Source organism: Crinia signifera, chromosome 4 (genome assembly GCF_055691185.1).
Source record: "Crinia signifera chromosome 4, ASM5569118v1, whole genome shotgun sequence".
Taxonomy (NCBI): Eukaryota; Metazoa; Chordata; class Amphibia; order Anura; family Myobatrachidae; genus Crinia; species Crinia signifera.
The window spans coordinates 338,316,632-338,388,720 of record NC_139220.1 but is presented as its reverse complement, the minus strand read 5'-3'; the positions used below and the strand labels follow the sequence as shown (position 1 = coordinate 338,388,720).

Sequence of the window (72,089 nt, the reverse complement as noted above, 5' to 3'; positions counted from 1 at the left end):
TATAGTGTTACAGTATACAGAGCAGCCTATGGGTACACTGTAGCCGTATAACAGCGGATAGAAGTATACAGCATACTGTTACAGTATACAAAGCAGCCTATGGATACACTGTAGCCGTATAACAGCGGATAGAAGTATACAGTATAGTGTTACAGTATACGGAGCAGCCTATGGATACACTGTAGCCGTATAACAGCGGATAGAAGTATACAGCATAGTGTTACAGTATACGGAGCAGCCTATGGATACACTGTAGCCGTATAACAGCGGATAGAAGTATACAGCATAGTGTTACAGTATACAAAGCAGCCTATGGATACACTGTAGCCGTATAACAGCGGATAGAAGTATACAGCATAGTGTTACAGTATACAGAGCAGCCTATGGGTACGCTGTAGCCGTATAGCAGCGGATAGAAGTATACAGCATAGTGTTACAGTATACAGAGCAGCCTATGGGTACACTGTAGCCGTATAACAGCGGATAGAAGTATACAGTATAGTGTTACAGTATACAGAGCAGCCTATGGGTACACTGTAGCCGTATAACAGCGGATAGAAGTATACAGCATAGTGTTACAGTATACAGAGCAGCCTATGGGTACGCTGTAGCCGTATAACAGCGGATAGAAGTATACAGTATAGTGTTACAGTATACAGAGCAGCCTATGGATACACTGTAGCCGTATAAAAGCGGATAGAAGTATACAGTATAGTGTTACAGTATACAGAGCAGCCTATGGATACACTGTAGCCGTATAACAGCGGATAGAAGTATACAGCATAGTGTTACAGTATACAGAGCAGCCTATGGATACACTGTAGCCGTATAACAGCGGATAGAAGTATACAGCATAGTGTTACAGTATACAGAGCAGCCTATGGATACGCTGTAGTCGTATAACAGCGGATAGAAGTATACAGTATAGTGTTACAGTATACAGAGCGGCCTATGGGTACGCTGTAGCCGTATAACAGCGGATAGAAGTATACAGCATAGTGTTACAGTATACAGAGCAGCCTATGGATACGCTGTAGCCGTATAACAGCGGATAGAAGTATACAGCATAGTGTTACAGTATACAGAGCAGCCTATGGGTACACTGTATCCGTATAACAGAGGATAGAAGTATACAGCATAGTGTTACAGTATACAGAGCAGCCTATGGGTACACTGTAGCGGTATAACAGCGGATAGAAGTATACAGCATAGTGTTACAGTATACAGAGCAGCCTATGGGTACACTGTAGCCGTATAACAGCGGATAGAAGTATACAGCATAGTGTTACAGTATACAGAGCAGCCTATGGATACACTGTAGCCGTATAACAGCGGATAGAAGTATACAGTATAGTGTTACAGTATACAGAGCAGCCTATGGGTACACTGTACCCGTATAACAGCGGATAGAAGTATACAGTATAGTGTTACAGTATACAGAGCAGCCTATGGGTACACTGTAGCCGTATAACAGCGGATAGAAGTATACAGCATAGTGTTACAGTATACAGAGCAGCCTATGGGTACACTGTAGCCGTATAACAGCGGATAGAAGTATACAGTACAGTGTTACAGTATACAGAGCAGCCTATGGGTACGCTGTAGCCGTATAACAGCGGATAGAAGTATACAGTACAGTGTTACAGTATACAGAGCAGTCTATGGGTACACTGTAGCCGTATAACAGCGGATAGAAGTATACAGCATAGTGTTACAGTATACAGAGCAGCCTATGGGTACACTGTAGCCGTATAACAGCGGATAGAAGTATACAGTATAGTGTTACAGTATACAGAGCAGCCTATGGGTACACTGTAGCCGTATAACAGCGGATAGAAGTATACAGCATAGTGTTACAGTATACAGAGCAGCCTATGGGTACACTGTAGCCGTATAACAGCGGATAGAAGTATACAGCATAGTGTTACAGTATACAGAGCAGCCTATGGGTACGCTGTAGCCGTATAACAGCGGATAGAAGTATACGGCATAGTGTTACAGTATACAGAGCAGCCTATGGGTACGCTGTAGCCGTATAACAGCGGATAGAAGTATACAGCATAGTATTACAGTATACAGAGCAGCCTATGGGTACACTGTAGCCGTATAACAGCGGATAGAAGTATACAGCATAGTGTTACAGTATACAGAGCAGCCTATGTGTACGCTGTAGCCGTATAACAGCGGATAGAAGTATACAGCATAGTGTTACAGTATACAGAGCAGCCTATGGGTACGCTGTAGCCGTATAACAGCGGATAGAAGTATACAGCATAGTGTTACAGTATACAGAGCAGCCTATGGGTACACTGTAGCCGTATAACAGCGGATAGAAGTATACAGCATAGTATTACAGTATACAGAGCAGCCTATGGGTACACTGTAGCCGTATAACAGCGGATAGAAGTATACAGCATAGTGTTACAGTATACAGAGCAGCCTATGGGTACACTGTAGCCGTATAACAGCGGATAGCAGTATACAGCATAGTGTTACAGTATACAGAGCAGCCTATGGGTACGCTGTAGCCGTATAACAGCGGATAGAAGTATACAGCATAGTGTTACAGTATACAGAGCAGCCTATGGGTACGCTGTAGCCGTATAACAGCGGATAGAAGTATACAGCATAGTGTTACAGTATACGGAGCAGCCTATGGATACACTGTAGCCGTATAACAGCGGATAGAAGTATACAGCATAGTGTTACAGTATACAGAGCAGCCTATGGGTACACTGTAGCCATATAACAGCGGATAGAAGTATACAGCATAGTGTTACAGTATACAGAGCAGCCTATGGGTACGCTGTAGCCGTATAACAGCGGATAGAAGTATACAGCAAAGTGTTACAGTATACAGAGCAGCCTATGGGTACACTGTAGCCGTATAACACCGGATAGAAGTATACAGCATAGTGTTACAGTATACAGAGCAGCCTATGGGTACACTGTAGCCGTATAACAGCGGATAGAAGTATACAGCAAAGTGTTACAGTATACAGAGCAGCCTATGGGTACACTGTAGCCGTATAACAGCGGATAGAAGTATACAGCATAGTGTTACAGTATACAGAGCAGCCTATGGGTACGCTGTAGCCGTATAACAGGGGATAGAAGTATACAGTATAGTGTTAGAGTATACAGGTATTTGGCTTATATACCCGGATCATCCTCATGATATGCGGGCTGTCCTCAGGCTGTGCCAGGCGGATGTTATATTCCATGTCCAATCAGCGGCTCCTGCGACAGAATAATAACATTGACATTTATACAGAACCATTAGTGACCAGCGATAAAGAAAACAATATAACATCCTGCTGACTGTCATGGAGACGAGTTTATGGACTGGGACGGTAATCTTAGCCACCTTCCTGCCATCATCGCACTAACCCGGGCACCTCATGCCATTTGCCACAGTCATATGTACCTCTGAAGGGTTCAATAGACAAATGGGACAGTGAATGCTGTCAGGGGACAGTGTGCTGTGAGGGTGGACAGTGAATGCTGTTAGGGAGCAGTGAGATATGAGGGTGGACAGTGAATTCTGTGAGGGAGCAATGTGCTGTGAGGGTGGACAGTGAGAGCTGTGATGGGGCAGTAAGCTGTAATAGTAGTAGTTCGTTTATAAGGCGCCACAAAGTGTCCGCAGCGCCGTACATAGCAAACAAAAAAACAAATCACAAGGTAACGTACAGGGTGTGGTGATAAAATGCAGCATAAATAGGGGTATAGCTGGTAGAACTAAAATCAGCATCAGTTCTGAAGTACAGTAGGTGTGGAAATTGTCGAGGAGACTGAAGATGGTCCTCCAGCGAAGATCACGTCCTCTTCTGTCCGACGTAGTCCAGGTCTTCAGAAAATAAAAAAACACGTATGTTCCGGCCGGTACCTGCGCACTAACAGGAGAGACGCTAAAGTTTCATCTTCAGCGCCTCTCATCCGAATGATTCTATTGGCCGCCTAGCGGCCAATCGGGAGCTGAGAAATTCACCTGTGTGGTACCAGCACAAGCCCCGGCCTCTCTGTCCTCCTGCAGGTCTGCGGCCATCCTGTGTGGTACCAGCACAAGCCCCGGCCTCTCCATCCTCCTGCAGTACTGCGGCCATCCTGTGTGGTACCAGCACAAGCCCCGCCTCCCCATCCTCCTGCAGGTCTGCAGCCATCCTGTGTGGCACCAGCACAAGCCGCGGCCTCTCCGTCCTCCTGCAGGTCTGCGGCCATCCTGTGTGGTACCAGCACAAGCCCCGGCCTCTCCATCCTCCTGCAGGACTGCGGCCATCCTGTGTGGTACCAGCACAAGCCGCGGCCTCCCCATCCTCCTGCAGGACTGCGGCCATCCTGTGTGGTACCAGCACAAGCCCCGGCCTCTCCATCCTCCTGCAGGACTGCGGCCATCCTGTGTGGTACCAGCACAAGCCGCGGCCTCTCCGTCCTCCTGCAGGTCTGCGGCCATCCTGTGTGGTACCAGCACAAGCCCCGGCCTCTCCATCCTCCTGCAGGACTGCGGCCATCCTGTGTGGTACCAGCACAAGCCGCGGCCTCCCCATCCTCCTGCAGGACTGCGGCCATCCTGTGTGGTACCAGCACAAGCCCCGGCCTCTCCATCCTCCTGCAGGACTGCGGCCATCCTGTGTGGTACCAGCACAAGCCGCGGCCTCTCCGTCCTCCTGCAGGTCTGCGGCCATCATGTGTGATACCAGCACAAGCCGCGGCCTCTCTGTCCTCCTGCAGGTCTGCGGCCATCCTGTGTGGTACCAGCACAAGCCCCGGCCTCCCTGTCCTCCTGCAGGACTGCGGCCATCCTGTGTGGTACCAGCACAAGCCGCGGCCTCCCCATCCTCCTGCAGGTCTGCGGCCATCCTGTGTGATACCAGCACAAGCCCCGGCCTCTCCGTCCTCCTGCAGGTCTGCAGCCATCCTGTGTGGTACCAGCACAAGCCCCGGCCTCTCCGTCCTCCTGCAGGTCTGCAGCCATCCTGTGTGGTACCAGCACAAGCCCCGGCCTCTCCGTCCTCCTGCAGGTCTGCGGCCATCCTGTGTGGTACCAGCACAAGCCCCGGCCTCTCCGTCCTCCTGCAGGTCTGCGGCCATCCTGTGTGGTACCAGCACAAGCCCCGGCCTCTCCGTCCTCCTGCAGGACTGCGGCCATCCAGTGTGGTACCAGCACAAGCCCCGCCTCTCCGTCCTCCAGCAGGTCTGCGGCCATCCTGTGTGGTACCAGCACAAGCCCCGGAATCTCCGTCCTCCTGCAGGTCTGCGGCCATCCTGTGTGGTACCAGCACAAGCCCCGGCCTCTCCGTCCTCCTGCAGGTCTGCGGCCATCCTGTGTGGTACCAGCACAAGCCCCGGCCTCTCCGTCCTCCTGCAGGACTGCGGCCATCCAGTGTGGTACCAGCACAAGCCCCGCCTCTCCGTCCTCCAGCAGGTCTGCGGCCATCCTGTGTGGTACCAGCACAAGCCCCGGCCTCTCCGTCCTCCTGCAGAACTGCAGCCATCCTGTGTGGTACCAGCACAAGCCCCGCCTCTCCATCCTCCTGCAGGACTGCAGCCATCCTGTGTGGTACCAGCACAAGCCCCGGCCTCTCCGTCCTCCTGCAGGACTGCAGCCATCCTGTGTGGTACCAGCACAAGCCCCGCCTCTCTGTCCTCCTGCAGGACTGCGGCCATCCTGTGTGGTACCAGCACAAGCTCCGGCCTCTCCGTCCTCCTGCAGGTCTGCGGCCATCCTGTGTGGTACCAGCACAAGCCCCGGCCTCTCCGTCCTCCTGCAGGACTGTGGCCATCCTGTGTGGTACCAGCACTAGCCCCGGCCTCTCCGTCCTCCTGCAGGACTGCGGCCATCCTGTGTGGTACCAGCACAAGCCCCGGCCTCTCCATCCTCCTGCAGGTCTGCAGCCATCCTGTGTGGTACCAGCACAAGCCACGGCCTCTCCATCCTCCTGCAGGACTGCGGCCATCCTATGTGGTACCAGCACAAGCCGCGGCCTCTCCGTCCTCCTGCAGGTCTGCGGCCATCCTGTGTGGTACCAGCACAAGCCCCGGCCTCTCCATCCTCCTGCAGGACTGTGGCCATCCTGTGTGGTACCAGCACAAGCCCCGGCCTCTCCATCCTCCTGCAGGACTGCGGCCATCCTGTGTGGTACCAGCACAAGCCCCGGCCTCTCCATCCTCCTGCAGGTCTGCGGCCATCCTGTGTGGTACAAGCACAAGCCCCGCCTCTCTGTCCTCCTGCAGGACTGCGGCCATCCTGTGTGGTACCAGCACAAACCCCGGCCTCTCCATCCTCCTGCAGGTCTGCGGCCATCCTGTGTGGTACCAGCACAAGCCCCGGCCTCTCCGTCCTCCTGCAGGTCTGCGGCCATCCTGTGTGGTACCAGCACAAGCCCCGGCCTCTCCGTCCTCCTGCAGGACTGCGGCCATCCTGTGTGGTACCAGCACAAAACGCGGCCTCCCCGTCCTCCTGCAGGACTGCGGCCATCCTGTGTGGTACCAGCACAAGCCCCGGCCTCTCCCTCCTCCTGCAGCACTGCGGCCATCCTGTGTGGTACCAGCACAAGCCCCGGCCTCTCTGTCCTCCTGCAGGTCTGCGGCCATCCTGTGTGGTACCAGCACAAGCCCCGGCCTCTCCGTCCTCCTGCAGGTCTGCGGCCATCCTGTGTGGTACCAGCACAAGCCCCGGCCTCTCCGTCCTCCTGCAGGACTGTGGCCATCCTGTGTGGTACCAGCACTAGCCCCGGCCTCTCCGTCCTCCTGCAGGACTGCGGCCATCCTGTGTGGTACCAGCACAAGCCCCGGCCTCTCCATCCTCCTGCAGGTCTGCGGCCATCCTGTGTGGTACCAGCACAAGCCCCGGCCTCCCCATCCTCCTGCAGGTCTGCGGCCATCCTGTGTGGTACCAGCACAAGCCCCGGCCTCTCCGTCCTCCTGCAGGACTGCAGCCATCCTGTGTGGTACCAGCACAAGCCCCGGCCTCTCCGTCCTCCTGCAGGTCTGCGGCCATCCTGTGTGGTACCAGCAATCTGCTGCCATCGGCAGATGCTACAGGGCCTTTCCCACAGGGTCCACCAGAAGCCTCAAAAGTTTATTTCCCCAAGCGGCCCACCTGCGGACACTTGAACCCTTTGGGGGAATAAATAACTAGACATTTTAATCCACGGCATGTAAATGACTCTGTGTTGCTCACCTGTTACCTCTCTGGCTGCTGCAGCAATCCAAAACCAGTGCCTAGTATACGCAAGTATATCTGTCTGACAAAGCCGATTCTGCTCCTCCTGCGGCCCTGTCCAGCCTTACCTCGTGTCTGGTGACTGGGGTGAGGGCTCTGCAGCTGCTTGTGCTGGGGGTGGGGGAATAGTCTGCATCTGACCCCAGGCACTGAGTGAGGAGTCACCGTCCCATCTCATCTGCTACATGTACCATAGAGCATACACAGTTCTGTGTCACACCGTGGGGCCTATAGGAGAATCAGGACGTGTCTGTGGGTATTGTCTATATATATATATATATATATATATATATATATATATATATATATATATATATTTAGCCAGATCCGTCACTCAAAAGCAGTGTAGGTAATGGTGGGCGGGGTTCCACGGGTGATTGACAGGCCCAGCCACCGTTATCCACAATGCAGAACCTGCATTACAAGTTCTACACGTCCTATGTCCTACACAAAGCTCCTGCCACTTACTCTCCCACCACTCCCCATGTCTGGCCAAATACCACCCAAACCCCGCCCCACGGCTGAACACCACCCCTTCCACCCGAGCACACTGACTGCTGTGACCCAGGAGCTCCGTACACAGGAGGACAGCGTGCACTTTGGCAACCAGGCTGCAGTGGCTCATCTGTACTCTCTCCTCCTGCCAGCTCCTTCCTCCCTGGCCAGACATCCACAGTGAGTACTTCTGTACTCAGCGTACAACAGCCCCTGCTGAAGGTGTCATGGCACCCCCCACATGGGGGGTGCCCGCGATTTTCGGGAGGGGGGGGGGGGGGGTCGCGGGTGGGGGGAGGGGTGCCCGCGATTTTCGGGAGGGGGGGGGGGTCGCGGGTGGGGGGAGGGGTGCCCGCGATTTTCGGGAGGGGGGGGGGGTCGCGGGTGGGGGGAGGGGTGCCCGCGATTTTCGGGAGGAGTGCCCGCGAATTTCGGGAGGGGTTGTCGCGGGTGGGGGGAGGGGTGCCTGCGGATTTCAGGAGGGGGGGCGCGGGTGGGGGGAGGGGTGCCCGCCAATTTCGGGAGGGGGGGTCACGGGTGGGGGGAGGGGTGCCCGCGAATCGGGGGTTTGTGTTGGTCACGGGTCGGGGGAGGGGTGCCCGCAAATTTCAGGAGGGGTGTCCGCGAATTAGGGGGGGGTGTCGCGGTGGGGGGAGGGGTGCCCGCAAATTGGGGGGGGTGTGTGTGTCACGGGTGGGGGGAGGGGTGCCCACAAATTTCTGAGTGGGGGGAGGGTGCCCGTAAATTGGGGGATGTGTGTCGCGGGTGGGGGTAGGGGTGCCTGCGAATTTCGGGAGGGGGGGTCAGCAGTGTAGGTAATGGTGGGCGGGGTTCCACGGGTGATTGACAGGCCCAGCCACCGTTATCCACAATGCAGAACCTGCATTACAAGTTCTACACGTCCTATGTCCTACACAAAGCTCCTGCCACTTACTCTCCCACCACTCCCCATGTCTGGCCAAATACCACCCAAACCCCGCCCCACGGCTGAACACCACCCCTTCCACCCGAGCACACTGACTGCTGTGACCCAGGAGCTCCGTACACAGGAGGACAGCGTGCACTTTGGCAACCAGGCTGCAGTGGCTCATCTGTACTCTCTCCTCCTGCCAGCTCCTTCCTCCCTGGCCAGACATCCACAGTGAGTACTTCTGTACTCAGCGTACAACAGCCCCTGCTGAAGGTGTCATGGCACCCCCCACATGGGGGGTGCCCGCGATTTTCGGGAGGGGGGGGGGGGGGGTCGCGGGTGGGGGGAGGGGTGCCCGCGATTTTCGGGAGGGGGGGGGGGTCGCGGGTGGGGGGAGGGGTGCCCGCGATTTTCGGGAGGGGGGGGGGGGTCGCGGGTGGGGGGAGGGGTGCCCGCGATTTTCGGGAGGAGTGCCCGCGAATTTCGGGAGGGGTTGTCGCGGGTGGGGGGAGGGGTGCCTGCGGATTTCAGGAGGGGGGGCGCGGGTGGGGGGAGGGGTGCCCGCCAATTTCGGGAGGGGGGGTCACGGGTGGGGGGAGGGGTGCCCGCGAATCGGGGGTTTGTGTTGGTCACGGGTCGGGGGAGGGGTGCCCGCAAATTTCAGGAGGGGTGTCCGCGAATTAGGGGGGGGTGTCGCGGTGGGGGGAGGGGTGCCCGCAAATTGGGGGGGGTGTGTGTGTCACGGGTGGGGGGAGGGGTGCCCACAAATTTCTGAGTGGGGGGAGGGTGCCCGTAAATTGGGGGATGTGTGTCGCGGGTGGGGGTAGGGGTGCCTGCGAATTTCGGGAGGGGGGGTCACGGGTAGGGGGAGGGGTGCCCGCAAATTGGGGGGGGTGTGGGGGAGGGGTGCCCGCAAATTTCGGGAGGGGGGGTCACGGGTGGGGGAGGGGTGCCCGTGAATTGGGGTGTGTGACGCTGGTGGGGGGAGGGGTGCCCGCGAATTTCGGGAGGGGGGGTCTCGGGTGGGGGGAGGGGTGCCCACGAAAGGGATTCTCTCTCTCTGCGATCTATCCCTCTCTGCGATCCCTCTCTCTCTCTGCGATCCCTCCCTCTCTCTGCGATCCCTCCCTCTCTCTGCGATCCCTCCCTCTCTCTGCGATCCCTCCCTCTCTCTGCGATCCCTCCCTCTCTCTCTCTCTGCGATCCCTCTCTCTCTGTCTCTCTGCGATACCACTCTATCTCTCTCTGCGACCCCTCTCTCTCTCTCTGCGATCCCTCCCTCTCTCTGCGATCCCTCCCTCTCTCTGCGATCCCTCCCTCTCTCTGCGATCCCTCCCTCTCTCTCTCTCTGCGATCCCTCTCTCTCTGTCTCTCTGCGATACCACTCTATCTCTCTCTGCGACCCCTCTCTCTCTCTCTGCGATCCCTTTCTATCTCTCTCTGCGATCTCTATCTCAATTACACTAGATCTCACACTCACATATATTTCTACTTTTAATGGGGCGTAGCCCCTTACGACGGTGTGAAGAGCGCCCGGAGGGCGCGATGAATCACTTAGTATATATATATATATATATATATTTATTTATTATACACACACACATAATTGTGGCTTCTCTCTGCATGTATGTACATGGTGAATGTCCTGCGCTGTGCGCATCTGTAGGAGGCAAATGTCCTGCGCTGTGTGCACGTCTGTATGAGGTGAATGTCCTGCGCTGTGTGCACGTCTGTATGAGGTGAATGTCCTGCGCTGTGCATGTCTGTATGAGGTGATTGTCCTGTGCTGTGTGCACGTCTGTATGAGGTGAATGTCCTGCGCTGTGTGCACGTCTGTATGAGGTGAATGTCCTGCGCTGTGTGCACGTCTGTACGAGGTGAATGTCCTGCGCTGTGTGCACATCTGTATGAGGTGAATGTCCTGCGCTGTGTGCACGTCTGTATGAGGTGAATGTCCTGCGCTGTGCATGTCTGTATGAGGTGATTGTCCTGTGCTGTGTGCACGTCTGTATGAGGTGAATGTCCTGCGCTGTGTGCACGTCTGTATGAGGTGAATGTCCTGCGCTGTGTGCACGTCTGTACGAGGTGAATGTCCTGCGCTGTGTGCACATCTGTATGAGGTGAATGTCCTGTGTGTGCATGTCTGTACAAGGCGAATGTCCTGCGCTGTGCATGTCTGTACGAGGTGAATGTCCTGCGCTGTGTTCATGTCTGTACGAGGCGAATGTCCTGCGCTGTGCATGTCTGTATGAGGCGAATGTCCTGCGCTGTGCATGTCTGTACTAGGTGAATGTCCTGCGCTGTGCACATCTGTAGGAGGTGAATGTCCTGCGCTGTGCATGTCTGTACGAGGGGAATGTCCTGCGCTGTGCATGTCTGTACGAACTGAATGTCCTGCGCTGTGCATGTCTGTACGAGGGGAATGTCCTGCGCTGTGCATGTCTGTACAAAGTGAATGTCCTGCGCTGTGCACGTATGTACGAGGTGAATGTCCTGCGCTGTGCATGACTGTACGAGGGGACTATCCTGCGCTGTGCACGTCTGTATGAGCGAATGTCCTGCGCTGTGCATGTCTGTATGAGGTGAATGTCCTGCGCTGTGCATGTCTGTACGAGGGGACTGTCCTGTGCTGTGCGCGTATGTACAAGGCGAATGTCCTGCGCTGTGCATGTCTGTATGAGCGAATGTCCTGCACTCTGCATGTCTGTACGAGGGGAATGTCCTGCGCTGTGCATGTCTGTACGAAGTGAATGTCCTGCGCTGTGCATGTCTGTACGAGGCGAATGTCCTGCGCTGTGCATGTCTGTACGAGGCGAATGTCCTGCGCTGTGCATGTCTGTACGAGGGGAATGTCCTGCGCTGTGCATGTCTGTACGAGGGGAATGTCCTGCGCTGTGCATGTCTGTACAAAGTGAATGTCCTGTGCTGTGCACGTCTGTATGAGTGAATGTCCTGCGCTGTGCACGTCTGTACGAGGGGAATGTCCTGCGCTGTGCATGTCTGTACGAGGGGAATGTCCGCGCTGTGTATGTCTGTAAGAGGCGAATGTCCTGCGCTGTGCATGTCTGTACGAGGGGAATGTTGTGTGCTGTGCATGTCTGTACGAGGGGAATGTCCTGCGCTGTGCACGTCTGTACGAGGGGAATGTCGTGCACGTCTGTATGAGGCGAATGTCCTGCGCTGTGCACATCTGTAAGAGGCGAATGTCCTGCGCTGTGCACGTCTGTACGAGGGGAATGTCCTTCGCTGTGCACGTCTGTACGAGGGGAATGTCCTGCGCTGTGTGTTTGTACGAGGGGAATGTCCTGCGCTGTGTGTTTGTATGAGGGGAATGTCCTGCGCTGTGTGTTTGTTCGAGGGGAATGTCCTGCGCTGTGCATGTCTGTACAAGGGGAATGTCCTGCGCTGTGCGCGTATTTACAAGGGGAATGTCCTGCGCTGTGCATGTCTGTACGAGGGGAATGTCCTGCGCTGTGCATGTCTGTAGGAGGTGAATGTTCTCCGCCCCTGCACACACACACTGTCACGGACCCACCGGTCGCCTGCTCCGATACGTCAATCTGAGCAGCTCCGGCCGTGACTGGGGTTCACTTAGAACACTCGGGTCCTTTCCTTGAGGTACACTGCCACCAGCCAAAACCTGATTTTAGCTCTTGAAACTGCGCAAGGGGCGGCTTGGCTCGCACCTGACCGCACAATACAATATACAAATGGTAACACGCTGGAGCGTTCTCTTCTGAGGCTAATGAGTCTTAAGAACACAGAACCAGGACTGAGAATATGTATTATTTATTCCTAGAAATACTACAGAGCTTTAGAAAATAGTTACAAGATTTTACAATGATTTTAAAAGTACACACAGGGTTAAATGCAATTTCAGAAATAAAATAAAAGGGAAAAATGACAGAACCGTATCTTACACTTAAGTACCAATCCTGACGTGGGGGGTTCTCCACAAGAAATCTCTGGTCGCTTACAGCCTGTTTGCTAGACCCCCAGGTAGTGACACTGACTATAGGGAGAAGGGTCTTAGTTATACCTTGAAGACTCCCTCATCCCTCCCACCCTTGGGATTTTTAACCATTCCCTTGCTGAGCCTAGTGAAGGTCCCTAGATATAGGATCTTTCCCATAAAGAATTTGTCCCTGCTTTGAAGTAGATTTTATACATTCCTCAAGTGATAAAAGGTAATTTAGTGGAGTTCCAGAGCAACTTTGGCCTGTTGGCTGGACACTATTGCTCTCCCCCTCAATCTGGTTTATGAGGGGTCTCAGATCTTATCTTACATCCTAACTCCAGAGGATTCCACAGATGGCTACACTCCCTGGGTCACCAATAGTCCACACACATAATACATGACATGTTCTGATCTCCCACATAATAATCACAGGCGGCATGATTTTACCAAACATACCAGACATACATTGATTGAACAGATAATCATAACAGGAGGCATACGTTAATTTGATCGATCACCTGATCTGATCGTTACACACACACACACACAGTAGCCAGGACATAGGTGCGGTATATACTGTGCGAGAGGCAATGCGCCATTCTCTATATACAGAGTGATACATCCAATACTATAACTGTGACCACTCAGCATCATCTACACCAGCGAGTGACATTACCGGCTGCAAGGCCTGCTGGGACCGTTTCCATGACAACTGTAAACAACCAGCGTTGTCAGTAAGTGAATAAGTGCAGCCTGCAAGGACAGGAATTATTGGTCCGATTCAGACCTGGTCACTGCTGTGCAAATGTGCAGCGTAGAGTTAGGACACGCCCCACTACAGTGAAATCCCGCCCCCACGAAAAGATGTGAACGGCCAGCGAAGGTGTCACAGCCGGGCGAATCCTTCGGTTCATTTTGTACTGGGCACCTCTCATTGCGAGCGCTGTACAATACTTAATACAGGGTTATCCGGCCTGGAGCGGACGTCACAGACCCCACACCCCCCACACCCACCACACTACAACGCGTGGGCTCGTCTGCGATTTCCTAAACGTCCCGTTCCCACCCCCAGGCGTCGGCTTCCTGTCAATCGCTTTGTGAACAACTAGCAAAGGAACGTAGTAGCAGGATTGCATCACTAGTGGGCGTTGTATCGATCTGTGGGGCAGACGTACAAGAGATCAATGCCGGGGTGATAAGGAGAGATAAACGTCCACCCAATCAGCTCCTAGCTGACTTTCACACACAGGCTGTAACATGGCAGTTGGCAGGTGATTGGCCGGACGGTTATCTCTCCTTATCACCCTTGGATTTATCTCTTGTTAAAGCTTAAGGCCCCCATACACTAGCCGATTTTGGGCAGATTTCAGCCAGATCAGTCGGATCTGGCCGAAATCGGACCAAAATCGGCTAGTTTTGATGTCCCCTCAGATCCGATGCGCGGTCCTGTGCGCATCGGATCTGCGTCGGGTGGTCGGACCTGCTGCACGTCCGACCACCCGACTTGGGACCTAGTGGGGCGGCGAGGCGGTAGAGGGAGCAGGGGGGGCTGGGGACGCTGCGGGGGACACAGGCGGCATAGAGCCGGGCAGGGGGAGCCGGCGGGAGCTGTCAGTAATGAATAAAAAAAAAAGCCCATACAATGCATGGGCGGCCTGTGATTGGCTGAGCGCTCTCTCAGCCAGTCAGCAATTGGCTGAAAGGGCGCTCAGCCAATCACAGGCTGCCGATTCATTGTATGGGCTTTTTTTTTTTTATTCATTACTGACAGCTCCCGGCCGGCTCCCCCTGCCCGGCTCTATGCAGCCTGTGTCCCCCGCAGCCCCCCCAGCTCCCACCAGCAGCCCTGCTCGGTAGCCCCCCCCCCCCCCCTGCTCCCCGGGTTTTTTACATGTGATAAATCGAGACGATTTATCACATGTAAAAAATGGCACATCAAGTGCCAATCTAATCACGCTCCCCCGGGGAGCAGCCGGGGAAGCTCAGGGGGATGTCGGGGGCGACTTGTCCTAAGGACAAGTCGCCCTAGTGTATGGGGGCCTTAAGTACATCAGCCCCACTGTGCGAACACAGCACTGAATTGGGCCCTATGTTTGGATTCTAGCAGTCTCCAATTCTTCAGTCATCCAGTCCGTCCGGTAATCCTCCAGGTACCGGTATATTCTGCACACTCGGGGTTTACCTGCAGAGGACCCCCATTTATTCAGCAGCTTACCTGAGTGGCAATTACATGCCAGTAACCCCGCGCTGCGACCCTCTGCTAATGCTGCCACATTACCCGTCCCTGTGTGTACGAGGGTGCAAGGACTGAGACGCCGCTGTCTACTCCTGTGCGCTGCATGGACACAGCTGGCACAGCACTGAGCCTGCCTCTTCCCGCGCAGCACTGAGCCTGCCTCTTCCCGCACAGCACTGAGCCTGCCTCTTCCCGCACAGCACTGAGCCTGCCTCTTCCCGCACAGCACTGAGCCTGCCTCTTCCCGCACAGCACTGAGCCTGCCTCTTCCCGCACAGCACTGAGCCTGCCTCTTCCCGCACAGCACTGAGCCTGCCTCTTCCCGCACAGCACTGAGCCTGCCTCTTCCTGCACAGCACTGAGCCTGCCTCTTCCCGCACAGCAGCGAGCCTGCCTCTTCCCGCACAGCAGCGAGCCTGCCTCTTCCCGCGCAGCAGCGTGCCTGCCTCTTCCCGCGCAGCACTGAGCCTGCCTCTTCCCGCGCAGCACTGAGCCTGCCTCTTCCCGCGCAGCACTGAGCCTGCCTCTTCCCGCACAGCACTGAGCCTGCCTCTTCCTGCACAGCACTGAGCCGGCCTCTTCCCCCACAGCACTGAGCCTGCCTCTTCCCGCACAGCACTGAGCCTGCCTCTTCCCGCACAGCACTGAGCCTGCCTCTTCCCCCGCAGCACTGAGCCTGCCTCTTCCCGCACAGCACTGAGCCTGCCTCTTCCCCCGCAGCACTGAGCCTGCCTCTTCCCCCGCAGCACTGAGCCTGCCTCTTCCCCCGCAGCACTGAGCCTGCCTCTTCCCGCACAGCACTGAGCCTGCCTCTTCCCCCGCAGCACTGAGCCTGCCTCTTCCCGCACAGCACTGAGCCTGCCTCTTCCCGCACAGCACTGAGCCTGCCTCTTCCCGCACAGCACTGAGCCTGCCTCTTCCCGCACAGCACTGAGCCTGCCTCTTCCCCCACAGCACTGAGCCTGCCTCTTCCCGCACAGCACTGAGCCTGCCTCTTCCCGCACAGCACTGAGCCTGCCTCTTCCCGCACAGCACTGAGCCTGCCTCTTCCCGCACAGCACTGAGCCTGCCTCTTCCTGCACAGCACTGAGCCTGCCTCTTCCCGCACAGCAGCGAGCCTGCCTCTTCCTGCACAGCAGGGGGCCGGGGGCATAGAGGCTCACAGAGCCTCTGGGTCATGCCCCCATAGCATCAAAATGGGGCCATGGCCTCGTGGGAGAGTCACGAGTATAGGCCACACCCCCTTTAATTAGGCCACACCCCCAAAATTTCCTTCTGTTCCTCGCCCTGTCTACCCCTCCTGTGTCACCCCTGTCTGTCTGCCCCCCTCTTTAGAATGTAAGCTCTCACGAGCAGGGCCCTCTTACCTCGTATGCTTATCCTTTCTTACTTCTGTAGTCCCCGACTGCACCATAGCTCGCTGTCTGCTGCCACCTGGATACTTATGTTGCAGTAATCGGCTGATGTTCCTATAATCATTTACCCTGTATTTACCCTGTATTGTCTGCAACTGTAAGTCACTGTTTTCCTGTTTGATTATGTGTACTCTGTAACTGGGCGCTGCGGAACCCTTGTGGCGCCATATAAAGGATAATAATAATAATATAGGGACCAGGTCACCAGCCCTGTAGTATATTTTTGTATATGGCACCAACATATAATACAGCTCTGTACAGTCACTCTTGTCAGTCTCCATGACTATAGCGGTCACCATGTCATTGCTACTGTCGGTACGTACCTGTCACACACACAGTGTAAGGACACTGCCCTGGAAGGCACACACTGACCTCTGACCCCACGTTACAGGAACTGAAGCGCGATGGTTGGGTGCATTACCCAGTATGGCCAGGTGAGGGCAGCATTACACCAGGCACAGAGTAGTATCAGAGCCACAGTTACATACACGTATATATTTACACATGATGGTTTATGCAGGGCTGTCTTAACAGCAGTGTAGGCCCCTGGGAAAAGCAATGCACTGGGGCCCTTACCCATTCTCCCCTCCTAGGGGCAGCAGCTTTGATGTCCCACTGGTGGCAGGGGGTGCTCTATCTGCCATTCAACATGTAGGACCTGGAGCAGTAACTTCTAATTACTCATTTACTGCACAGGTGGTGGGAGGGAGAACACTAACGTGTGGAAGGGGGCACTGAGCTCCATAATATAACCCTCGGGAGAACGCCATCTTCTCACCCACACTGGTACATGCACGGTGACCGGTATATCACTGGTGACATCACAGAGCTCCATAATATAACACTCAGCAGAACGCCATCTTCTCATCCACACTGGTACATGCACGGTGACCGGTATATCACTGGTGACATCACAGAGCTCCATAATATAACACTCAGCAGAACGCCATCTTCTCATCCACACTGGTACATGCACGGTGACCGGTATATCACTGGTGACATCACAGAGCTCCATAATATAACCCTCGGGAGATCGCCATCTTCTCATCCACACTGGTACATGCACGGTGACCGGTATATCACTGGTGACATTACAGAGCTCTATAATATAACACTCAGCAGAATGCCATCTTCTCATCCACACTGGTACATGCACGGTGACCGGTATATCACTGGTGACATCACAGAGTTCCATAATATAACACTCAGCAGAACGCCATCTTCTCATCCACACTGGTACATGCACGGTGACTGGTATATATCACTGGTGACATCACAGAGCTCCATAATATAACACTCAGCAGAACGCCATCTTCTCATCCACACTGGTACATGCGCGGTGACCGGTATATCACTGGTGACATCACAGAGCTCCATAATATAACACTCAGCAGAACGCCATCTTCTCATCCACACTGGTACATGCACGGTGACTGGTATATATCACTGGTGACATCACAGAGCTCCATAATATAACACTCAGCAGAACGCCATCTTCTCATCCACACTGGTACATGCACGGTGACCGGTATATCACTGGTGACATCGCAGAGCTCCATAATATAACACTCAGCAGAACGCCATCTTCTCATCCACACTGGTACATGCACAGTGACCGGTATATCACTGGCGACATCACAGAGCTCCATAATATAACACTCAGCAGAACACCATCTTCTCATCCACACTGGTACATGCACAGTGACCGGTATATCACTGGTGACATGACAGAGCTCTATAATATAACCCTCGGGAGAACGCCATCTTCTCATCCACACTGGTACATGCACGGTGACCGGTATATCACTGGTGACATCACAGAGCACCATAATATAACACTCAGCAGAACACCATCTTCTCATCCACACTGGTACATGCACAGTGACCGGTATATCACTGGTGACATCACAGAGCTCCATAATATAACACTCAGCAGAACGCCATCTTCTCATCCACACTGGTACATGCACGGTGACCGGTATATCACTGGTGACATCACAGAGCTCCATAATATAACCCTCGGGAGAACGCCATCTTCTCCTCCACACTGGTACATGCACGGTGACCGGTATATTACTGGTGACATCACAGAGCTCTATAATATAACACTCAGCAGAATGCCATCTTCTCATCCACACTGGTACATGCACGGTGACCGGTATATCACTGGTGACATCACAGAGTTCCATAATATAACACTCAGCAGAACGCCATCTTCTCATCCACACTGGTACATGCACGGTGACTGGTATATCACTGGTGACATCACAGAGCTCTATAATATAACACTCAGCAGAACGCCATCTTCTCATCCACACTGGTACATGCGCGGTGACCGGTATATCACTGGTGACATCACAGAGCTCCATAATAAAACACTCAGCAGAACGCCATATTCTCATCCACACTGGTACATGCACGGTGACCGGTATATCACTGGTGACATCACAGAGTTCCATAATATAACACTCAGCAGAACGCCATCTTCTCATCCACACTGGTACATGCACGGTGACCGGTATATCACTGGTGACATCGCAGAGCTCCATAATATAACACTCAGCAGAACGCCATCTTCTCATCCACACTGGTACATGCACAGTGACCGGTATATCACTGGCGACATCACAGAGCTCCATAATATAACACTCAGCAGAACACCATCTTCTCATCCACACTGGTACATGCACAGTGACCGGTATATCACTGGTGACATCACAGAGCTCCATAATATAACACTCAGCAGAACGCCATCTTCTCATCCACACTGGTACATGCACGGTGACCGGTATATCACTGGTGACATCACAGAGCTCCATAATATAACACTCAGCAGAACGCCATCTTCTCATCCACACTGGTACATGCACGGTGACCGGTATATTACTGGTGACATCACAGAGCTCCATAATATAACCCTCAGCAGAACGCCATCTTCTCATCCACACTGGTACATGCACGGTGACCGGTATATCACTGGTGACATCACTGAGCTGCATAATATAACCCTCAGCAGAACACCATCTTCTAATCCACACTGGTACATGCACGGTGACCGGTATATCACTGGTGACATCACAGAGCTCCCTAATATAACACTCAACAGAACACCATCTTCTCATCCACACTGGTACATGCACAGTGACCGGTATATCACTGGTGACATCACAGAGCTCCATAATATAACACTCAGCAGAACGCCATCTTCTCATCCACACTGATACATGCACGGTGACCGGTATATCACTGGTGACATCACAGAGCTCTATAATATAACACTCAGCAGAACGCCATCTTCTCATCCACACTGGTACATGCACAGTGACCGGTATATAATCACTGGTGACATCACAGAGCTCTATAATATAACACTCAGCAGAACGCCATCTTCTCATCCACACTGATACATGCGCGGTGACCGGTATATCACTGGTGACATCACAGAGCTCCATAATATAACACTCAGCAGAACGCCATCTTCTCATCCACACTGGTACATGCACGGTGACCGGTATATCACTGGTGACATCACAGAGCTCCATAATATAACACTCAGCAGAACACCATCTTCTCATCCACACTGGTACATGCACAGTGACCGGTATATCACTGGTGACATGACAGAGCTCCATAATATAACACTCAGCAGAACGGCATCTTCTCATCCACACTGGTACATGCACGGTGACCGGTATATTACTGGTGACATCACAGAGCTCCATAATATAACACTCAGCAGAACACCATCTTCTCATCCACACTGGTACATGCACAGTGACCGGTATATCACTGGTGACATCACAGAGCCCCATAATATAACACTCCGCAGAACGCCATCTTCTCATCCACACTGGTACATGCACGGTGACCGGTATATTACTGGTGACATCACAGAGCTCCATAATATAACACTCAGCAGAACGCCATCTTCTCATCCCCACCGGTACATGCATGGTGACCCGTATATCACTGGTGACATCACAGAGCTCTATAATATAACACTCAGCAGAACGCCATCTTCTCATACACACTGGTACATGCACAGTGACCGGTATATCACTGGTGACATCACAGAGCTCCATAATATAACACTCAGCAGAACGCCATCTTCTCATCCACACTGGTACATGCACGGTGTCTGGTATATCACTGGTGACATCACAGAGCTCTATAATATAACACTCAGCAGAACGCCATCTTCTCATCCACACTGGTACATGCGCGGTGACCGGTATATCACTGGTGACATCACAGAGCTCCATAATAAAACACTCAGCAGAACGCCATATTCTCATCCACACTGGTACATGCACGGTGACCGGTATATCACTGGTGACATCACAGAGTTCCATAATATAACACTCAGCAGAACGCCATCTTCTCATCCACACTGGTACATGCACGGTGACCGGTATATCACTGGTGACATCGCAGAGCTCCATAATATAACACTCAGCAGAACGCCATCTTCTCATCCACACTGGTACATGCACAGTGACCGGTATATCACTGGCGACATCACAGAGCTCCATAATATAACACTCAGCAGAACACCATCTTCTCATCCACACTGGTACATGCACAGTGACCGGTATATCACTGGTGACATCACAGAGCTCCATAATATAACACTCAGCAGAACGCCATCTTCTCATCCACACTGGTACATGCACGGTGACCGGTATATCACTGGTGACATCACAGAGCTCCATAATATAACACTCAGCAGAACGCCATCTTCTCATCCACACTGGTACATGCACGGTGACCGGTATATTACTGGTGACATCACAGAGCTCCATAATATAACCCTCAGCAGAACGCCATCTTCTCATCCACACTGGTACATGCACGGTGACCGGTATATCACTGGTGACATCACTGAGCTGCATAATATAACCCTCAGCAGAACACCATCTTCTAATCCACACTGGTACATGCACGGTGACCGGTATATCACTGGTGACATCACAGAGCTCCCTAATATAACACTCAGCAGAACACCATCTTCTCATCCACACTGGTACATGCACAGTGACCGGTATATCACTGGTGACATCACAGAGCTCCATAATATAACACTCAGCAGAACGCCATCTTCTCATCCACACTGATACATGCACGGTGACCGGTATATCACTGGTGACATCACAGAGCTCTATAATATAACACTCAGCAGAACGCCATCTTCTCATCCACACTGGTACATGCACAGTGACCGGTATATAATCACTGGTGACATCACAGAGCTCTATAATATAACACTCAGCAGAACGCCATCTTCTTATCCACACTGATACATGCGCGGTGACCGGTATATCACTGGTGACATCACAGAGCTCTATAATATAACACTCAGCAGAACGCCATCTTCTCATCCACACTGGTACATGCACGGTGACCGGTATATCACTGGTGACATCACAGAGCTCCATAATATAACACTCAGCAGAACACCATCTTCTCATCCACACTGGTACATGCACAGTGACCGGTATATCACTGGTGACATGACAGAGCTCCATAATATAACACTCAGCAGAACGGCATCTTCTCATCCACACTGGTACATGCACGGTGACCGGTATATTACTGGTGACATCACAGAGCTCCATAATATAACACTCAGCAGAACGCCATCTTCTTATCCACACTGGTACATGCACGGTGACCGGTATATTACTGGTGACATCACAGAGCTCCATAATATAACACTCAGCAGAACGCCATCTTCTCATCCCCACCGGTACATGCATGGTGACCCGTATATCACTGGTGACATCACAGAGCTCTATAATATAACACTCAGCAGAACGCCATCTTCTCATACACACTGGTACATGCACAGTGACCGGTATATCACTGGTGACATCACAGAGCTCCATAATATAACACTCAGCAGAACGCCATCTTCTCATCCACACTGGTACATGCACGTGACCGGTATATCACTGGTGACATCACAGAGCTCCATAATATAACCCTCAGGAGAACGCCATCTTCTCATCCACACTGGTACATGCACGGTGACCGGTATATCACTGGTGACATCACAGAGCACCATAATATAACACTCAGCAGTACGCCATCTTCTCATCCACACTGGTACATGCATGGTGACCGGTATATCACTGGTGACATCACAGAGCTCCATAATATAACACTCAGCAGAACGCCATCTTCTCATCCACACTGGTACATGCATGGTGACCGGTATATCACTGGTGATATCACAGAGCTCCATAATATAACACTCAGCAGAACGCCATCTTCTCATCCACACTGGTACATGCACAGTGACCGGTATATCACTGGTACATCACAGAGCTCCATAATATAACACTCAGCAGAACGCCATCTTCTCATCCACACTGGTACATGCACGGTGACCGGTATATCACTGGTGACATCTCAGAGCTCCATAATATAACACTCAGCAGAATGCCATCTTCTCATCCACACTGGTACATGCGCGGTGACCGGTATATTACTGGTGACATCACAGAGCTCCATAATATAACACTCAGCAGAACGCCATCTTCTCATCCACACTGGTACATGCACGGTGACCGGTATATCACTGGTGACATCACAGAGCTCCATAATATAACCCTCGGGAGAACGCCATCTTCTCATCCACACTGGTACATGCACGGTGACCGGTATATCACTAGTGACATCACAGAGCTCTATACTATAACACTCAGCAGAACGCCATCTTCTCATCCACACTGGTACATGCACGGTGACCGGTATATCACTGGTGACATCACAGAGCTCCATAATATAACACTCAGCAGAACGCCATCTTCTCATCCACACTGGTACATGCACGGTGACCGGTATATCACTGGTGACATCACAGAGCTCTATAATATAACACTCAGCAGAACGCCATCTTCTCATCCACACTGGTACATGCACGGTGAACAGTATATACTGGTGACATCACAGAGCTCCATATTATAACACTCAGCAGAACGCCATCTTCTCATCCACACTGGTACATGCACGGTGACCGGTATATTACTGGTGACATCACAGAGCTCCATAATATAACCCTCGGGAGAACGCCATCTTCTCATCCACACTGGTACATGGACAGTGACCGGTATATCACTGGTGACATCACAGAGCTCTATAATATAACCCTCGGGAGAACGCCATCTTCTCATCCACACTGGTACATGGACAGTGACCGGTATATCACTGGTGACATCACAGAGCTCTATAATATAACACTCAGCAGAACGCCATCTTCTCATCCACACTGGTACATGGACGGTGACCGGTATATCACTGGTGACATCACAGAGCACCATAATATAACACTCAGCAGAACGCCATCTTCTCATCCACACTGGTACATGCACGGTGACCGGTATATCACTGCTGACATCACAGAGCTCCATAATATAACACTCAGCAGAACGCCATCTTCTCATCCACACTGGTACATGCACGGTGACCGGTATATCACTGGTGACATCACAGAGCTCCATAATATAACACTCAGCAGAACGCCATCTTCTCATCCACACTGGTACATGCACGGTGACCGGTATATCACTGGTGACATCACAGAGCTCCATAATATAACACTCAGCAGAACGCCATCTTCTCATCCACACTGGTACATGCACGGTGACCGGTATATCACTGGTGACATCACAGAGCACCATAATATAACACTCAGCAGAACGCCATCTTCTCATCCACACTGGTACATGCACGGTGACCGGTATATCACTGGTGATATCACAGAGCTCCATAATATAACACTCAGCAGAACTCCATCTTCTCATCCACACTGGTACATGCACGGTGACCGGTATATCACTGGTGATATCACAGAGCTCCATAATATAACACTCAGCAGAACGCCATCTTCTCATCCACACTGATACATGCACGGTGACCGGTATATCACTGGTGACATCACAGAGCTCCATAATATAATACTCAGCAGAACGCCATCTTCTCATCCACACTGGTACATGCACAGTGACCGGTAATATCACTGGTGACATCACAGAGCACCGTAATATAACACTCAGCAGAACGCCATCTTCTCATCCACACTGGCACATGGACAGTGACCGGTATATCACTGGTGACATCACAGAGCTCCATAATATAACCCTCAGCAGAACGCCATCTTCTCATCCACACTGGTACATGGACGGTGATCGGTATATCACTGGTGACATCACAGAGCACCATAATATAACACTCAGCAGAAAGCCATCTTCTCATCCACACTGGTACATGCACGGTGACCGGTATATCACTGGTGACATCACAGAGCTCTATAATATAACACTCAGCAGAACGCCATCTTCTCATCCACACTGGTACATGGACGGTGACCGGTATATCACTGGTGACATCACAGAGCACCATAATATAACACTCAGCAGAACGCCATCTTCTCATCCACACTGGTACATGGACGGTGACCGGTATATCACTGGTGACATCACAGAGCACCATAATATAACACTCAGCAGAACGCCATCTTCTCATCCACACTGGTACATGGACGGTGACCGGTATATCACTGGTGACATCACAGAGCACCATAATATAACACTCAGCAGAACGCCATCTTCTAACCCACACTGGTACATGCACGGTGACCGGTATATCACTGGTGACATCACAGAGCTCTATAATATAACACTCAGCAGAATGCCATCTTCTCATCCACACTGTTACATGGACGGTGACCGGTATATCACTGGTGACATCACAGAGCACCATAATATAACACTCAGCAGAACGCCATCTTCTCATCCACACTGGTACATGCACGGTGACCGGTATATCACTGGTGTTATCATAGACCACAATAATATAACACTCAGCAGAACGCCATCTTCTCATCCACACTGGTACATGCACGGTGACCGGTATATCACTGGTGACATCACAGAGCTCCATAATATAACACTCAGCAGAACGCCATCTTCTCATCCACACTGATACATGCACGGTGACCGGTATATCACTGGTGACATCACAGAGCTCCATAATATAACCCTCGGGAGAACGCCATCTTCTCATCCACACTGGTACATGCACGGTGACCGGTATATCACTGGTGACATCACAGAGCTCCATAATATAACACTCAGCAGAACGCCATCTTATTATCCACACTGGTACATGCACAGTGACCGGTATATCACTGGTGACATCACAGAGCTCCATAATATAACACTCAGCAGAACGCCATCTTCTCGTCCACACTGGTACATGCACGGTGACCGGTATATCACTGGTGACATGACAGAGCTCCATAATATAACACTCAGCAGAACGCCATCTTCTCATCCACACTGGTACATGCACGGTGACCGGTATATCACTGGTGACATCACAGAGTTCCATAATATAACACTCAGCAGAACGCCATCTTCTCATCCACATTGGTACATGCACGGTGACCGGTATATCACTGGTGACATCACAGAGCTCCAAAATATAACACTCAGCAGAACGCCATCTTCTTATCCACACTGGTACATGCACGGTGACCGGTATATCACTGGTGACATCACAGAGCTCCATAATATAACACTCAGCAGAACGCAATCTTCTCATCCACATTGGTACATGCACCGTGACCGGTATATCACTGGTTACATCACAGAGCACCATAATATAACACTCAGCAGAACGCCATCTTCTCATCCACACTGGTACATGCACGGTGACCGGTATATCACTGGTGACATCACAGAGCTCTATAATATAACACTCAGCAGAACGCCATCTTCTCATCCACACTGGTACATGGATGGTGACCGGTATATCACTGGTGACATCACAGAGCACCATAATATAACACTCAGCAGAACGCCATCTTCTCACCCACACTGGTACATGCACGGTGACCGGTATATCACTGGTGACATCACAGAGCTCTATAATATAACACTCAGCAGAACGCCATCTTCTCATCCACACTGGTACATGGACGGTGACCGGTATATCACTGGTGACATCACAGAGCACCATAATATAACACTCAGCAGAACGCCATCTTCTCATCCACACTGGTACATGCACGGTGACCGGTATATCACTGGTGACATCATAGACCACAATAATATAACACTCAGCAGAACGCCATCTTCTCATCCACACTGGTACATGCACGGTGACCGGTATATCACTGGTGACATCACAGAGCTCTATAATATAACACTCAGCAGAACGCCATCTTCTCATCCACACTGATACATGCACGGTGACCGGTATATCACTGGTGACATCACAGAGCTCCATAATATAACCCTCGGGAGAACGCCATCTTCTCATCCACACTGGTACATGCACGGTGACCGGTATATCACTGGTGACATCACAGAGCTCCATAATATAACACTCAGCAGAACGCCATCTTATTATCCACACTGGTACATGCACAGTGACCGGTATATCACTGGTGACATCACAGAGCTCCATAATATAACACTCAGCAGAACGCCATCTTCTCGTCCACACTGGTACATGCACGGTGACCGGTATATCACTGGTGACATCACAGAGCTGCATAATATAACACTCAGCAGAACGCCATCTTCTCATCCACACTGGTACATGCACGGTGACCGGTATATCACTGATGACATCACAGAGCTCTATAATATAACACTCAGCAGAACGCCATCTTCTCATCCACACTGATACATGCATGGTGACCGGTATATCACTGGTGACATCACAGAGCTCCATAATATAACCCTCGGGAGAATGCCATCTTCTCATCCACACTGGTACATGCACGGTGACCGGTATATCACTGGTGACATCACAGAGCTCCATAATATAACACTCAGCAGAACGCCATCTTATTATCCACACTGGTACATGCACAGTGACCGGTATATCACTGGTGACATCACAGAGCTCCATAATATAACACTCAGCAGAACGCCATCTTCTCGTCCACACTGGTACATGCACGGTGACCGGTATATCACTGGTGACATCACAGACCACAATAATATAACACTCAGCAGAACGCAATCTTCTCATCCACACTGGTACATGCACGGTGACCGGTATATCACTGGTGACATCATAGACCACAATAATATAACACTCAGCAGAACGCCATCTTCTCATCCACACTGGTACATGCACGGTGACCGGTATATCACTGGTGACATCACAGAGCTCCATAATATAACACTCAGCAGAACGCCATCTTCTCATCCACACTGATACATGCACGGTGACCGGTATATCACTGGTGACATCACAGAGCTCCATAATATAACCCTCGGGAGAACGCCATCTTCTCATCCACACTGGTACATGCACGGTGACCGGTATATCACTGGTGACATCACAGAGCTCCATAATATAACACTCAGCAGAACGCCATCTTATTATCCACACTGGTACATGCACAGTGACCGGTATATCACTGGTGACATCACAGAGCTCTATAATATAACACTCAGCAGAACGCCATCTTCTCATCCACACTGATACATGCACGGTGACCGGTATATCACTGGTGACATCACAGAGCTCCATAATATAACCCTCGGGAGAACGCCATCTTCTCATCCACACTGGTACATGCACGGTGACCGGTATATCACTGGTGACATCACAGACCACAATAATATAACACTCAGCAGAACGCAATCTTCTCATCCACACTGGTACATGCACGGTGACCGGTATATCACTGGTGACATCATAGACCACAATAATATAACACTCAGCAGAACGCCATCTTCTCATCCACACTGGTACATGCACGGTGACCGGTATATCACTGGTGACATCACAGAGCTCCATAATATAACACTCAGCAGAACGCCATCTTCTCATCCACACTGATACATGCACGGTGACCGGTATATCACTGGTGACATCACAGAGCTCCATAATATAACCCTCGGGAGAACGCCATCTTCTCATCCACACTGGTACATGCACGGTGACCGGTATATCACTGGTGACATCACAGAGCTCCATAATATAACACTCAGCAGAACGCCATCTTATTATCCACACTGGTACATGCACAGTGACCGGTATATCACTGGTGACATCACAGAGCTCTATAATATAACACTCAGCAGAACGCCATCTTCTCATCCACACTGATACATGCACGGTGACCGGTATATCACTGGTGACATCACAGAGCTCCATAATATAACCCTCGGGAGAACGCCATCTTCTCATCCACACTGGTACATGCACGGTGACCGGTATATCACTGGTGACATCACAGAGCTCCATAATATAACACTCAGCAGAACGCCATCTTATTATCCACACTGGTACATGCACAGTGACCGGTATATCACTGGTGACATCACAGAGCTCCATAATATAACACTCAGCAGAACGCCATCTTCTCGTCCACACTGGTACATGCACGGTGACCGGTATATCACTGGTGACATCACAGAGCTGCATAATATAACACTCAGCAGAACGCCATCTTCTCATCCACACTGGTACATGCACGGTGACCGGTATATCACTGATGACATCACAGAGCTCTATAATATAACACTCAGCAGAACGCCATCTTCTCATCCACACTGATACATGCATGGTGACCGGTATATCACTGGTGACATCACAGAGCTCCATAATATAACCCTCGGGAGAATGCCATCTTCTCATCCACACTGGTACATGCACGGTGACCGGTATATCACTGGTGACATCACAGAGCTCCATAATATAACACTCAGCAGAACGCCATCTTATTATCCACACTGGTACATGCACAGTGACCGGTATATCACTGGTGACATCACAGAGCTCCATAATATAACACTCAGCAGAACGCCATCTTCTCGTCCACACTGGTACATGCACGGTGACCGGTATATCACTGGTGACATCACAGACCACAATAATATAACACTCAGCAGAACGCAATCTTCTCATCCACACTGGTACATGCACGGTGACCGGTATATCACTGGTGACATCATAGACCACAATAATATAACACTCAGCAGAACGCCATCTTCTCATCCACACTGGTACATGCACGGTGACCGGTATATCACTGGTGACATCACAGAGCTCCATAATATAACACTCAGCAGAACGCCATCTTCTCATCCACACTGATACATGCACGGTGACCGGTATATCACTGGTGACATCACAGAGCTCCATAATATAACCCTCGGGAGAACGCCATCTTCTCATCCACACTGGTACATGCACGGTGACCGGTATATCACTGGTGACATCACAGAGCTCCATAATATAACACTCAGCAGAACGCCATCTTATTATCCACACTGGTACATGCACAGTGACCGGTATATCACTGGTGACATCACAGAGCTCCATAATATAACACTCAGCAGAACGCCATCTTCTCGTCCACACTGGTACATGCACGGTGACCGGTATATCACTGGTGACATCACAGAGTTCCATAATATAACACTCAGCAGAACGCCATCTTCTCATCCACATTGGTACATGCACGGTGACCGGTATATCACTGGTGACATCACAGAGCTCCAAAATATAACACTCAGCAGAACGCCATCTTCTCATCCACACTGGTACATGCACGGTGACCGGTATATCACTGGTGACATCACAGAGCTCCATAATATAACACTCAGCAGAACGCAATCTTCTCATCCACATTGGTACATGCACCGTGACCGGTATATCACTGGTTACATCACAGAGCACCATAATATAACACTCAGCAGAACGCCATCTTCTCATCCACACTGGTACATGCACGGTGACCGGTATATCACTGGTGACATCACAGAGCTCTATAATATAACACTCAGCAGAACGCCATCTTCTCATCCACACTGGTACATGGATGGTGACCGGTATATCACTGGTGACATCACAGAGCACCATAATATAACACTCAGCAGAACGCCATCTTCTCACCCACACTGGTACATGCACGGTGACCGGTATATCACTGGTGACATCACAGAGCTCTATAATATAACACTCAGCAGAACGCCATCTTCTCATCCACACTGGTACATGGACGGTGACCGGTATATCACTGGTGACATCACAGAGCACCATAATATAACACTCAGCAGAACGCCATCTTCTCATCCACACTGGTACATGCACGGTGACCGGTATATCACTGGTGACATCATAGACCACAATAATATAACACTCAGCAGAACGCCATCTTCTCGTCCACACTGGTACATGCACGGTGACCGGTATATCACTGGTGACATCACAGAGCTGCATAATATAACACTCAGCAGAACGCCATCTTCTCATCCACACTGGTACATGCACGGTGACCGGTATATCACTGATGACATCACAGAGCTCTATAATATAACACTCAGCAGAACGCCATCTTCTCATCCACAATGATACATGCATGGTGACCGGTATATCACTGGTGACATCACAGAGCTCCATAATATAACCCTCGGGAGAATGCCATCTTCTCATCCACACTGGTACATGCACGGTGACCGGTATATCACTGGTGACATCACAGAGCTCCATAATATAACACTCAGCAGAACGCCATCTTATTATCCACACTGGTACATGCACAGTGACCGGTATATCACTGGTGACATCACAGAGCTCCATAATATAACACTCAGCAGAACGCCATCTTCTCGTCCACACTGGTACATGCACGGTGACCGGTATATCACTGGTGACATCACAGACCACAATAATATAACACTCAGCAGAACGCAATCTTCTCATCCACACTGATACATGCACGGTGACCGTTATATCACTGGTGACATCACAGAGCACCATAATATAACTCTCAGCAGAACGCCATCTTCTCATCCACACTGGTACATGCACGGTGACCGGTATATCACTGGTGACATCACAGAGCTCCATAATATAACACTCAGCAGAACGCCATCTTCTCATCCACACTGGTACATGCACGGTGACCGGTATATCACTGGTGACATCACAGAGCTCCATAATATAACCCTCGGGAGAACGCCATCTTCTCATCCACACTGGTACATGCACGGTGACCGGTATATCACTGGTGACATCACAGAGCACCATAATATAACTCTCAGGAGAACGCCATCTTCTCATCCACACTGGTACATGCACGGTGACCGGTATATCACTGGTGACATCACAGAGCACCATAATATAACACTCAGCAGAACGCCATCTTCTCATCCACACTGGTACATGCACGGTGACCGGTATATCACTGGTGACATCACAGAGCACCATAATATAACACTCAGCAGAACGCCATCTTCTCATCCACACTGATACATGCACGGTGACCGGTATATCACTGGTGACATCACAGAGCTCTATAATATAACACTTAACAGAACGCCATCTTCTCATCCACACTGGTACATGCACGGTGACCTGTATATCACTGGTGACATGACAGAGCTCCATAATATAACACTCAGCAGAACGCCATCTTCTCGTCCACACTGGTACATGTACGGTGACAGGTATATCACTGGTGACATCACAGAGCTCTATAATATAACACTCAACAGAACGCCATCTTCTCATCCACACTGGTACATGCATGGTGACCGGTATATCACTGGTGACATCACAGAGCTCCATAATATAACACTCAACAGAACGCCATCTTCTCATCCACACTGGTACATGCACGGTGACTGGTATATCACTGGTGACATCACAGAGCTCCATAATATAACACTCAGCAGAACGCCATCTTCTCATCCACACTGGTACATGCACGGTGACCGGTATATCACTGGTGACATCACAAAGCTCTATAATATAACACTCAGCAGAACGCCATCTTCTCATCCACACTGGTACATGCACGGTGACCGGTACATCACTGGTGACATGACAGAGCTCCATAATATAACACTCAGCAGAACGCCATCTTCTCATCCACACTGGTACATGGACGGTGACCGGTATATCACTGGTGACATCACAGAGCTCTATAATATAACACTCAACAGAACGCCATCTTCTCATCCACACTGGTACATGCATGGTGACCGGTATATCACTGGTGACATCACAGAGCTCCATAATATAACACTCAACAGAACGCCATCTTCTCATCCACACTGGTACATGCACGGTGACTGGTATATCACTGGTGACATCACAGAGCTCCATAATATAACACTCAGCAGAACGCCATCTTCTCATCCACACTGGTACATGCACGGTGACCGGTATATCACTGGTGACATCACAGAGCTCTATAATATAACACTCAGCAGAACGCCATCTTCTCATCCACACTGGTACATGCACGGTGACCGGTACATCACTGGTGACATGACAGAGCTCCATAATATAACACTCAGCAGAACGCCATCTTCTCATCCACACTGGTACATGGACGGTGACCGGTATATCACTGGTGACATCACAGACCACAATAATATAACACTCAGCAGAACGCCATCTTCTCATCCACACTGGTACATGCACGGTGACCGGTATATCACTGGTGACATCACAGACCACAATAATATAACACTCAGCAGAACGCCATCTTCTCATCCACACTGGTACATGCACGGTGACCGGTATATCACTGGTGACATCACAGAGCTCCATAATATAACACTCAGCAGAACGCCATCTTCTCATCCACACTGGTACATGCACGGTGACCGGTATATCATTGGTGACATCACAGACCACAATAATATAACACTCAGCAGAACGCCATCTTCTCATCCACACTGGTACATGCACGGTGACCGGTATATCACTGGTGACATCACAGAGCTTCATAATATAACACTCAGCAGAACGCCATCTTCTCATCCACACTGGTACATGCACGGTGACCGGTATATCACTGATGACATCACAGAGCTCCATAATATAACACTCAGCAGAACGCCATCTTCTCATCCACACTGATACATGCACGGTGACCGGTATATCACTGGTGACATCACAGAGCTCTATAATATAACACTCAGCAGAACGCCATCTTCTCATCCACACTGGTACATGCACAGTGACCGGTATATAATCACTGGTGACATCACAGAGCTCTATAATATAACACTCAGCAGAACGCCATCTTCTCATCCACACTGATACATGCGCGGTGACCGGTATATCACTGGTGACATCACAGAGCTCTATAATATAACACTCAGCAGAACGCCATCTTCTCATCCACACTGGTACATGCACGGTGACCGGTATATCACTGGTGACACTGGCGGCAGTGGCAATATTTTGGATTGGTATGTTCTTTGGTGGCATCGATAAAAGAAAAACCCGTCTGTTGTGCAGTTAGGACAGTGGTTCCAGTGGATCTCTACAGAGCATCTGGATCTGGGTTGTCTCCTGAATCAATCATGTCTTAAACAGCTTCTCATGTTTTATTGGAACTTCTCGAGCCAAGTAGAGGTGTTCTCCAAGCCTCTCAATGTGATGAATCTCATATGATTGGAGCATATATATTCTCCTTCAGTACAAGCTGCAGAACTGGGCTCATAACTTATTGGCAGATGGTAGGTGTGTAGCAGATGTGAGATGCGATTCTAAACCAGAGTAGGTTTTATTAAATATAACAAGATACACGTGATATAAGATATACATCAGTCAATATGATAAGGTATCAATTTCTGTACAGCTGTACAGCACTGTAGCACTCCAATAATACAGTGACAGAATTTTGCATACAGTATGTAGTTACTTTTATAGAGGCATGTAAACAAGTATTTCTCCTGGAGTCTAGGGAAATGGGGTGTCTGGTGCCCTATGGATATTAGGGAAATTGGGTGTCTGGTGCCCTATGGATATTAGGGAAATGGGGTGTCTGGTGCCCTATGGATATTAGGGAAATGGGGTGTCTGGTGCCCTATGGATATTAGGGAAATGGGGTGTCTGGTGCCCTATGGATATTAGGGAAATGGGGTGTCTGGTGCCCTATGGATATTAGGGAAATTGGGTGTCTGGTGCCCTATGGATATTAGGGAAATTGGGTGTCCGGTGCCCAATGGATATTAGGGAAATTGGGTGTCCGGTGCCCAATGGATATTAGGGAAATGGGATGTCTGGTGCCCAATGGATATTAGGGAAATGGGGTGTCTGGTGCCCAATGGATATTCAGGAAATGGGGTGTCTGGTGCCCTATGATATTCAGGAAATGGGATGTCCAGTACCCTATGGATATTAGGGAAATGGGGTGTCTGGTGCCCTATGGATGTTAGGGAAATGGGGTGTCCGGTGCCCTGTGAAAACTGGCATCCAGGAAAATGGTCAGGGTGCCGAGAGTGGTGAACACGATAAATGTCCACAGAAAGAGGCGGTCAACGACCATTGCAACGTACTGCCAATCCTCCTTCAGCTGTGGAAGAGAAGAGAGAGGGCTTTGTTATCTAACTGTGCAGAACATTCACCAACCGCTGCACAGCTCTGCAGAGCATCCCGATTCTTTCATTCTCCTAGCACTGCACAGCTCTGCAGAGCATAACAATTCTACCATATCATTCTCTTAGCACTGCACCCATCCCGATTCCATCATTCTAAAACTGCACAGCTCTGCAGAGCATCCTGATTATATAATTCTCCTCGCACTGTACAGCTCTGCAGAGCATCCTGATTATATAATTCTCCTAGCACTGCACAACTCTGCAGAGCATCCTGATTATATAATTCTCCTAGCACTGCACAGCTCTGCAGAGCATCCTGATTATATAATTCTCCTAGCACTGCACAGCTCTGCAGAGCATCCTGATTATATCATTCTCCTAGCACTGCACAACTCTGCAGAGCATCCTGATTATATAATTCTAGCACTGCACAGCTCTGCAGAGCATCCTGATTATATAACTCTGCTAGCACTGCACAGCTCTGCAGAGCATCCTGAATATATAATTCTCCTAGCACTGCACAGCTCTGCAGAGCATCCTGATTATATAACTGTGCTAGCACTGCACAGCTCTGCAGAGCATCCTGATTATATAATTCTCCTAGCACTGCACAGCTCTACAGAGCATCCTGATTATTTAATTATCCTAGCACTGCACAGCTCTGCAGAGCATCCTGATCATATAACTGTGCTAGCATTGCACAGCTCTGCAGAGCATCCTGATTATATAATTCTCCTAGCACTGCACAGCTCTACAGAGCATCCTGATTATTTAATTCTCCTAGCACTGCACAGCTCTGCAGAGCATCCTGATTATATAATTCTCCTAGCACTGCACAGCTCTACAGAGCATCCTGATTATTTAATTCTCCTAGCACTGCACAGCTCTGCAGAGCATCCTGATTATATAATTCTCCTAGCACTGCACAGCTCTACAGAGCATCCTGATTATTTAATTCTCCTAGCACTGCACAGCTCTGCAGAGCATCCTGATTATATAATTCTCCTATCACTGTACAGCTCTGCAGAGCATCCTGATTATATAACTCTGCTAACACTGCACAGCTCTGCAGAGCATCCTGATTATATAACTCTGCTAGCACTGCACAGACATTATTCTCTCAGTGCTGCACAGCTCTGCAGAGCATCCCAATTCTAGTATTTTCTTGGTGCTGCACAACTCTGCAGAGCATCCCGATTCTAACATTCTCCTAGCACTGCAAAGCCCAGCAGAGCCTCCCAATTTTATCATTCACCTTGTACTACACAGCTCTGCAGAGCATCCATAATCTATTCTCTTGGTGCTGCACAACTCTGCAGAGCATCCCAATTGTATTATTCTCTTGGTGCTGCACAGCTCTGCAGAGAACCCCGATTCTCTTGATGCTGCACAACTCTGCAGAGCATCCCGATTCTATTATCCTCTCTGTGCTACACAGTTCTGCAAAGCATCCTGATTCTATTATCCTCTTGGTGCTGCACAGCTCTGCAGAGCATACCGATTCTATTATTCTCTAAATGCTGCACAGCGCTGCAGAGCATTCTGATTCTCTTGGTACTGCACAGCGCTGCAGAGCCTCACGATTCTCTTGGTGCTGCACAACTCTGCAGAGCATCCCATTTATATTATCCTCTTGGTGCTACACAGCTCTGCAGAGCATACTGATTCTATTATCCTCTCGGTGCTACACAGCGCTGCAGAGCATCCCGATTCTCTTGGTGCTGCAAAGCTCTGCAGAGCATCCCGATTCTCTTATTCTCTAAATGCTGCACAGCGCTGCAGAGCATCCCGATTCTCTTGGTGCTGCACTACCCGATTCTATTATCCTCTCGGTGCTACACAGCTCTCCAGAGCATCCTGATTCTATTATTCTCTAAATGCTGCAAAGCACTGCAGAGCATCCCGATTCTCTTGGTGCTGCACAGCTCTGCAGAGCATGCCGATTCTATTATTCTCTAAATGCTGCACAGCGCTGCAGAGCATCCCGATTCTCTTGGTGCTGCACAGCGCTGCAGAGCATCCCGATTCTCTTGGTGCTGCACAGCGCTGCAGAGCATCCCGATTCTCTTGGTGCTGCACAGCGCTGCAGAGCATCCCGATTCTCTTGGTGCTGCACAGGTCCCTGAACCAAGCTCATAGGTGTATATTTACTAATGCTTCCCATAGCGACCAATCAGATTCTGTCTATCATTTTCTAGGATGCAATAGAAAAATAAAATAAATGATCTGGTTGGTTGCTATGGACAACATCATCTTCCCCATAGAGTCCATTGCAGCTATAACTCCATACTGCATCTGCATCCTCGCTCCCCCCCCACCCCCGCTCCCCCCACTCACAGCGTCATAGTCCTCCTGTTCCTGCAGCTGCTGAGCGAGGTATCGGATGGCACTCACTGCAGACTGTAGCTCCGGGGGCAGGGTGAGCCCCAGGCTGGGACCCTCCAAAAACCATTTCATATCGCGGGAGAAAGCGTCCGCCTGATACCTGTGGGGGGGGGGGGGATACCACATTTAGCGCAATTTACCTGCATAGGGCCTAAACTAGTGGCCACTACAGTATGGACATCATTGCCACCACGGGCTAGGTAATACACCCAATGCATCATTATTGTGGCATATGGCGGCACTGAGTAATGTGCCCCATTACTTCTCATACCGTTCAGGTTTGGGAAAGATGAAGTCATTTTCTGGCCTGCGGATAAAGTACTCATCGGCGTGACGCGGAGCTGCCACCGGGCGTTGTGGCGGCAGCACTGGAAGGGGTGGTTCTGGCTTTGGGCGGCTGATCCGGAGATACCGTGGAAGATGTAGGATGCAGATCTGAGGGGGAAATGGATAACAATGAGTAATAATGTCGAGTGTAGGCCACTAGTAACACCACCAGCAACATGTAGGACAGGAGAACAAGAACATACCTGGCGCACCCACTGGGGCATGTGATGAGTGTTAGGTGACCGATGGTGCAGGTTAAGGACCACCACGCTCAGGATGACCGAGAAGGTGACCAGTATCATTGTAAACATGAGATAGTTGACTATGATGGGGACAGCTAATGAGGTCTCTGGAACTTTATCAGCCAGAAGCAGCAGAAAGACAGTGAGGGTGAGGAGAGCAAAGATAGACAAGGTCATCTTCTCACCTGGAGTGGGGGGAGATAGAGTAAGAAATAAGAGACACTGAGAGATACAATAGAGTCCGTATGGATGATGGCTTCATGGGAGCCCGGTATGCCTCAAAAGTGGTCTACTGATGCTAATCTGCTCTTCAAAGAGGTCCCCTGGACCAATTGTTCAGTCATGGGTGGTCCCACCCATCCCGACTATCCCACAACCATGCCATGCCCTACCATGTTCTGACCCTGACCTGGAGGAAGCCTTTAACAGAAGATTGCTCTGTGTCTGATGTCCTCAAGAATGTCCCCTAAGCATGGTCTATGTGAAGTGACCAAAGACTTTAACGTGTTTATGGTCAGCTGGAGAGGAAACCCCTTCTCATTTGGGGGGCTGCAAACCCAACACAGCTCCTGACAGTAACAGTATTTAGGGTGTGGGGTTGATATTGGCTTAATAACAGCAGGTCCCACAGTATTCTAACAAACCTCCCTTCTCTGTGGGATATCCAATATTCAGAAACAATCCCGGCAGTATTGATTACCTGCGTCTGGGGGGAGGTAGAAGACGAAGATGGCCAGAATAGTAATCAGGATGCAGGGTACGATGATATTGACGATGTAAAATAGCGGCTTGCGCTGGATGACCAGGTAAAACGTTATGTCCTCGTATGAAGGGTCAGTGGGGAGAGTGTTCTTCCGGGAAGATCGATGGAGAATTTCCCATTGCCCATTTTCTGCAAGAATAATGAACCCAACAAATGCCAGCGTTACATGCCTATTGCACGTGCCTTTGTTATGTTGCCCCACAGTACACGTGCTGGGTGCTACCACACCAGGCGACGTAACGCGCCACATATCATGCATCAACGCATATTAAGTGTATTCTATATTCTATATGGCCCGGGTTCTCACCTTTGAACGTGTTTTGGAAAATGACCGCTTGTGTTATTTCCCGTCCCTGGGCATCTCTGGGATGCACTAGAGTCACCTCTTCTGCGCCATACGTCTGAGACCGGAACACCATGCTGCAGTTCTGCCAATCAAAGGGGAAGTACAGGACCTAACAGGGTAGATCAGAGGTTACTGCGTGACGTAGACTGGACCCTTCACTCTCTGTAGACGTTACTGGAGATGGAACATCTGAGGTGGCCTCTGACGTTGGGTCTTATGGTGCTGGAATTCTATACAAAAAAAAAAAACGGCTGCTCCTCACCTCTATGGGTGTAATGAAATTGTCTAGGGGCATCCCGAAGTACCACAGCACCCAGTTTGGAAACCAGTGGGTTGCCCCGTCTTACTCTGGGACAGTACGTGTTTCCTGGTACATAGGGACCTCATTCACCTCAGCACGATAATTGGCAGATGCACACAGCAGAGTCACCCTATGGGGCCTCATCCAATATTCATGAGGTTGCAGCTGAACTATGGAGGCACTTACATGGACTCGGTCCAATCGGTCACTAGGATGCCTCACACCTCAGACCCTTGTCAGTAAGGAGGCTCCATAGGAGATAAGCCCATAGGTGCTACATGTACTATGGACAGAACCACATACTGTATATAGTCACGTCATCCGTACCTCAATGCTGCAGCTGCTGTGATACAGGGCAGGCGGTAGCCAGGTGACATTCCCGTCCCACGTGACCAGGACATCCACCTGTAGTCCGACATCAAACTCGCCGTCATAGCTGGGGGAACGGGGGAGAGCGTGAGATATCGGGTACATCCATACACAGCACCTACATACACCCCATTATTACTAACCATCATAGCTGGGGGAGGAGATCGTGTCAGATATCGGGGTACAGCCATACACAGCACCTACATACACCCCACTATACCTCACCGTCATAGCTGGGGAAAGCGGGAGAGTGTGAGATATTGGGGTACAGCCATACACACCATCTATATACACCCCATTACACCTCACTATCATAGCTGGGGGGGAGGAGATAGTGTGAGATATTGGGGTACATCCATACACAGCACCTACATACACCCCACTATACCTCACCGTCATAGCTGGGGGAAAGGGCGAGAGTGTGAGATATCGGGGTACAGCCATACACACCATCTATATACACCCCATTACACCTCACTATCATAGCTGGGGGGGGGAGGAGATAGTGTGAGATATCGGGGTACATCCATACACAGCACCTACATACACCCCACTATACCTCACCTTCATAGCTGGGGGAAAGGGCGAGAGTGTGAGATATTGGGGTACAGCCATACACACCATCTATATACACCCCATTACACCTCACTATCATAGCTGGGGGGGAGGAGATAGTGTGAGATATCGGGGTACATCCATACACAGCACCTACATACACCCCACTATACCTCACCTTCATATCTGGGGGAAAGGGCGAGAGTGTGAGATATTGGGGTACAGCCATACACACCATCTATATACACCCCATTACACCTCACTATCATAGCTGGGGGGGGAGGAGATAGTGTGAGATATTGGGGTACAGCCATACACCGCACCTACATACACCCCACTATACCTCACCGTCATAGCTGGGGGAAAGGGGGAGAGTGAGAGATATTGGGGTACAGCCATACACACCGTCTATATAACACCATTACACCTCACTATCATAGCTGGGGGGGAGGAGATAGTGAGAGGTATTGGGGTACATAGACAGCACCTATATACCCAATTATACCTATACATCAAAACTGGGGGAGGGGGTGATGCTGTCAGAGGGGTACGGATATGGGTTTCACACATATATAGCTCCCCAGCTTCTCAGTGATGCAGGGGGGGGTGCTGTGTGAGAGGGGTACACATATGGAGGCACACACACACACAGCACCCCACCATCTCAGGGGTATAGATATGGGGGTACACATATGGAGGTACACACACATATAGCACCCCACCGTCTCAGTGACACAGGGGTGATGATGTGAGAGGAGAACAGATATGGGGGTACACACATATATAGAGGGGTATAGATATGGGGGTACACACATATATAGAGGGGTATAGATATGGGGGTACACACATATATAGCACCACACCACCTCAGCGACACGGGGGGATGATGTCAGAGGAGAACAGATATGGGGGTACACACATATATAGAGGGGTATAGAAATAAGGGTACACACATATATAGAGGGGTATAGATATGGGGGTACACATATAGAGGGGAATAGATATGGGGGTACACATATGGAGGCACACATATAGCTCAGCGACACGGGGGGATGATGTGAGAGGAGAACAGATATAGGGGTACACACATATATAGAGGGGTAAAGATATGGGGGTACACACATATATAGCCCCCCACCACCTCAGCGACAAGGGGGGATGATGTGAGAGGAGAACAGATATAGGGGTACACACATATATAGAGGGGTATAGATATGGGGGTACACACACATATAGCACCCCACCACCTCAGCGACTCACTTGTTCATAAGGACAACGTCTGGTTTCCACACTTCCTCAGAGGCGATCCGCAGATGCTCAATCCCCTCATACAGTTTTGGGTTCCAGGTCAGCCGGAGATCATTCCAAGCCTGGGGGGGGAGGACCCAGTGTCACCAGTGGGACCAACATTGGCTTCATACTGGCACAGTGGATTTATGAGGACATTTTCCACCCAGTACACCCCGATTTTAGGGGTGGAGAAAAGGCTATGTAATAGATCAGCATTTCCCCGGGCGGCAGAGAAGTTGGATTGTGAAATCCCTGCAGCCCATGCCAGGTGTGGAACCTGGATTCTGGTGTCACCAGGCGTGATGGGTGGATCGTCCACAGTAAATCATCACCATAACAGTGCATGGAGCCGGGCCTAGGAATACAGACGCTCAGAAGAGCTGAAGGCAACTGCCTTGGACCTCACAATGATGTCCACGTGCCCATCCCGGCCTCCCCCGATCCCCACCTACCAGATTCATGTACACCTTCGTCGTCAGCTCCTCGTCCTTTTCATTCTACACAAGAGAAATAACAATAAGACCCACTTTCATGTTGGTATGACACTGTCCCCGGATCGTATCCTGGACCCCCACCACCTACATAATGGAGATCCTGTGTCCATAACTGTGTACTGTACAACAGGGTTGCCGACCCTCCCGGAATGGCCGGGAAGATCCTCCTCCCAGCCACCCGGAAAAGTAGGAACCCTCCCGGATTCTGGGGGACCCCCACGCCACCCCCCGATTGCAGCATTTTCCCCCCATACCTCTGGGCAATCCGCGGATCTCAGAGGAGGGGGCGGAGCTAAAATGTCCACAATTGCGTCATTTTAGCCCCGCCCCCTCCACAGAGATCTGTGAATTGGGGGTTTTCTATACTGGGGGGCGGGTCTTAATGATGTAACACTCAAGGGCTTCTCCCGGAGAGGAGAAAGAAAAAGTCGGCAACCCTGCTGTACAATCACATCCCCTATGATTATGTACCGATATAGGTCTTATACCCCTTTTCCACTAGAAGAAATAACCCAGTAATCTCCGCGGGGACGCGCTTCTACCCGGGTTTTTCTGCTAGTGGAAATGCTCCCTGTCAAATAACCCGGTTTGGATTCCCCGGCAATCCTACCCAGGTCATGATCAGGGTAGCACCCGGTTCGCACCCGGATTCAAGGGTAGTGGAAACGCTCCCTAACCGGGTTATTTGACTGAGCATGTTAAAATCTTCACTGATTGGTGCTGCTGGGGCGCTGGTGAGTGATGTCATCACTCAGAGCCCCGCAGACTGCGCACATAGCATGGAGGATAGCGTTCTGTGCACATGTGGTGCATGTCTGTCCTGCTGACTTTCCCCTGCTGTATCAGAGGCTGCTCCAGCAGCCACCTTCCACTTTGCCGCCAGCACCACAGGCTGCCCCAGCGGACACTGCTATTCATCCCGCAGCACAACTTCATTATGGCTGCCAGCAATTGGTCTGATGCTGAAGTGAAGGAGCTGCTGCTCATTAGGGCAGAGGAGGAAATCAAGCGCCAGGTGACTGGTACCGTAAAAGACACGATTGTGTACAGAAATATTGCCCAGATGCTGGAGTCTAGGGGGATACACCGCTCTCACCAGCAAGTGCTTAACAAATTGAAAGAACTAAAGAGGCAGTTCACCAAGGTCTGTGACCAAAACAGGAAAAAAAGCGATGCCGCACGTGTCGAGTGGGTCCATTACGATCTATGCTGCAGGGCATTTGGCTACACAGCTCTGACTAATCCTGTGGCACTGTCATCCTCGTTGGCCAGCCAGATGGAGAGTAGCCAAGAGCCACCAATGGAGAGTAGCCAGGAGCCACCTGACACACAATCCACCATGGCAATGTCACCGTGCTGCCCAACTTCTCCGCTCCTGATTTCGGAAGATGGCGATGAAGAGTACAGTCTACTCGATTGGTCTGTTTTGTCTGACACCGCACAGTCCATGGCGGAGGAGGGGTCCGAAACAGCAACGGAGCAAGCGACTGAACATCAAACACCAAAACTGCGTTCAAATAGTAAGTAAAAAAACCATTTATCCCAGTAATCAATGGTATATGTTGCAGAGTGCCGCAAGTGTGCAGGTGGGATAGGGCCGCAAGCACAGGGCTGCAAACACCTCTGCTATTTAATGTTTATAGTGCTTTTTTGTTTGTCCCACTTGCAGTTTACAAGGTGCCGCCAAAGAAGAAACAAACAAACCGTTCCGATCAAGCAGCGAGAGCTTTCTCTTCTATGCCACCTCCTCATTATCCAACGTATCCGCCACATGCTTCACAGGCCCCAGCATACCCAGCACACCATGAGTATGCATATGGCCAATACAGTAGAGGGCCAACTCCCTCCGCCCCTAGCACTTCCTGTGAGCAACAGCCACACCAAGAGCCTCTGCCATATAGAGGCCCCAGTAGCCACGCCCCCAGCACAGCAACTAGCTACCACCCCACCACTGGTGCTAGCTACGCCACTAGGGTTACCACCTTTGTGTTGTGAGATTCCCGGACAATGCCCCACCCCTTGACACACCTCCAGCCCACCCATTGACCCGCCCCCAGCCCCGCCCCTTGATCCACCTTATCGTGGCTTTTTTTTAACCTTTGCTTCAATTCTATTCTTAATTTTGCACACCGTAATGCCACTTACACGTTACATTACACACTGTAGTGACCATTACACGTTATGCCACACATGATACCCATTACATGTTACGCCAGCCACCCCGATGCCCATTACATGTTACGCGATAAACTGTGATGCCCATTACACATTATGCCATATACCGTGATGCCCATTACACATTATGCCATACACCAGGATGGGCATTACACATTATGCCAGGACTCAACAATTTTCCTCTAAATAGGGCAATATGGACAGTGCGCGCCGGAGATGCGCGCCAAAAATTGACACCATAATGCCTATTACACGTCACATGCCCATTACATATTATACCACTTGCCATAATGTACATTACACGTTATGCCAGGGCTTGACAATTTCTTTTTCTAAATAGGGACAACAGGGACAGTGTGCGCCGGTGGCGGGTGGCAAAATTTTTTACACCGTAATGCCTATTACACGTCACACAACCATTACATATTACACCACATGCCACGCCGTAATGCCCATTACATGTTATACCAAACACTGTAATGCCCACTGCACATTACACCACTGTGATGCCCATTACATGTTATGCCTCACATGATCCCCATTACGTCACACACACACTGTAATATATACTGTAAATAAAGAAAACTACAAATAGCTAAACACTATAAAAAAAATACTGTTTTTAAATAACTATTATTGTAAATAAATAAGAGCGTCAGACTCCTGAGTGGAACAAGACACAAGTCCCGAAGTCCCTGATCTGTCTCCCAGTCGCTGCCAGCTGTGTCAGTAAGCAGTCAGCAAGAGCAAAGGCACATCAATAGCATTATCCACCCATGCCTGGCAGCCCAGGTGAGAAGCCACCAGCCCCCACTGACCCCCAGTTACTCACATGCCATATGGTGAAGAAGATGAGGGCAGTGCAGAGGACCAGGGACAACATGTAGCAGAGGCAGCGAAAATGCCATAGCGAGCGGCGAGCCCAGCCCGGCCAGCAGCACCAGTCCTTTAGGTGGCCGGAGAGCCCAGCGCAGCCACCAGCCTCGGTGCGCTCTGCGCCACTGCTGCTCCCGGGCGCATTGGATGCGCGCAGCAGAACCACCTCCAGCCTAGCCCAGCAGACGACGCCTCATGTCCGGCACAGGGATCAGAAGTGTCCCGGCATACAATACTTTGTCATGCCGGGGCCCGGGCAGTAGTTCCGCCCCTGAGTCCTGGCATTTCAAATCTCGCGCCGCCTGCGGTCCGGGGAAGGAGAGACGCTGCCACACAACCACTACTGGTCTTGATTGGTTGCCTGGACCGCAAGCTCCTATTGGCTCGTGGTCCGGGCAACCAATCAGGAGGACCAGCAGTGGTGGTGTGGCAGCGTCTCTCCTTCCATGGACCGCATAGGATTGGCGCAAGATTTCTATTACCAGGTCTGACAGGCAGGTCCTGACTCCTGCGCTAGCGGCGCTACAGCTTCAAGCTCTCACACACCAAGTTGCGGCGCGGTTCCCGGACAATGTATAGTCCGGGAACACCACCTGTCCGGACTCCGGACACCGGGCTTAATTACCGGACTGTCCGGAGTAATCCCGGACGGGTGGTAACCCTATACGCCACCAACACTTCCACTAGCTATGCCTCCAGCACTGCTACCAGTGCCCCACTAAACCCAGAGTATAGTGAGGCAAACACCACTAGCCTTGACAACACGTCTACTACACTGCTGCCAAACCTAGACTCCCCTGAATTTACGGTATATCGTAATTTGTCATAAGAAATACTTGTTTTTTTTTCTTTGAAATTCTTTATTGCATTATTGCAATAAGAATGTTGAATACATTTATTGCATTCAGTCGCCTTGTGGGCACAGTTTGGTTAAACCCTACACCTTGCACTTTTTTCAATTTTATGGGCACTTGTTTTTTAACATGTTTACCAGCACTTTTTCATTTTTATGTATGCCAAAGGCTCAGGTGTACGGCAAACATTTTACCTGAACATGTCTTTTCTTGTAAATAGGTTTTTTGGTAAGGAATAAGGCGCTACATCAGATTCCTTACCAAAAAAACTATTTGCATTGCTTCTATTGGGGCAAAGAAGGAATAGCCCTCATACTGTAACACCAGAAAGAAGCGCCCAGGACTCTGTTTGTTACCGTTTTTTTGCATGTCTCTTCTTGTGTTGTCTGAAGAAACTTTTGAAAGTTCCAAAGATTTAATATTTGCCAGTAAAATAAAAAAAGTTATTTTAAAAGAAATGAGTGTGGTCTCTTCTTCTAATATGGTAATATTTTTAATGGTGGCCCTTTTGGTGTAATGGTGGCCCTATTTTGTGACCTCCCATGGTAAAGCCCTTTAAAAAGGCTTTTTCCTTATGTAATCTATAGGGAAAAAAAGGCCTTACCCGGGTGAAGTGTAAAAGGGGATGATTAGGCAATTTACCAGGTAGCACTGTAGTGGAAATGTATGTCCAACCTGGGTTCGAACCGGGTACAATTTACCGGGTCCGACCCAGGTTGCTAGTGGAAAAGGGATATTAGACAGACTGGGGTAATCCTACAATGGGATAATTATCGGCCAGTAATGGAGAGAACAGAGTTACGTCTATTCCCGCCATTATAACGGTACTAGCTACATACCCGGTGTGGCCCAGAATTAAATTGACAAATTATAAAAGTATCATTGAGTTGGATTCAAAATAAGTAGCAGCTCTTCTAACACACCAACGAGGACAGACCACCATCGTACCCCAACCGCCTACTACATATGTCTCCTTGGGCCCAATGTGATCACTCTGTGACGTTTCCATCCGAAGCCATCCAGTGGAAAGCTCAGGACTGGCTCCTGGTCAAGGTTCTATCTGGGGAACACTGACAGCCCAACCCACTGCTGTCTTCTTCTTTGGCTCTGTATCTCAAAATTGTCACAATAAGCAGCAATTGCATAATTACTAATTTATTAAATATATTCATTTAGCTAATACTGCTTACATCATAATTTGATAAATATCCGGACTGCACCAGAGCAGAATAATTTATCTCTGGTCAAATTATCTGTGAATTATATTTCGCTATCCGACTTCCTTACCACAAGAGATAGGCACAACGTAATTTGATTTTGAATCGGACTCAGGCTGATATCCAAATATAGCTATTTTGCCGGATCATTGTTGTCTCCTATCAGATTACCCTTGTGGTCTATACAAACCGCCAAATACAAATTTATTCTATAAAAATTCATAACTATTCAACTGTTTATCTTTAATGTTTGATGTTGTCTGTCTGTCTAAAATTGTTATTTTAATAGAACAATTAAACAATTAAAAGTTAAATTTTATTTAATCTGTTTGATGAATATTTTGACAATTTAGAAGAGTGCCCCCAAACAAAAGAGAGAACTTTTTCTTCTCTATTCTCGATACAATATTACCACCCGAAGACGTTTACATCCACAGACATCCAGTGGAAGGCTCAGCACGGGCACCCTGATCCAAAGTGCTAGCCCCCCCCCCCCCCCCCCAGCTTACACCAATGGGTGGTCTGACGGGGACAATAACCCTTACAGCACCTGGCCAGGATCCATCTGGTCCACCTCACATTGGTAACAGTGCAGGAATAACAGACCAATGAATTGTAAATAGACACAAGCGGGGGTCGCCCATCGTTCAATGTGCGGAACCCCCACCCCCCAGCTATGACTGTCACACTATTCGGTAAATACACTAATAATGCCATTGTCTACGGCTGACGGTACAGCCAGATATGGAGGACTACAATATGTATATCCCACCATGTAGTATTGGTGACGCTGGCCTTTGTAGTGGAGGGGGAGGGGGGGGTCAGATAGGATACAGCTAGATATGGATGACTACAATATGTTTATCCCCCATGTAGTATTGGTGACGCTGGCCTTTGTAGTGGAGGGGGGGTCAGATAGGATACAGCTAGATATGGATGACTACAATATGTTTATCCCCCATGTAGTATTGGTGACGCTGGCCTTTGTAGTGGAGGGGGGGTCAGATAGGATACAGCTAGATATGGATGACTACAATATGTTTATCCCCCATGTAGTATTGGTGACGCTGGCCTTTGTAGTGGAGGGGGGGTCAGATAGGATACAGCTAGATATGGATGACTACAATATGTTTATCCCTCATGTAGTATTGGTGACGCTGGTCTTTGTAGTGGAGGGGGGGGGGGGGGGGCAGATAGGATACAGCTAGATATGGATGACTACAATATGTTTATCCCCCATGTAGTATTGGTGACGCTGGCCTTTGTAGTGGAGGGGGGGTCAGATAGGATACAGCTAGATATGGATGACTACAATATGTTTATCCCTCATGTAGTATTGGTGACGCTGGCCTTTGTAGTGGAGGGGGGGGGGGGGGGCAGATAGGATACAGCTAGATATGGATGACTACAATATGTTTATCCCACCATGTAGTATTGGTGACGCTGGCCTTTGTAGTGGAGGGGGGGGGGGTCAGATAGGATACAGCTAGATATGGATGACTACAATATGTTTATCCCACCATGTAGTATTGGTGACGCTGGCCTTTGTAGTGGAGGGGGGGGGGGGTCAGATAGGATACAGCTAGATATGGATGACTACAATATGTTTATCCCACCATGTAGTATTGGTGACGCTGGCCTTTGTAGTGGAGGGGGGGGTCAGATAGGATACAGCTAGATATGGATGACTACAATATGTTTATCCCCCATGTAGTATTGGTGACGCTGGCATTTGTAGTGGAGGGGGGGGGGGTCAGATAGGATACAGCTAGATATGGATGACTACAATATGTTTATCCCCCATGTAGTATTGGTGACGCTGGCCTTTGTAGTGGAGGGGGGGGGGGTGGGTCAGATAGGATACAGCTAGATATGGATGACTACAATATGTTTATCCCCCATGTAGTATTGGTGACGCTGGCCTTTGTAGTGGAGGGGGGGTCAGATAGGATACAGCTAGATATGGATGACTACAATATGTTTATCCCACCATGTAGTATTGGTGACGCTGGCCTTTGTAGTGGAGGGGGGGGGGTCAGATAGGATACAGCCAGATATGGAGGACTACAATATGTTTATCCCTCATGTAGTATTGGTGACGCTGGCCTTTGTAGTGGAGGGGGGGGTCAGATATGATACAGCTAGATATGGATGACTACAATATGTTTATCCCCCATGTAGTATTGGTGACGCTGGCCTTTGTAGTGGAGGGGGGGGGGGGGGGGGGGTCAGATAGGATACAGCTAGATATGGATGACTACAATATGTTTATCCCACCATGTAGTATTGGTGACGCTGGCCTTTGTAGTGGAAGGGGGGAGGGGTCAGATATGATACAGCTAGATATGGATGACTACAATATGTTTATCCCCCATGTAGTATTGGTGACGCTGGCCTTTGTAGTGGAGGGGGGGGGGGGGGGGGTCAGATAGGATACAGCTAGATATGGATGACTACAATATGTTTATCCCTCATGTAGTATTGGTGACGCTGGCCTTTGTAGTGGAGGGGGGGGGGGGTCAGATAGGATACAGCTAGATATGGATGACTACAATATGTTTATCCCCCATGTAGTATTGGTGACGCTGGCCTTTGTAGTGGAGGGGGGGGGGGGTCAGATATGATACAGCTAGATATGGATGACTACAATATGTTTATCCCACCATGTAGTATTGGTGACGCTGGCCTTTGTAGTGGAGGGGGGGGGGGGTCAGATAGGATACAGCTAGATATGGATGACTACAATATGTTTATCCCACCATGTAGTATTGGTGACGCTGGCCTTTGTAGTGGAGGGGGGGGGTCAGATAGGATACAGCTAGATATGGATGACTACAATATGTTTATCCCCCATGTAGTATTGGTGACGCTGGCATTTGTAGTGGAGGGGGGGGGGGTCAGATAGGATACAGCTAGATATGGATGACTACAATATGTTTATCCCCCATGTAGTATTGGTGACGCTGGCCTTTGTAGTGGAGGGGGGGGGGGTGGGTCAGATAGGATACAGCTAGATATGGATGACTACAATATGTTTATCCCCCATGTAGTATTGGTGACGCTGGCCTTTGTAGTGGAGGGGGGGTCAGATAGGATACAGCTAGATATGGATGACTACAATATGTTTATCCCACCATGTAGTATTGGTGACGCTGGCCTTTGTAGTGGAGGGGGGGGGGTCAGATAGGATACAGCCAGATATGGAGGACTACAATATGTTTATCCCTCATGTAGTATTGGTGACGCTGGCCTTTGTAGTGGAGGGGGGGGTCAGATATGATACAGCTAGATATGGATGACTACAATATGTTTATCCCCCATGTAGTATTGGTGACGCTGGCCTTTGTAGTGGAGGGGGGGGGTCAGATAGGATACAGCTAGATATGGATGACTACAATATGTTTATCCCCCATGTAGTATTGGTGACGCTGGCCTTTGTAGTGGAGGGGGGGGGGGTCAGATAGGATACAGCTAGATATGGATGACTACAATATGTATATCCCACCATGTAGTATTGGTGACGCTGGCCTTTGTAGTGGAGGGGGGGGGGGGGCAGATAGGATACAGCTAGATATGGATGACTACAATATGTTTATCCCACCATGTAGTATTGGTGACGCTGGCCTTTGTAGTGGAGGGGGGGGTTGTGGGTCAGATAGGATACAGCTAGATATGGATGACTACAATATGTTTATCCCCCATGTAGTATTGGTGACGCTGGCCTTTGTAGTGGAGGGGGGGGGCAGATAGGATACAGCTAGATATGGATGACTACAATATGTTTATCCCACCATGTAGTATTGGTGACGCTGGCCTTTGTAGTGGAGGGGGGGGGGGGGGGTCAGATAGGATACAGCTAGATATGGATGACTACAATATGTTTATCCCCCATGTAGTATTGGTGACGCTGGCCTTTGTAGTGGAGGGAGGGGGGGGGGGGTCAGATAGGATACAGCTAGATATGGATGACTACAATATGTATATCCCACCATGTAGTATTGGTGACGCTGGCCTTTGTAGTGGGGGGGGGGGGGGGGGTCAGATAGGATACAGCTAGATATGGATGACTACAATATGTTTATCCCCCATGTAGTATTGGTGACGCTGGTCTTTGTAGTGGGGGGGGGGGGGGGGGGTCAGATAGGATACAGCTAGATATGGATGACTACAATATGTTTATCCCTCATGTAGTATTGGTGACGCTGGCCTTTGTAGTGGAGGGGGGGGGGTCAGATAGGATACAGCTAGATATGGATGACTACAATATGTATATCCCCCATGTAGTATTGGTGACGCTGGCCTTTGTAGTGGAAAGGGGGGGGGGCAGATAGGATACAGCCAGATATGGATGACTACAATATGTTTATCCCCCATGTAGTATTGGTGACGCTGGCCTTTGTAGTGGAGGGGGGGGGGGGTCAGATAGGATACAGCTAGATATGGATGACTACAATATGTTTATCCCTCATGTAGTATTGGTGACGCTGGCCTTTGTAGTGGAGGGGGGAGGGGGTCAGATAGGATACAGCTAGATATGGATGACTACAATATGTATATCCCCCATGTAGTATTGGTGATGCTGGCCTTTGTAGTGGAGGGAGGGGGGGTCAGATAGGATACAGCTAGATATGGATGACTACAATATGTTTATCCCACCATGTAGTATTGGTGACGCTGGCCTTTGTAGTGGAGGGGGGGGGGGGTCAGATAGGATACAGCTAGATATGGATGACTACAATATGTTTATCCCCCATGTAGTATTGGTGACGCTGGCCTTTGTAGTGGAGGGGGGGGGGGTGTCAGATAGGATACAGCTAGATATGGATGACTACAATATGTTTATCCCACCATGTAGTATTGGTGACGCTGGCCTTTGTAGTGGAGGGGGGGTCAGATAGGATACAGCTAGATATGGATGACTACAATATGTTTATCCCCCATGTAGTATTGGTGACGCTGGCCTTTGTAGTGGAGGGGGGGTCAGATAGGATACAGCTAGATATGGATGACTACAATATGTTTATCCCACCATGTAGTATTGGTGACGCTGGCCTTTGTAGTGGAGGGGGGGGGGGGGGTCAGATAGGATACAGCTAGATATGGATGACTACAATATGTATATCCCACCATGTAGTATTGGTGACGCTGGCCTTTGTAGTGGAGGGGGGAGGGGTCAGATAGGATACAGCTAGATATGGATGACTACAATATGTATATCCCACCATGTAGTATTGGGGACGCTGGCCTTTGTAGTGGAGGGGGGGGGTCAGATAGGATACAGCTAGATATGGATGACTACAATATGTTTATCCCCCATGTAGTATTGGTGACGCTGGCCTTTGTAGTGGAGGGGGGGGGTAGATAGGATACAGCTAGATATGGATGACTACAATATGTTTATCCCCCATGTAGTATTGGTGACGCTGGTCTTTGTAGTGGGGGGGGGGGGGGGTCAGATAGGATACAGCTAGATATGGATGACTACAATATGTTTATCCCTCATGTAGTATTGGTGACGCTGGCCTTTGTAGTGGAGGGGGGGGGGGGGTCAGGTAGGATACAGCTAGATATGGATGACTACAATATGTATATCCCCCATGTAGTATTGGTGACGCTGGCCTTTGTAGTGGAGGGAGGGGGGGTCAGATAGGATACAGCTAGATATGGATGACTACAATATGTTTATCCCACCATGTAGTATTGGTGACGCTGGCCTTTGTAGTGGAGGGGGGGGGGGGGTCAGATAGGATACAGCTAGATATGGATGACTACAATATGTTTATCCCCCATGTAGTATTGGTGACGCTGGCCTTTGTAGTGGAGGGGGGGGGGTGTCAGATAGGATACAGCTAGATATGGATGACTACAATATGTTTATCCCCCATGTAGTATTGGGGACGCTGGCCTTTGTAGTGGAGGGGGGGGGGGGGGTCAGATAGGATACAGCTAGATATGGATGACTACAATATGTTTATCCCCCATGTAGTATTGGTGACGCTGGCCTTTGTAGTGGAGGGGGGGGGTCAGATAGAATACAGCTAGACATGGATGACTACAATATGTTTATCCCCCATGTAGTATTGGTGACGCTGGCCTTTGTAGTGGAGGGGGGGGGTCAGATAGGATACAGCTAGATATGGATGACTACAATATGTTTATCCCTCATGTAGTATTGGTGACGCTGGCCTTTGTAGTGGAGGGGGGGGGTCAGATAGAATACAGCTAGACATGGATGACTACAATATGTTTATCCCCCATGTAGTATTGGTGACGCTGGCCTTTGTAGTGGAGGGGGGGGGTCAGATAGAATACAGCTAGACATGGATGACTACAATATGTTTATCCCCCATGTAGTATTGGTGACGCTGGCCTTTGTAGTGGAGGGGGGGGGGTCAGATAGGATACAGCTAGATATGGATGACTACAATATGTTTATCCCTCATGTAGTATTGGTGACGCTGGCCTTTGTAGTGGAGGGGGGGGGGGGGTCAGATAGAATACAGCTAGACATGGATGACTACAATATGTTTATCCCCCATGTAGTATTGGTGACGCTGGCCTTTGTAGTGGAGGGGGGGGGGTCAGATAGGATACAGCTAGATATGGATGACTACAATATGTTTATCCCTCATGTAGTATTGGTGACGCTGGCCTTTGTAGTGGAGGGGGGGGGGGGTCAGATAGGATACAGCTAGATATGGATGACTACAATATGTTTATCCCCCATGTAGTATTGGTGACGCTGGCCTTTGTAGTGGGGGGGGGGGGGTCAGATAGGATACAGCTAGATATGGATGACTACAATATGTTTATCCCCCATGTAGTATTGGTGACGCTGGCCTTTGTAGTGGAGGGGGGGGGGTCAGATAGAATACAGCTAGACATGGATGACTACAATATGTTTATCCCCCATGTAGTATTGGTGACGCTGGCCTTTGTAGTGGAGGGGGGGGGGGGGGTCAGATAGGATACAGCTAGATATGGATGACTACAATATGTTTATCCCTCATGTAGTATTGGTGACGCTGGCCTTTGTAGTGGAGGGGGGGGGGGTCAGATAGGATACAGCTAGATATGGATGACTACAATATGTATATCCCACCATGTAGTATTGGTGACGCTGGCCTTTGTAGTGGAGGGGGGGGGGGTCAGATAGGATACAGCTAGATATGGATGACTACAATATGTTTATCCCCCCATGTAGTATTGGTGACGCTGGCCTTTGTAGTGGAGGGGGGGGGGGTCAGATAGGATACAGCTAGATATGGATGACTACAATATGTTTATCCCACCATGTAGTATTGGTGACGCTGGCCTTTGTAGTGGAGGGGGGGGGGGGTCAGATAGGATACAGCTAGATATGGATGACTACAATATGTATATCCCACCATGTAGTATTGGTGACGCTGGCCTTTGTAGTGGAGGGGGGGGGGGGTCAGATAGGATACAGCCAGATATGGAGGACTACAATATGTTTATCCCACCATGTAGTATTGGTGACGCTGGCCTTTGTAGTGGAGGGGGGGGGGGTCAGATAGGATACAGCTAGATATGGATGACTACAATATGTTTATCCCCCCATGTAGTATTGGTGACGCTGGCCTTTGTAGTGGAGGGGGGGGGGTCAGATAGAATACAGCTAGACATGGATGACTACAATATGTTTATCCCCCATGTAGTATTGGTGACGCTGGCCTTTGTAGTGGAGGGGGGGGGTCAGATAGAATACAGCTAGACATGGATGACTACAATATGTTTATCCCCCATGTAGTATTGGTGACGCTGGCCTTTGTAGTGGAGGGGGGGGGTCAGATAGGATACAGCTAGATATGGATGACTACAATATGTTTATCCCCCATGTAGTATTGGTGACGCTGGCCTTTGTAGTGGAGGGGGGGGGTCAGATAGGATACAGCTAGATATGGATGACTACAATATGTTTATCCCCCATGTAGTATTGGTGACGCTGGCCTTTGTAGTGGAGGGGGGGGGTCAGATAGGATACAGCTAGATATGGATGACTACAATATGTTTATCCCCCATGTAGTATTGGTGACGCTGGCCTTTGTAGTGGAGGGGGGGGGGGTCAGATAGGATACAGCTAGATATGGATGACTACAATATGTTTATCCCACCATGTAGTATTGGTGACGCTGGCCTTTGTAGTGGAGGGGGGGGGGGTCAGATAGGATACAGCTAGATATGGATGACTACAATATGTTTATCCCCCCATGTAGTATTGGTGACGCTGGCCTTTGTAGTGAAGGGGGGGGGGTCAGATAGGATACAGCTAGATATGGATGACTACAATATGTTTATCCCTCATGTAGTATTGGTGACGCTGGCCTTTGTAGTGGAGGGAGGGGGGTCAGATAGGATACAGCTAGATATGGATGACTACAATATGTTTATCCCCCATGTAGTATTGGTGACGCTGGCCTTTGTAGTGGAGGGGGGGGGGGGGGTCAGATAGGATACAGCTAGATATGGATGACTACAATATGTTTATCCCCCATGTAGTATTGGTGACGCTGGCCTTTGTAGTGGGGGGGGGGGGTCAGATAGGATACAGCTAGATATGGATGACTACAATATGTTTATCCCACCATGTAGTATTGGTGACGCTGGCCTTTGTAGTGGAGGGGGGGTCAGATAGGATACAGCTAGATATGGATGACTACAATATGTTTATCCCTCATGTAGTATTGGTGACGCTGGCCTTTGTAGTGGAGGGGGGGGGGGTCAGATAGGATACAGCTAGATATGGATGACTACAATATGTTTATCCCCCATGTAGTATTGGTGACGCTGGCCTTTGTAGTGGAAGGGGGGGGGGGGGGGGCAGATAGGATACAGCTAGATATGGATGACTACAATATGTTTATCCCTCATGTAGTATTGGTGACGCTGGCCTTTGTAGTGGAGGGGGGGGGGGTCAGATAGGATACAGCTAGATATGGATGACTACAATATGTATATCCCCCATGTAGTATTGGTGACGCTGGCCTTTGTAGTGGAGGGGGGGGGGGGGTCAGATAGGATACAGCTAGATATGGATGACTACAATATGTTTATCCCACCATGTAGTATTGGTGACGCTGGCCTTTGTAGTGGAGGGGGGGGGGGGGGTCAGATAGGATACAGCTAGATATGGAGGACTACAATATGTTTATCCCCCATGTAGTATTGGTGACGCTGGCCTTTGTAGTGGAGGGGGGGGGGGGTCAGATAGGATACAGCTAGATATGGATGACTACAATATGTTTATCCCCCATGTAGTATTGGTGACGCTGGCCTTTGTAGTGGAGGGGGGGGGGTCAGATAGGATACAGCTAGATATGGATGACTACAATATGTTTATCCCCCATGTAGTATTGGTGACGCTGGCCTTTGTAGTGGAGGGGGGGGGTCAGATAGGATACAGCCAGATATGGAGGACTACAATATGTTTATCCCCCATGTAGTATTGGTGACGCTGGCCTTTGAAGTGGGGGGGGGGGGCAGATAGGATACAGCTAGATATGGATGACTACAATATGTATATCCCCCATGTAGTATTGGTGATGCTGGCCTTTGTAGTGGAGGGGGGGGGGTCAGATAGGATACAGCTAGATATGGATGACTACAATATGTTTATCCCCCATGTAGTATTGGTGACGCTGGCCTTTGTAGTGGAGGGGGGGGGTCAGATAGGATACAGCTAGATATGGATGACTACAATATGTTTATCCCCCATGTAGTATTGGTGACGCTGGCCTTTGTAGTGGAGGGGGGGGGGGTGTCAGATAGGATACAGCTAGATATGGATGACTACAATATGTTTATCCCCCATGTAGTATTGGTGACGCTGGCCTTTGTAGTGGAGGGGGGGGGTCAGATAGGATACAGCTAGATATGGATGACTACAATATGTTTATCCCACCATGTAGTATTGGTGACGCTGGCCTTTGTAGTGGAGGGGGGGGTGTCAGATAGGATACAGCTAGATATGGAGGACTACAATATGTTTATCCCCCATGTAGTATTGGTGACGCTGGCCTTTGTAGTGGAGGGGGGGGGGGTCAGATAGGATACAGCTAGATAGGGGTCAGATAGGATACAGCTAGATATGGATGACTACAATATGTTTATCCCCCATGTAGTATTGGTGACGCTGGCCTTTGTAGTGGAGGGGGGGGGTCAGATAGGATACAGCTAGATATGGATGACTACAATATGTTTATCCCCCATGTAGTATTGGTGACGCTGGCCTTTGTAGTGGAGGGGGGGGGGTCAGATAGGATACAGCCAGATATGGAGGACTACAATATGTTTATCCCCCATGTAGTATTGGGGACGCTGGCCTTTGTAGTGGAGGAGGGGGGGGGGGGTCAGATAGGATACAGCTAGATATGGATGACTACAATATGTTTATCCCACCATGTAGTATTGGTGACGCTGGCCTTTGTAGTGGAGGGGGGGGTCAGATAGGATACAGCTAGACATGGATGACTACAATATGTTTATCCCCCATGTAGTATTGGTGACGCTGGCCTTTGTAGTGAAGGGGGGGGGGTCAGATAGGATACAGCTAGATATGGATGACTACAATATGTTTATCCCCCATGTAGTATTGGTGACGCTGGCCTTTGTAGTGGAGGGGGGGGGGGGTCAGATAGGATACAGCTAGATATGGATGACTACAATATGTTTATCCCCCATGTAGTATTGGTGACGCTGGCCTTTGTAGTGGAGGGGGGGGGGTCAGATAGGATACAGCTAGATATGGATGACTACAATATGTTTATCCCTCATGTAGTATTGGTGACGCTGGCCTTTGTAGTGGAGGAGGGGGGGTCAGATAGGATACAGCTAGATATGGATGACTACAATATGTTTATCCCCCATGTAGTATTGGTGACGCTGGCCTTTGTAGTGGAGGGGGAGGGGGGCGTCAGATAGGATACAGCTAGATATGGATGACTACAATATGTTTATCCCCCATGTAGTATTGGTGACGCTGGCCTTTGTAGTGGAGGGGGGGGGGGGGTCAGATAGGATACAGCTAGATATGGATGACTACAATATGTTTATCCCTCATGTAGTATTGGTGACGCTGGCCTTTGTAGTGGAGGGGGGGGGGTCAGATAGGATACAGCTAGATATGGATGACTACAATATGTTTATCCCCCATGTAGTATTGGTGACGCTGGCCTTTGTAGTGGAGGGGGGGGGGGGGTCAGATAGGATACAGCTAGATATGGATGACTACAATATGTTTATCCCACCATGTAGTATTGGTGACGCTGGCCTTTGTAGTGGAGGGGGGGGGTCAGATATGATACAGCTAGATATGGATGACTACAATATGTTTATCCCTCATGTAGTATTGGTGACGCTGGCCTTTGTAGTGGAGGGGGGGGGGGGGGGGGTCAGATAGGATACAGCTAGATATGGATGACTACAATATGTTTATCCCTCATGTAGTATTGGTGACGCTGGCCTTTGTAGTGGAGGGGGGGGGGGGTCAGATAGGATACAGCTAGATATGGATGACTACAATATGTATATCCCACCATGTAGTATTGGGGACGCTGGCCTTTGTAGTGGAGGGGGGGTCAGATAGGATACAGCTAGATATGGATGACTACAATATGTTTATCCCCCATGTAGTATTGGTGACGCTGGCCTTTGTAGTGGAGGGGGGGGTCAGATAGGATACAGCTAGATATGGATGACTACAATATGTTTATCCCCCATGTAGTATTGGTGACGCTGGCCTTTGTAGTGGAGGGGGGGTCAGATAGGATACAGCTAGATATGGATGACTACAATATGTTTATCCCCCATGTAGTATTGGTGACGCTGGCCTTTGTAGTGGAGGGGGGGGGTCAGATAGGATACAGCCAGATATGGATGACTACAATATGTTTATCCCCCATGTAGTATTGGTGACGCTGGCCTTTGTAGTGGAGGGGGGGGGGGGTCAGATAGGATACAGCTAGATATGGATGACTACAATATGTTTATTCCACCATGTAGTATTGGTGATGCTGGCCTTTGTAGTGGGGGGGGGGGGGGGTGTCAGATAGGATACAGCTAGATATGGAGGACTACAATATGTATATCCCACCATGTAGTATTGGTGACGCTGGCCTTTGTAGTGGAGGGGGGGGGGGTCAGATAGGATACAGCTAGATATGGATGACTACAATATGTTTATCCCACCATGTAGTATTGGTGACGCTGGCCTTTGTAGTGGAGGGGGGGGGGGTCAGATAGGATACAGCTAGATATGGATGACTACAATATGTTTATCCCCCATGTAGTATTGGTGACGCTGGCCTTTGTAGTGGAGGGGGGGGGGTCAGATAGGATACAGCTAGATATGGATGACTACAATATGTTTATCCCCCATGTAGTATTGGTGACGCTGGCCTTTGTAGTGGAGGGGGGGGGGGGGTCAGATAGGATACAGCTAGATATGGATGACTACAATATGTTTATCCCCCATGTAGTATTGGTGACGCTGGCCTTTGTAGTGAAGGGGGGGGGTCAGATAGGATACAGCTAGATATGGATGACTACAATATGTTTATCCCCCATGTAGTATTGGGGACGCTGGCCTTTGTAGTGGGGGGGGGGTCAGATAGGATACAGCTAGATATGGATGACTACAATATGTTTATCCCTCATGTAGTATTGGTGACGCTGGCCTTTGTAGTGGAGGGGGGGGGCAGATAGGATACAGCCAGATATGGATGACTACAATATGTTTATCCCCCATGTAGTATTGGTGACGCTGGCCTTTGTAGTGGAGGGGGGGGGGGGGGGGTCAGATAGGATACAGCTAGATATGGATGACTACAATATGTTTATCCCTCATGTAGTATTGGTGACGCTGGCCTTTGTAGTGGAGGAGGGGGGGGGGGGGTCAGATAGGATACAGCTAGATATGGATGACTACAATATGTTTATCCCACCATGTAGTATTGGTGACGCTGGCCTTTGTAGTGGAGGGGGGGGGGTCAGATAGGATACAGCTAGATATGGATGACTACAATATGTTTATCCCCCATGTAGTATTGGTGACGCTGGCCTTTGTAGTGGAGGGGGGGGTCAGATAGGATACAGCTAGATATGGATGACTACAATATGTTTATCCCTCATGTAGTATTGGTGACGCTGGCCTTTGTAGTGGAGGGGGGGTCAGATAGGATACAGCTAGATATGGATGACTACAATATGTTTATCCCTCATGTAGTATTGGTGACGCTGGCCTTTGTAGTGGAGGGGGGGGGGGGTCAGATAGGATACAGCTAGACATGGATGACTACAATATGTTTATCCCCCATGTAGTATTGGTGACGCTGGCCTTTGTAGTGGGGGGGGGGGGGGTCAGATAGGATACAGCTAGATATGGATGACTACAATATGTTTATCCCTCATGTAGTATTGGTGACGCTGGCCTTTGTAGTGGAGGGGGGGGGTCAGATAGGATACAGCTAGATATGGATGACTACAATATGTTTATCCCTCATGTAGTATTGGTGACGCTGGCCTTTGTAGTGGAGGGGGGGGGGGGTCAGATAGGATACAGCTAGATATGGATGACTACAATATGTATATCCCACCATGTAGTATTGAGGACGCTGGCCTTTGTAGTGGAGGGGGGGGGTCAGATAGGATACAGCTAGATATGGATGACTACAATATGTATATCCCACCATGTAGTATTGGGGACGCTGGCCTTTGTAGTGGAGGGGGGGTCAGATAGGATACAGCCAGATATGGAGGACTACAATATGTTTATCCCTCATGTAGTATTGGTGACGCTGGCCTTTGTAGTGGAGGGGGGGGGGGGTCAGATAGGATACAGCTAGATATGGATGACTACAATATGTTTATCCCCCATGTAGTATTGGTGACGCTGGCCTTTGTAGTGGAGGGGGGGGGGTCAGATAGGATACAGCTAGATATGGATGACTACAATATGTTTATCCCCCATGTAGTATTGGTGACGCTGGCCTTTGTAGTGGAGGGGGGGGTCAGATAGGATACAGCTAGATATGGATGACTACAATATGTTTATCCCCCATGTAGTATTGGTGACGCTGGCCTTTGTAGTGGAGGGGGGGGGGGTCAGATAGGATACAGCTAGATATGGATGACTACAATATGTTTATCCCTCATGTAGTATTGGTGACGCTGGCCTTTGTAGTGGAGGGAGGGGGGGTCAGATAGGATACAGCTAGATATGGATGACTACAATATGTTTATCCCACCATGTAGTATTGGTGACGCTGGCCTTTGTAGTGGAGGGGGGGGGGGGGGTCAGATAGGATACAGCTAGATATGGATGACTACAATATGTTTATCCCCCATGTAGTATTGGTGACGCTGGCCTTTGTAGTGGAGGGGGGGGGGGGTCAGATAGGATACAGCTAGATATGGATGACTACAATATGTTTATCCCACCATGTAGTATTGGTGACGCTGGCCTTTGTAGTGGAGGAGGGGGGGTCAGATAGGATACAGCTAGATATGGAGGACTACAATATGTTTATCCCCCATGTAGTATTGGTGACGCTGGCCTTTGTAGTGGAGGGGGGGGGGGTCAGATAGGATACAGCTAGATATGGATGACTACAATATGTTTATCCACCATGTAGTATTGGTGACGCTGGCCTTTGTAGTGGAAGGGGGGGGGGGGGGCAGATAGGATACAGCTAGATATGGATGACTACAATATGTTTATCCCTCATGTAGTATTGGTGACGCTGGCCTTTGTAGTGGAGGGGGGGGGGGGTCAGATAGGATACAGCTAGATATGGATGACTACAATATGTTTATCCCTCATGTAGTATTGGTGACGCTGGCCTTTGTAGTGGAGGGGGGGGGGGGGTCAGATAGGATACAGCTAGATATGGATGACTACAATATGTTTATCCCTCATGTAGTATTGGTGACGCTGGCCTTTGTAGTGGAGGGGGGGGGGGGGTCAGATAGGATACAGCTAGATATGGATGACTACAATATGTATATCCCACCATGTAGTATTGGGGACGCTGGCCTTTGTAGTGGAGGGGGGGGGGGGCAGATAGGATACAGCTAGATATGGATGACTACAATATGTTTATCCCTCATGTAGTATTGGTGACGCTGGCCTTTGTAGTGGAGGGGGGGGGGGTCAGATAGGATACAGCTAGATATGGATGACTACAATATGTTTATCCCCCATGTAGTATTGGTGACGCTGGCCTTTGTAGTGGAAGGGGGGGGGGGGGCAGATAGGATACAGCTAGATATGGAGGACTACAATATGTTTATCCCCCATGTAGTATTGGTGACGCTGGCCTTTGTAGTGGAGGGGGGGGGTCAGATATGATACAGCTAGATATGGATGACTACAATATGTTTATCCCCCATGTAGTATTGGTGACGCTGGCCTTTGTAGTGGAGGGGGGGGGGGGGTCAGATAGGATACAGCTAGATATGGATGACTACAATATGTTTATCCCTCATGTAGTATTGGTGACGCTGGCCTTTGTAGTGGAGGGGGGGGGGGGGTCAGATATGATACAGCTAGACATGGATGACTACAATATGTTTATCCACCATGTAGTATTGGTGACGCTGGCCTTTGTAGTGGAAGGGGGGGGGGGGGCAGATAGGATACAGCTAGATATGGATGACTACAATATGTTTATCCCTCATGTAGTATTGGTGACGCTGGCCTTTGTAGTGGAGGGGGGGGGGGTCAGATAGGGTACAGCTAGATATGGATGACTACAATATGTTTATCCCCCATGTAGTATTGGTGACGCTGGCCTTTGTAGTGGAGGGGGGGGGGGTCAGATAGGATACAGCTAGATATGGATGACTACAATATGTTTATCCCTCATGTAGTATTGGTGACGCTGGCCTTTGTAGTGGAGGGGGGGGGGGGGTCAGATAGGATACAGCTAGATATGGATGACTACAATATGTTTATCCCACCATGTAGTATTGGTGACGCTGGCCTTTGTAGTGGAGGGGGGGGTCAGATAGGATACAGCTAGATATGGATGACTACAATATGTTTATCCCACCATGTAGTATTGGTGACGCTGGCCTTTGTAGTGGAGGGGGGGGGGGGTCAGATAGGATACAGCTAGATATGGATGACTACAATATGTTTATCCCCCATGTAGTATTGGTGACGCTGGCCTTTGTAGTGGAGGGGGGGGGGGGTCAGATAGGATACAGCTAGATATGGATGACTACAATATGTTTATCCCACCATGTAGTATTGGTGACGCTGGCCTTTGTAGTGGAGGGGGGGGGGTCAGATAGGATACAGCCAGATATGGATGACTACAATATGTTTATCCCCCATGTAGTATTGGTGACGCTGGCCTTTGTAGTGGAGGGAGGGGGGGGCAGATAGGATACAGCTAGATATGGATGACTACAATATGTTTATCCCTCATGTAGTATTGGTGACGCTGGCCTTTGTAGTGGAGGGGGGGGGGGTCAGATAGGATACAGCTAGATATGGATGACTACAATATGTTTATCCCCCATGTAGTATTGGTGACGCTGGCCTTTGTAGTGGAGGGGGGGGGGGGTCAGATAGGATACAGCTAGATATGGATGACTACAATATGTTTATCCCCCATGTAGTATTGGTGACGCTGGCCTTTGTAGTGGAGGGGGGGGGGGGTCAGATAGGATACAGCTAGATATGGATGACTACAATATGTTTATCCCTCATGTAGTATTGGTGACGCTGGCCTTTGTAGTGGAGGGGGGGGGGGGTGTCAGATAGGATACAGCTAGATATGGATGACTACAATATGTTTATCCCCCATGTAGTATTGGTGACGCTGGCCTTTGTAGTGGAGGGGGGGGGGGGTCAGATAGGATACAGCTAGATATGGATGACTACAATATGTTTATCCCTCATGTAGTATTGGTGACGCTGGCCTTTGTAGTGGAGGGGGGGGGGGGTCAGATAGGATACAGCTAGATATGGATGACTACAATATGTTTATCCCCCATGTAGTATTGGTGACGCTGGCCTTTGTAGTGGAGGGGGGGGGGGGTCAGATAGGATACAGCTAGATATGGATGACTACAATATGTTTATCCCACCATGTAGTATTGGTGACGCTGGCCTTTGTAGTGGAGGGGGGGGGGGTCAGATAGGATACAGCTAGATATGGATGACTACAATATGTTTATCCCCCATGTAGTATTGGTGACGCTGGCCTTTGTAGTGGAGGGGGGGGGGGTCAGATAGGATACAGCTAGATATGGATGACTACAATATGTTTATCCCCCATGTAGTATTGGTGACGCTGGCCTTTGTAGTGGAGGGGGGGGGGGGTCAGATAGGATACAGCTAGATATGGATGACTACAATATGTTTATCCCCCATGTAGTATTGGTGACGCTGGCCTTTGTAGTGGAGGGGGGGGGGGGGGGTCAGATAGGATACAGCTAGATATGGATGACTACAATATGTTTATCCCACCATGTAGTATTGGTGACGCTGGCCTTTGTAGTGGAGGGGGGGGGGGTCAGATAGGATACAGCTAGATATGGATGACTACAATATGTTTATCCCCCATGTAGTATTGGTGACGCTGGCCTTTGTAGTGGAGGGGGGGGGGGGTCAGATAGGATACAGCTAGATATGGATGACTACAATATGTTTATCCCTCATGTAGTATTGGTGACGCTGGCCTTTGTAGTGGAGGGGGGGGGGGGGTCAGATATGATACAGCTAGATATGGATGACTACAATATGTTTATCCCCCATGTAGTATTGGGGACGCTGGCCTTTGTAGTGGAGGGGGGGGGGGGGGGTCAGATAGGATACAGCTAGATATGGATGACTACAATATGTTTATCCCCCATGTAGTATTGGTGACGCTGGCCTTTGTAGTGGAGGGGGGGGGGGGTCAGATAGGATACAGCTAGATATGGATGACTACAATATGTTTATCCCCCATGTAGTATTGGTGACGCTGGCCTTTGTAGTGGAGGGGGGGGGGGGTCAGATAGGATACAGCTAGATATGGATGACTACAATATGTTTATCCCACCATGTAGTATTGGTGACGCTGGCCTTTGTAGTGGAAGGGGGGGGGGGGGCAGATAGGATACAGCTAGATATGGATGACTACAATATGTTTATCCCCCATGTAGTATTGGTGACGCTGGCCTTTGTAGTGGAGGGGGGGGGGGGTCAGATAGGATACAGCTAGATATGGACGACTACAATATGTTTATCCCTCATGTAGTATTGGTGACGCTGGCCTTTGTAGTGGAGGGGGGAGGGGTCAGATAGGATACAGCTAGATATGGATGACTACAATATGTTTATCCCTCATGTAGTATTGGTGACGCTGGCCTTTGTAGTGGAGGGGGGGGGTCAGATATGATACAGCTAGATATGGATGACTACAATATGTATATCCCACCATGTAGTATTGGTGACGCTGGCCTTTGTAGTGGAGGGGGGGGGGTCAGATAGGATACAGCTAGATATGGATGACTACAATATGTATATCCCACCATGTAGTATTGGTGACGCTGGCCTTTGTAGTGGAGGGGGGGGGGTCAGATAGGATACAGCTAGATATGGATGACTACAATATGTTTATCCCTCATGTAGTATTGGTGACGCTGGCCTTTGTAGTGGAGGGGGGGGGGGGTCAGATAGGATACAGCTAGATATGGATGACTACAATATGTTTATCCCCCATGTAGTATTGGTGACGCTGGCCTTTGTAGTGGAGGGGGGGGGGGTCAGATATGATACAGCTAGATATGGATGACTACAATATGTTTATCCCCCATGTAGTATTGGTGACGCTGGCCTTTGTAGTGGAGGGGGGGGGGTCAGATAGGATACAGCTAGATATGGATGACTACAATATGTTTATCCCCCATGTAGTATTGGTGACGCTGGCCTTTGTAGTGGAAGGGGGGGGGGGGGTGTCAGATAGGATACAGCTAGATATGGAGGACTACAATATGTTTATCCCTCATGTAGTATTGGTGACGCTGGCCTTTGTAGTGGAGGGGGGGGGGGGGTCAGATAGGATACAGCTAGATATGGATGACTACAATATGTTTATCCCCCATGTAGTATTGGGGACGCTGGCCTTTGTAGTGGAAGGGGGGGGGGGGCAGATAGGATACAGCTAGATATGGATGACTACAATATGTTTATCCACCATGTAGTATTGGTGACGCTGGCCTTTGTAGTGGAGGGGGGGGGGGGGGTCAGATAGGATACAGCTAGATATGGATGACTACAATATGTTTATCCCCCATGTAGTATTGGTGACGCTGGCCTTTGTAGTGGAGGGGGGAGGGGGGGGTCAGATAGGATACAGCTAGATATGGATGACTACAATATGTTTATCCCCCATGTAGTATTGGTGACGCTGGCCTTTGTAGTGGAGGGGGGGGGGGGGTCAGATAGGATACAGCTAGACATGGATGACTACAATATGTTTATCCCCCATGTAGTATTGGTGACGCTGGCCTTTGTAGTGGAGGGGGGGGGGGGTGTCAGATAGGATACAGCTAGATATGGATGACTACAATATGTTTATCCCCCATGTAGTATTGGTGACGCTGGCCTTTGTAGTGGAGGGGGGGGGGGGTCAGATATGATACAGCTAGATATGGATGACTACAATATGTTTATCCCCCATGTAGTATTGGGGACGCCTGGCCTTTGTAGTGGAGGGGGGGGGGGGGTCAGATAGGATACAGCTAGATATGGATGACTACAATATGTTTATCCCCCATGTAGTATTGGTGACGCTGGCCTTTGTAGTGGAGGGGGGGGGTCAGATAGGATACAGCTAGATATGGATGACTACAATATGTTTATCCCACCATGTAGTATTGGTGACGCTGGCCTTTGTAGTGGAGGGGGGGGGGTCATATAGGATACAGCTAGATATGGATGACTACAATATGTTTATCCCACCATGTAGTATTGGTGATGCTGGCCTTTGTAGTGGAAGGGGGGGGGGGGGTCAGATAGGATACAGCTAGATATGGATGACTACAATATGTTTATCCCCCATGTAGTATTGGTGATGCTGGCCTTTGTAGTGGAGGGGGGGGGGGTCAGATAGGATACAGCTAGATATGGATGACTACAATATGTTTATCCCCCATGTAGTATTGGTGACGCTGGCCTTTGTAGTGGAGGGGGAGGGGGGGCAGATAGGATACAGCTAGATATGGATGACTACAATATGTTTATCCCTCATGTAGTATTGGTGACGCTGGCCTTTGTAGTGGAAGGGGGGGGGGGGTCAGATAGGATACAGCTAGACATGGATGACTACAATATGTTTATCCCCCATGTAGTATTGGTGACGCTGGCCTTTGTAGTGGAGGGGAGGGGGGGGTCAGATAGGATACAGCTAGATATGGATGACTACAATATGTTTATCCCTCATGTAGTATTGGTGACGCTGGCCTTTGTAGTGGAGGGGGGGGGGGGTCAGATAGGATACAGCTAGATATGGATGACTACAATATGTTTATCCCACCATGTAGTATTGGTGACGCTGGCCTTTGTAGTGGAGGGGGGGGGGGGGTCAGATATGATACAGCTAGATATGGATGACTACAATATGTTTATCCCCCATGTAGTATTGGGGACGCTGGCCTTTGTAGTGGAGGGGGGGGGGGGGGGTCAGATAGGATACAGCTAGATATGGATGACTACAATATGTTTATCCCCCATGTAGTATTGGTGACGCTGGCCTTTGTAGTGGAGGGGGGGGGGGGTCAGATAGGATACAGCTAGATATGGATGACTACAATATGTTTATCCCCCATGTAGTATTGGTGACGCTGGCCTTTGTAGTGGAGGGGGGGGGGGTCAGATAGGATACAGCTAGATATGGATGACTACAATATGTTTATCCCACCATGTAGTATTGGTGACGCTGGCCTTTGTAGTGGAAGGGGGGGGGGGGGCAGATAGGATACAGCTAGATATGGATGACTACAATATGTTTATCCCCCATGTAGTATTGGTGACGCTGGCCTTTGTAGTGGAGGGGGGGGGGGGTCAGATAGGATACAGCTAGATATGGACGACTACAATATGTTTATCCCTCATGTAGTATTGGTGACGCTGGCCTTTGTAGTGGAGGGGGGAGGGGTCAGATAGGATACAGCTAGATATGGATGACTACAATATGTTTATCCCTCATGTAGTATTGGTGACGCTGGCCTTTGTAGTGGAGGGGGGGGGTCAGATATGATACAGCTAGATATGGATGACTACAATATGTATATCCCACCATGTAGTATTGGTGACGCTGGCCTTTGTAGTGGAGGGGGGGGGGTCAGATAGGATACAGCTAGATATGGATGACTACAATATGTTTATCCCCCATGTAGTATTGGTGACGCTGGCCTTTGTAGTGGAGGGGGGGGGGGGTCAGATAGGATACAGCTAGATATGGATGACTACAATATGTTTATCCCACCATGTAGTATTGGTGACGCTGGCCTTTGTAGTGGAGGGAGGGGGGGTCAGATAGGATACAGCTAGATATGGATGACTACAATATGTTTATCCCTCATGTAGTATTGGTGACGCTGGCCTTTGTAGTGGAGGGGGGGGGGGGTCAGATAGGATACAGCTAGATATGGATGACTACAATATGTTTATCCCACCATGTAGTATTGGTGACGCTGGCCTTTGTAGTGGAGGGAGGGGGGGTCAGATAGGATACAGCTAGATATGGATGACTACAATATGTATATCCCCCATGTAGTATTGGTGACGCTGGCCTTTGTAGTGGAGGGGGGGGGGGGGGTCAGATAGGATACAGCTAGATATGGATGACTACAATATGTTTATCCCTCATGTAGTATTGGTGACGCTGGCCTTTGTAGTGGAGGGGGGGGGTCAGATAGGATACAGCTAGATATGGAGGACTACAATATGTTTATCCCCCATGTAGTATTGGTGACGCTGGCCTTTGTAGTGGAGGGGGGGGGGGTCAGATAGGATACAGCTAGATATGGATGACTACAATATGTATATCCACCATGTAGTATTGGTGACGCTGGCCTTTGTAGTGGAGGGGGGGGGGGGGGGGTCAGATAGGATACAGCTAGATATGGATGACTACAATATGTTTATCCCTCATGTAGTATTGGTGACGCTGGCCTTTGTAGTGGAGGGGGGGGGGGTCAGATAGGATACAGCTAGATATGGATGACTACAATATGTTTATCCCACCATGTAGTATTGGTGACGCTGGCCTTTGTAGTGGAGGAGGGGGGGGGGGGGGTCAGATAGGATACAGCTAGATATGGATGACTACAATATGTTTATCCCCCATGTAGTATTGGTGACGCTGGCCTTTGTAGTGGAGGGGGGGGTCAGATAGGATACAGCTAGATATGGATGACTACAATATGTTTATCCCTCATGTAGTATTGGTGACGCTGGCCTTTGTAGTGGAGGGGGGGGGGGCAGATAGGATACAGCTAGATATGGATGACTACAATATGTTTATCCCCCATGTAGTATTGGTGACGCTGGCCTTTGTAGTGGAGGGGGGGGGGCAGATAGGATACAGCTAGATATGGATGACTACAATATGTTTATCCCCCATGTAGTATTGGTGACGCTGGCCTTTGTAGTGGAGGGGGGGGGGGTCAGATAGGATACAGCTAGATATGGATGACTACAATATGTATATCCCCCATGTAGTATTGGTGACGCTGGCCTTTGTAGTGGAGGGGGGAGGGGTCAGATAGGATACAGCTAGACATGGATGACTACAATATGTTTATCCCACCATGTAGTATTGGTGACGCTGGCCTTTGTAGTGGAGGGGGGGGGGGTGTCAGATAGGATACAGCTAGATATGGATGACTACAATATGTTTATCCCCCATGTAGTATTGGTGACGCTGGCCTTTGTAGTGGAGGGGGGGGGGTCAGATAGGATACAGCTAGATATGGATGACTACAATATGTTTATCCCCCATGTAGTATTGGTGACGCTGGCCTTTGTAGTGGGGGGGGGTCAGATAGGATACAGCTAGATATGGATGACTACAATATGTTTATCCCCCATGTAGTATTGGTGACGCTGGCCTTTGTAGTGGGGGGGGGGGTCAGATAGGATACAGCTAGATATGGATGACTACAATATGTTTATCCCTCATGTAGTATTGGTGACGCTGGCCTTTGTAGTGGAGGGGGGGGGGGGGTCAGATAGGATACAGCTAGATATGGATGACTACAATATGTTTATCCCTCATGTAGTATTGGTGACGCTGGCCTTTGTAGTGGAGGGGGGGGGGGGGTCAGATAGGATACAGCTAGATATGGATGACTACAATATGTTTATCCCCCATGTAGTATTGGTGACGCTGGCCTTTGTAGTGGAGGGGGGGGGGGGGGGTCAGATAGGATACAGCTAGATATGGATGACTACAATATGTTTATCCCCCATGTAGTATTGGTGACGCTGGCCTTTGTAGTGGAGGGGGGGGGGGGTGTCAGATAGGATACAGCTAGATATGGATGACTACAATATGTTTATCCCACCATGTAGTATTGGTGACGCTGGCCTTTGTAGTGGAGGGGGGGGTCAGATAGGATACAGCTAGATATGGATGACTACAATATGTTTATCCCACCATGTAGTATTGGTGACGCTGGCCTTTGTAGTGGAGGGGGGGGGGTCAGATAGGATACAGCTAGATATGGAGGACTACAATATGTTTATCCCCCATGTAGTATTGGTGACGCTGGCCTTTGTAGTGGAGGGGGGGGGGTCAGATAGGATACAGCTAGATATGGATGACTACAATATGTTTATCCCCCATGTAGTATTGGTGACGCTGGCCTTTGTAGTGGAGGGGGGGGGGGGTGTCAGATAGGATACAGCTAGATATGGATGACTACAATATGTTTATCCCACCATGTAGTATTGGTGACGCTGGCCTTTGTAGTGGAGGGGGGGGTCAGATAGGATACAGCTAGATATGGATGACTACAATATGTTTATCCCACCATGTAGTATTGGTGACGCTGGCCTTTGTAGTGGAGGGGGGGGGGGTCAGATAGGATACAGCTAGATATGGAGGACTACAATATGTTTATCCCCCATGTAGTATTGGTGACGCTGGCCTTTGTAGTGGAGGGGGGGGGGTCAGATAGGATACAGCTAGATATGGATGACTACAATATGTTTATCCCCCATGTAGTATTGGTGACGCTGGCCTTTGTAGTGGAGGGGGGGGGCAGATAGAATACAGCTAGATATGGATGACTACAATATGTTTATCCCCCATGTAGTATTGGTGACGCTGGCCTTTGTAGTGGAGGAGGGGGGGTCAGATAGGATACAGCTAGATATGGATGACTACAATATGTTTATCCCCCATGTAGTATTGGTGACGCTGGCCTTTGTAGTGGAGGGGGGGGGGGTCAGATAGGATACAGCTAGATATGGATGACTACAATATGTTTATCCCCCATGTAGTATTGGTGACGCTGGCCTTTGTAGTGGAGGGGGAGGGGGGGGTCAGATAGGATACAGCTAGATATGGATGACTACAATATGTTTATCCCACCATGTAGTATTGGTGACGCTGGCCTTTGTAGTGGAGGGGGGAGGGGTCAGATAGGATACAGCTAGATATGGAGGACTACAATATGTTTATCCCCCATGTAGTATTGGTGACGCTGGCCTTTGTAGTGGAGGGGGGGGGGGGGGTCAGATAGGATACAGCTAGACATGGATGACTACAATATGTTTATCCCCCATGTAGTATTGGTGACGCTGGCCTTTGTAGTGGAGGGGGGGGGGGGGTGTCAGATAGGATACAGCTAGATATGGATGACTACAATATGTTTATCCCCCATGTAGTATTGGTGACGCTGGCCTTTGTAGTGGAGGGGGGGGGGGGTCAGATAGGATACAGCTAGATATGGAGGACTACAATATGTTTATCCCACCATGTAGTATTGGTGACGCTGGCCTTTGTAGTGGAGGGGGGGGGTCAGATAGGATACAGCTAGATATGGAGGACTACAATATGTTTATCCCCCATGTAGTATTGGTGATGCTGGCCTTTGTAGTGGAGGGGGGGGGGGGGGTGTCAGATAGGATACAGCTAGATATGGATGACTACAATATGTTTATCCCCCATGTAGTATTGGTGACGCTGGCCTTTGTAGTGGAGGGGGGGGGGGTCAGATAGGATACAGCTAGATATGGATGACTACAATATGTTTATCC

The 72,089-nt window shown here is 49.8% G+C and overlaps 2 protein-coding genes across 4 annotated transcripts in view; both read right to left on the bottom strand.

Moving 5' to 3' along the window:
- Positions 1-16,621, bottom strand: part of LOC146076058 (thialysine N-epsilon-acetyltransferase-like) — a 56,635-nt gene extending 40,014 nt beyond the window's left edge. Inside the window, exons 1-2 of one of the 3 annotated variants that reach the window (XM_083185873.1) lie at positions 16,563-16,621; positions 3,162-3,240 (exon numbers count right to left, since the gene is read on the bottom strand). In XM_083185873.1, the coding sequence (XP_083041999.1) occupies positions 3,162-3,224 (63 nt within the window). In that variant the 5' untranslated portion in view covers positions 3,225-3,240; positions 16,563-16,621. Of the gene's footprint in view, positions 1-3,161; positions 3,241-7,183; positions 7,250-16,191; positions 16,249-16,562 lie in introns of those variants that run through there. The other 2 variants (XM_083185876.1, XM_083185874.1) reach the window with 2 other exon arrangements.
- A 17,198-nt stretch (positions 16,622-33,819) lies between these two features.
- CHRNB1 (cholinergic receptor nicotinic beta 1 subunit) lies at positions 33,820-41,724 on the bottom strand. Its single transcript, XM_083180083.1, is given in 9 exon segments — positions 33,820-34,588; positions 36,951-37,098; positions 37,270-37,433; positions 37,529-37,752; positions 38,268-38,459; positions 38,638-38,785; positions 39,305-39,413; positions 41,162-41,271; positions 41,644-41,724. Coding segments are annotated over 9 exon segments (1,317 nt in total). The 3' UTR covers positions 33,820-34,447.
- Positions 41,725-72,089: the final 30,365 nt, after the last annotated feature.